Raw genomic sequence first — 72089 nt, forward strand, 5'->3', positions numbered from 1 at the left:
ATGCTAAAGGAGTATAGAATGTTCAATAGGATTGATTGTATAGATCCAGAAATGGATAGCACAGTACTGTGTGATGGTAGCACAATATTTTAAGTACAATGAACAAAGATGTCTGTGAGTAATGTTGAAAGAGGAGGGCTAGAGGCATGTACGACACCCAAAGGAAAGAGACAATAAAGCCTGGGAGTTTATAACTTAGTGATGATGACTAAATGTACAAATACAAAAATGTTTTCACATGTGGGAGAACAAATGAATGTCAACCTTGCAAGCTGGGGAAAAAATATAATCAATGCAACTGGAATCTATGGTTAACACCAACATTGTAATATGCTTCCATTAAATGTAGCAAAGGTAAAATATCAAAGCTTCATGTCTATGAGAGGTTGATATAAGGGAGGGTTATGGAATTCTTGATAGTGGTGTTGTCTGACCTTATTGGTGTATTGTATTGTATTGTATTATATTTTTATTTTTCTTTTATCTTTTTTATTATTCTTTGAAAAAAAATTTTTGAGTAATGAATATGTTCAAGTGCTGATTGTGGTGATGAATGTACAACTATATGATGATATTGTGAAAAATTGCTGGTATACCATGGATGATTGTATGGTATGTGAATATATCTCTATAAAATTGCAGGGAAAAAAAACAGAGGGATACAAGTGCTGGAGAAAACATGGAGAGAGGAATGTACCTGTGCACTATTGGTGGGAAAGTAGAATGGTTGTAACCTATCTGGAGGACAGTGTGGTGGTTCCACAAGAAGCTAAGTATGTGGGTGCCATAAGGTCCTGCAACCTCATTTTTAGGGATATAGTTGTAAGACCTGAGAGCAGGGACACAAATGAACATTCGCACACTGGTGTTTATGGCCATGGTATTCACGATTTGCAATGGATGGAGGTGGCCTAAGGATTCATTTACTGATAAACAGAATGGTGAATCATGGTGTTTGCATACAATAGAAAATTGAACAACTGCAAGAAGGAATTAAGTTGTGAGACATGCAACTAGGTGAATGGATTTTGAAGACAGCATTATGAATGAAGTATGCCAGAAATGAAAAGACAAACATTATAATGTCTTACTAAAATGGACAAACTATAATACGTAAAACTCTGAGAAATGAATCTTAGAGCACAGGTTACAGGGGAATGCTTATTGTAAAGGTCCGTAGATTGCAAGCCTTTACAGCAGTCATACCTATTCCTGAGTTGAAATGGTTATCTCTAAATTTTGATATGATGAGCTCTCTGTGTATAACCTGGTCAGTCTCTGGAACTTTGGGTATCTGTGTGACACCTGAAACTCAGAGCTAGAGCTTGGCAGCTATGAATGCCAGTATTACCTCATATGGCAATGGTTAAAAAAAAGCTGAAAAAGAGTTCAGACTTCAATTAGAGATATGAATGAAGCCAATCTGGTTAGGACTAAGGCAAAATAGGCCAAAGGGTAAAGGATGCTATTTACTGTGTTTTAAAACTTCAACTTCTGTGTGAGACCAAAAGAAGAGATATTTATTTGGTGCAGGATCTACATTTTCTGTAGCACACTAAATAATTTACCTTGTATGGTCAGTTTATTCAAACACCATAATTACATGGAACCTTGAATAGGAAGTAAGATCTGGTAGGTTTGTACAGGTTAGTGTGAAATACTGATACATCCCAAAGTAATTTGGGCAGAGAATAAAAATGTATTTGCAGGGCCCCCTGAGGAACTGGAGAAAAATGCAGAAATGTTGGACTTCCCTGCCTGTGTTATTACTGATATTCTACCAATTTAGTAGGCTGAGCCTTTGATCTGGGGGCTTTCCTTTATGAAGCTTGTTACTGCAAAGGAAAGGCTAAGCCTACTTATAGTTGTGCCTAAGAGTCTCCCCCAGAGAACCTCTTTGTTACTTAGATGTGGCCTCTCTCTAATCCAACTCAGCAGGTAAACTCACTGCCCTCCCCACTACGTGGGACATGACTCCCAGGGGTGTAAATCCCACTGAAAATGCAGGACATGACTCCCAGGGATAAGCCTGGACCTGACATTGTGGGACTGAGAAAATCTTCTTGATCAAAACAGGGAAGAGAAATGAAACAAAATAAAGTTTCAGTGGCTGAAAGATTTCAAATGGAGTCAAGAGGTCACTCTGGAGGGTATTCTTATGTGCTATATAGATATCCCTTTTTAGTTTTTAGTGTATTGGAATAGCTAGAAGGAAATAACTGAAACTGTTGAACTGCAACCCAGTAGCCTTGATTGTTGAAGACAATTGTATAACTAGGTAGCTTACATGGTGTGACTGTGTGATTGTGAAAACCTTGTGGCTCACATTCTTCTATTCAATATATGGACAGATAAGTAGAAAAATGGGAAAAAAATTAAATGCATGATGGGGGGATGAGGGGAATTGGATGTTTTGAGTGTTCTTTTTTACTTGTTTTTTTATTCTTAGTTTTATTTATTTATTTATTTATTTATTTTTTTTTTTTTTTTGGAGTGATGAAAATGTTCAAAAATTGATTTTGGTGATAAATGCACAACTATTTGATGGTACTGTGAACAACTGATTGTACACTGGGGATGACTGTAGGATATGTGAATATATCTCAGGAAACTGAATTTAAAAAAAAAAAGATATTGCCAGCTCATTTGCTTCGTTGAAGTGCCAACCCTGGAGGGTGGATTAAAGGAAAGATTTAATTTCCATAAATAAGTGAGTAGTAAGTGTCTAACCTTGAAGAAGAAAGTCCTGTAAGGAACATTAGTAACTCAATCCAGGTGCAGCCATGGGTAGTATCCAGTTTTCTTCAAGTTCTCCAATAAGGAATGCTGCCCTTCCTGATAGACAGCAGATCATGGGCTGCCTGTCTAGGATAACTACTTCAGCAAAGGCTCTGCTGACAGCTTTCTGAGTTATAACCCATTGCAAAAATGACCTTGTGTTCACAGTTTGTCTTGCCCAATTTCCAACCTTAGAAAGTAACATATTGTTCAGGTCATTAAAGTAAAATAAAATGTCCTTTTGCTGATATTTTCCACTAATCATAAGAAAAGCACATATACTAAACAGTCTGGATCAGTTCCTCTCCTAAATAAGTTACTTGCATTATTTTATTTAATCTTTCCTAGTCCCCTATAAAAGAAAGAGCATTATTCTTCTCTTTGTTTTACAGATAAGGAAACTGATGCCCTGAGCCAATAAACTCTCTAGGATGGCCAAGCTGATAACCCAAACTTTCTAATGCCAAAGTCCATATAATTAACCACTTTAAGGTGCTATGCTATCCTAATATTCTGTGTTCTCTCTAAACTTGAGATTACAGTAATAATTTAGAATCAAAGTCCTGAACCATATATACCATCTCAGTTTAAAAAAAATTTTTTTTTCCAAGGTGCTCAAATTGAAAACAGTTTAAGGTAGCCTTCTAAATACAGCTAATACCCTAACAATAAGCTAATATCCTAACAATAAATCAATTCACACTTGGAACTTACTTCTCTTCTATGCTATGAGACAGTGGTAAGTTTTAAGAGGCATACAGTTCTAGAGACATATATAGGAAGGAAAGGACACATATCTTATCAAAATATACATGAGGCAATACGACAAAGTGAAATAGGGCTAAATTAGAAGAAAGCATGATCCCCAAACCCTAGTTCAGTCCTAAGAAAGGAATTCTCAAATTTTTTTTCTGCTTCTATACTGGATGATAGTCATGGTGTGGCACACCCACTTGCACATTTTCTGGAAGACCAGCTGCAACCCTACTTATTTCTCTTCCACTCAAGAAAGTGTTACCAGACCAAGGCAGTAGATACTTTGCCTGATGAACTCAAATGACCATTTCCTGAGACACTGGGGTGTCAAAAAGAGAGAGTTTATTGCTAGGTGTGAAGCAGGAGAGCAGATGGCCTATCAGCCCAAAATCTATCTCCCTGAACTGCAGTAATTCTGATAGTTTTATAGTATCAAAAGATGGGCAAGTTTGGGGATAATGAGCACAGTGGCTCCAGATGATGTAATTAGAGGTGATCTAAATATTGAGCATGCGCAGACTGATTACATGCTTAGTCACAGAATGTATGTAAGAAAATGGCAGCCTTAATATGATGATGGGCATGATTTTTAGTATTCAAATGAGGCATAGGTCACTTATAGGTTAAAATCTAAGCTATTGTGCATGTCAGGCTGGCAAATTTTGGTTAGATCCAGCTTCAGTTATCAAAATAACTTTGGACTTGTGGTGGGTTAGTTCTGGGTTGACCCAAGACCCTTCATTAATAGACATTAGGGGCTGTCTTTAGTGGTCATAAGACTCTAAAGTTGGAAAACTGGATAAATGGGTACAAGTGAAGGTTAATCACAAGGTTTTACAATCACAAGGTTGCAAGATAAAGGCAACACAATCATTATCAGAGATCAAGGCAGCTGAATTACAGTTCAGAGATTTCAGGTATTTCCTTCTGTCTACTCTAATATACAAGAAAATAAAAAGGGAATATCTATTAAATGATTCAGTAATCATAAACATCCTTTAAATCCTAACTTCTTGGTTAAGAGAATCAGAATCAAGTGAGCTCAAGTAACATTATTATAGGTATGCCTGGGTGCTAATTCTTAAATATGAAATGTTTGCAAACTCTCATATATCTATTATCAGTAATAAATGCAAGTAGCTATGGATATGATATTATTTGTATACATTCTCAAGTTAATTTGGTTGTTTCTTCCTTTTAGAGTTATTGCATTTCTCCCCCTCTTCTTTTAAAATTATTTTATTTTACCTAGATCTCTACCATAGCAGATCGGGGGGAGGGGTGAAGAAGGTTGAGAAATCTGTTAGAAATCCCTCCAGCCAGACAATTCACATCTATGAAGTCTGGACCTCTCCCTCACCAGCAGTAAGATGGGGATGTAGAAAGCAGGATCTTAAGAGCCTGTCCTTTATTTCAGAATCCTCAAAATGGCAAGTAGAAATCAGCCTCAGTTACTGCATTAAAATCCTCAATGTTTACTTGCTGCTCTGTACGGTGGGCTTGCCTAAGAATGGACCTTCTAAAGACATTCACCCTGGGATTCTTGATTCATCAACAAGCCTTTTTCCTCAGTTGAATTTGTAAATATGTCAAATAGCTACACCTGAATAGTTTCTACTGAAACAAAATGTGAGCATCTAAGAGATTGAGGGTGCTGTGTCTCTCAAGCCTGGAGGGAGGGCAGGTACATCAGGGTCACTGTAAGAATTAGCAAACCAGTTCACCCTCACTATCTTCAGAATTTTGTAACTCTAACCCCAAATCCCTTCTGAATTACTCCTTGGAAGAGTGAGGGCAGTTTCCCAGAGTATCTCTTATGTGCATTCATGCTCTGCATTGTCATCACTGCTTTCTGTGATCTAGAAGTTCTCAAGCTGATATGGAACAAGAACCAGCCTTGTGCCCTCAGTTTAAGAAGTGGAGATTCTGGTGAAATGACTCTTTTATTTGACTCTTCTCAAATTCAGACCAATTTCCCTATGTTGGGCGCACATTCACAAAGATAAACTAGGAGCAATGAGTAAGGACATGTGCAAAGTTTGTGTGCTCAAACTGGGGCAATTTCTTTCCCCAAGGCTTCAGGATAATGGGCTGGGGAATGCAAGATGAGGGAATATAGATGGCAAAACATTCTAGAGTCACAATTTCACTGGATTTGAAGGAAAGATGAAAGTGTTAAATAATTTAATGATAAATAAATATGACATATTATGGAGAAGAATGCAAAAATAACATTGACAATGACTGTTTAAGATAATACAGTAGATGGTGAAGAAATTATATCCCTGTTGCAGTTTCCTTCTGACTACCCATTTCCTCTCTTCTATGGATCAGGAGCCCATCCCTGGAAAAGTCTGAAGGTTCCACACAACAATGCTCTATCAAAGTCAGTTGACCCTCCACCACTGTTCCTTAGAGCAGGTTTCTTAACTCCCTATGCTCCAGAGAAATTTTCCACATGGCTCCTTTGTCTCTGGGAGTGGATCCCCTCAGCCAGCCTTCTAGATGTGCCCAGGCACACAGCTTATGCTCCTTCTCTAGGATTCTCAGCTCAATTCTACTTTCAGGAGATGATTCAGACCCTACAAAGTCTCCACTCTTACCTAAGATGGGAATGATGAAATAACTGGTTCTTTAACTTGGAAGCAGGTCTACAGGCTTCTATTAGGCTACTCTTGGCTAAGCTCCCAGTGACACTCATTCCTGTGTAAAGAACTCCTCCAGTTTGTAGAACACTATCATCCAGGCCCTCGTGACCTCACTTAAGTAGCCACATTTGACTCAAAGGTAAAAGGATAGGTGTCAAAATCCAACAGGATCAGAGTATGGGTCCACTACTTCTGTATCCCTATATTTGAGCTCTACCCTTGTATTCCCAGACCCCAAAGAGCTGGACACTAGTGCCATCTCCAAGCTTTGCCCTTGGTCCCCCTGTGTGAAATAGGCTCTGAATATATGAACATCAAATAGTAATAATGAAATTGAAGACAAATTTGATTACCTAATCCTGTTCTAGGGGCTACTATTTAATCATTACCACAAATATATGAAGTAACTTTTATTATCCCCAGTTTCCAGATAGGAAATTGAGGTTAAGAGTGTTTAAATAACTCATCCAAAGTCAAACACAGACATGATTTGAAATCTCTTTGACTCCAAAGCTCTTAGATTTAGTTCGATAGGGCTGACCACTTTCATTGCCCTTCTCCTAAATATAAACCCTGGAAGCTTCTCTGATTTTCTTACCACAGCCCTCCAATACCCTATCAGTTCATGAGGGAAAGAAATGCAAAGATGGCTATTATTGAAGCTATTTAATCAAAGGGCATTAGTCTCTCTACAAGGTTCTGACCCCTTCCAGGTACGTCATATGTTGTAAGTTGGGTTCCTTGGGAAGCAGACTCTGAAATGAAGATCAGCATGTGAGAGGTTTATTAGGAAGTGCTTCTAGAAAGCAGGATTGAGCAGACAGGGGAGCCGGGCTGAGATGCAGTCTAAGTGAAGGCTCAGGCAACCCCCTGGGGAGTTCTGGAGCTGGCAACTTCAGAGTTGTCCAGGATTGGGGCAAGATGGCTGAGCCTGTACACCCTCACAGCAACCAGGCCTTGGATAAAGGCTGCTCAAGAAGTGGGCATAACATAACATTGGGCAACGCAGTTCTCTTTGGCTGTGGTACTGCCTGAAGAGGACAGCCAAGGGCTATCTGCCAGCAGCACTGCTAGCAGCAGGGGGAATAAGACCTTCATTTCTGAAGGGGTATCTGGGTGATACATCCCTGGGTTCTCTACACCATAGCTTCTGAAACATTAGCAATGAAATCCTTGAAAGTCCACAAATGACTATTCTCAGCTCTGGTTAAAAAAATGGGAGAATTCATGGCTTTCTGGTTTCAGAAGCCTCCCGCACTGTACCCATGTAGTTTTGATGGCCTGCAAAGTCAAAGGGCGCTGCTCTGAGGTTTTAGGTCTTTGGCTGCACTGACTACTAAACCGTGCTGTGGGTCTTTAGTGCTGATTTTGTTGTTGGGGCTCCCGCTTCTCACAGGGACATTTAGGGATTTGTTTTTGCTGTGTGTGAGCTCCCTCCCCAACACATGCACGGACACACACATGAAATCCATAATAGCCACTAATGCCTTTTAGAACTTTTTCTTTAGAGGACAGAAAGGTATTAGAAAATGCTGATTATGACTTGAAAAGAAAGAATTAGGCTGTTGAAATGGTCCAGCCATGTTAGCATTATTTGTATTGTTCCATTTTAAGCTGCTTACTAGCAAGAGGACTTCTTTCCTGCCAGCTAATTAATCATTCAAAATTTGCCTTGCATGATTCTCACTCACCATGCAACTGAATTCTTTTTAAAGTATCCCCAAACTTCCTATTAGAATTTGGGGACTGCTGTCTTTTCAGAGAATACAGATACCTCCAAAGCCTCACAAGCCTTCAGTTCTTTTCCTGACTTCTGCTATCTTGGACCTCACAGACTATTTGATGCTGTAGGAATGGAGATGTCTGTTTTCTTCTGTATTGCCAAGTGCAACATGTGGCTCATAGTAGATGCTCAATAATTTCTGGTCAGCTGACTAAAGGTGTGTTCCTGCTGGGAACTTAAACCTCTCTTCTGATGTGGTAAATGCTTCCACCACTCCCTAAGTGTTTGTGCCATGTGGCTCCCCACTATCTGCCCCAATGCATGATCCCTTTTCCAGGAGTTATGTTCTGAATTGGAACCAAAAGGATTAAGATGATTTCCCAGCCTCCCTTCTGCCCAGGTATCCAAATACATAAGTGGGTGGTTTAGTTAAAATCCTAAATAAGGTGAGACAGACATATTCATGTCACCATTCAAAGGATAATGTTACCAGACCAAGGCTGTGGATTCTTTTGCCCGATGTATTCAAATGACCAATTCCTGAGACACCACGGTTTCAAAGAGAGCAAGAGTTTATTGCTAGGCATGAAGCAGGAGAGCAGATGGCCTCTCAGCCCAAAATGTCTCCCCAAACTGCAGTAATTCTGATAGTTTTATAGTATCAAAAGATGGGCAGGTTTTAGGATAATGAGCACAATGGCTCCAGATGATGTAATTAGAGGTGATCGAATTATTGGGCATGCACAGAATGATTACATGCTTAGTCACAGAACATATGTAAGAAAATGGTGGCTTAATATGATGATGGGCACGATTTTTAGTATTATAATAAGGTATAAGTGACTTGTAGGTTAAAGTCTAAATAAACTACTGCACATGTCAGATGGGTCCATTTTGGTTAGATCCAGCTTCACTTATCAAGATAATTTTGGACTTGGGGTGGGTTAGTTCTGGGCTGTCCCAAGACCCTGCATTAATAAACATTAGGGGCTGACTTTAGTGATCATAGACTTTAAAGTAAAAAAAAAAAAAAAAAAAAAAACTGGATAAATGGGTACAAGTGAAGTCTAGTCACAAGGTTTTTACAATCACAAGGGCACAAGATAAAGGTCAAACAATCATTATTAGAGAACAAGGTGGCTGGATTACAGTTGGGTTTCAGCAGTTATTTCCTTCTGTCTACTCTAATGTACCAGAAAGTAAAAGGGAATATCTATATAATGATTCAGTAAGCATAATCAGTCCTTAAATCCTAACTTCTCAGTTATAATTCCTCCCTCTCATTTGATAATTTTCCCTCAATCTTGAGGGATATGTGGGCAATGACTCTTCTAACTGCTTCATGCTGAAAAAGGGGTGTTGACATTAAGGGGCAGAGAGATGAAACTGGCTGTTGTTCTTTCTTGGAGAGACTGGTGCTTCTGGGTTTCAGAGCTTATTTTGGCATAGGAACAATCTGGAGGCTTTAATCTCTGAAAAACAAACTAGTAAGTAAAATTTTTATAGAGCCCAAGGTGTCCTTTAGGGTTTTCAGGAAAACTGTTGGTTGGGACTTGCCATATTGTGGAGTTTGTTTTGTCTGGCTGAAATTTACGTAAGAGTAACCTCCAGAATGACCTCTCAACTTGGTTTGAAATCTCTTAGCCATTGCAACTCTATTTACTTCTTTTCCCCCTTTTGGTCATCCGATTCCATGAGGTTAGGGCCAGGCTTATCCTTGAGAGTCATGTCCCATGTTGCCAGGGAGACTTACACCTCTGGAAGTCATGTCCCACACAGCGGGAGGTAGTGAGTTTATTTGCAGAATTTGGCTTAGCGAGAGAGACCACATTTGAGGAACACAGAGATTTCTTGGGGTGACTCTTAGGCATTAATTATAAGAAAGCTTAGCTGTGCCATTAAAGAACTAAGTTCCACAAGGGGAAGCCTCAAGATTGATGGCCTGGCCCATCAAACTGGGAGCCCCACTGCCTAAGAGAACATCAGGAATTCCTCAGGTGGGGAAGTTTAACAGTTCCACTTTTTCCTCTATTCCCTCAAAGGACCTTGCAAATTCTCTCTCTCTCTCTCAATCTGTTTTTTTTTTTTTTTTTGTCTTTGTTTTTTTTTGTTGTTTTTTTTTGCCTAAAATACTTTGAAATGCATAGGGTATAACAATAAATTGTACAGGATGTCAAGATTTTGTTCCTTATTCTAGGTTCCATGTCAAATAAAGCTGAATTAGGTTGTTTAAATAAACTGACTAGACAGCTTAAATTAGATAGTATGCTATAGAAAATTTAAATTTTGGGCAAAATGTCTCTTCTTTTGGTCTCACACAGAAGCCAAAGTTTTAAAATACAGACAATAATATCTTTTACCCTGTACTCTTATTTACCTTCGTCTTAACCAGATCAGCTTTATTCACACTTCAATTGAAGTCTGATTTCTTTTTCAGCTTTTTGACAGTTGTTTGGAGTAATGCTGACTCTCAGAGCTGGAGAATGCTAACTCTGGGTCTCAGGTGTCACACAGATACCTAAAGTGCAAAGGAACTACCAGGTTATACAAAGAGCAAAGCACCTTGGAATTTAGAAATAACAGTTAAAGCTTAAGAGTAAATGTGACTGCTGTAAGAGTTTACAATCTAAGCCCTTTCTTATAAGCATTTCTGAAAGAAGCTATTTTCAGTAATAAAATTTGACAGTTGTCTTATACTGACAAACCATAGCAGAGGTTTTGTCCTGTTTCATTCACCTTTACACATTTACCAGAGTTATGTTAGTTAACTGGTAAAACATAATTTATATTTTTTTCTTGCTTCTCTTTTAAAGTCCCTTTTTGTTGCAGATGAAATTCTGACTTACAGTTGACTACATATGCTTTTAGAGAAGCATTAGGGCAAAGCAGTGCAACTGACAAGTAAATCTAGCTGTTTTTATGATCTGCAGGCTTTTCTTAAGAATAATTAAAACCATGACTAACACCATCATACCATTGTCTAGCATCATACAGATCTCTATCAGGATATAACATGGCCAGGTAGAACACTGTCAAGTCTTTAGGAATTTTTATAACATTTCTAAATATATGAATAATATTTCACCCATACAAATTTAGCTAACAGAAGGATAAAAAAATCCATTTTAATTATTTGTAATACTTCCAAACACCTCCTATGTAATATGTTAAACTATTTTAGCACCTCACTCTTAGGTGAAAGAACGAATCTTCTGTAAAAGTTTTCCTTTAAAATTGAGAAGACTTGACTTCTGAAATAAAGGATGATAAGGTCAACATAAACATCAATAGGGACATTATTCTGATATAAAATCTTTGTCTTCTAGACAGAGTACTCAGATGGTTAAGGAAACTTTTTATAACTTTTCATTAAGAGCAGACTAACAATCCACATTATTTTAACAGAGAGCAAACTAAACTTAATTTTTGTATGAATACAAGGTTTGACACAAAAGATCTTTTTTAAAAAATATTGTAAATGGGCTTATCAAGTTTTTGGTCAGCATTGACTATGACAAACAGAATTCACTTTTATAAACCTTCTACAACTTTCCATATCCACTCAGGGCTTATAGTCAGCAATGACTACAACAAACAAAATTCACTTTAATCAGAAAATATTATCATAGGATGGAAAATAATAAAAATACTATCTATCCCACCTATAGTTTTTATTTATCCAGACTGCATATAATCAGAAATAAATTTGATAACAAATTCACAAATCCTTTTGAACATGCTTTCTACTAACAGTATTTATTAAGGGGAGAAGAGATGGACACTACAACATAATGGAAGAAGGGAAAATTTATGCTTAGGTTTGGAATGCAGCTAGGCATTTATATATGTTATACTCACAACACATCAATGATTACTTCACAATATGCCTAAAATTTCCTAGTCCAATCCAGCATTACCTTAAAAAGTCAGAAAAGCCCAAATTTAAAATATAATAAGTTCTTAATAATTAAGGGGTTTATACCCAGAAAAAAACTCAAAAATTTCAACATTAATTTCAAGTTCTAAATAATATGTTCATTCACAATATTAAATTATGTCTTCTAAAAAAAACTAGTTCAAAGCTCTATTCAAATGCTACTTTCTTACTCAAAAGTCTTACAAATGTCATCTCTTCTATGCGGTCTTCCTAGGTCATTTTAAAATTTATCTGCTTTTTAAAATTCTTCCAGCATTGTTATTTCTTTATTCAGTAATCAGTAGGTACTTTACATACTACTATCTTTTTTTTTTTTTTAATTCAGTTTTATTGAAATATATTCACAAAACCATACAGTCATCCATGGTATACAATCAACTGTTCACAGTATGATCATATAGTTATGGCGTTCATCACCACAATCTATTTCTGAACATTTCCTTACATCAGAAAGAATCAGAATAAGAATAAAAAATAAAAGTGAAAAGAGAATACCCAACCATCCCCCCATCCCACCCTATTTGTCATTAGTTTTTACTCCCTATTTTTCTACTGATTTTTTTTCAATTTTTAACTTTGTTTATCAAAAAATTAAAAACAAACAGGCAAACAACAACCAAAAAAACCCCACATTTCAAACAAAGCAATGGATTAAGGAAAACAAATAACCTAAAATAACTACTTGCTTCCAATATGTTCCTACCATACCCCAAGAAAATTAATAAACCATGTCCAAACAGAGGAGTAAGAAAAACAAATAATCTAAAATAGCTACATTGCTTCCAACATGTTCCTACCATACCCCAAGAAAATTAACAACCCCTAAGAAAACAAGGAATAAGAGAAAAAAAAAAACCTAAAATAACTCTATTGCTTCCAACATGATCTTACTATAATCCAAGGAAGTTTACAAACCATAATCATTCCTGAGCATTCCCATAACATTGAGATTACCCTCCATAGTTTATCTGTTCTTATTAGATTATCATTCCCCCTACCCTAATTGGTATCTCTAGGTCCCCTACATTCTACAGTATAAAACATTGTACATTTTTCACAGAATTCACATTAGTGGTAACATACAATATCTCTCTTTTTGTGCCTGGCTTATTTTGCTCAGCATTATGTCTTTTTTTTTTTTTTTTTTTTAATATTAATTTTATTGAGATATATTCATATACCATGCAGTCATACAAAACAAATAGTACTTTCGATTGTTCACAGTACCATTACATAGTTGTACATTCATCACCCAAATCAATCCCTGACACCTTCATTAGCACACACACAAGAATAACAAGAATAATAATTAGAGTGAAAAAGAGCAATTGAAGTAAAAAAGAACACTGGGTACCTTTGTCTGTTTGTTTCCTTCCCCTATTTTTCTACTCATCCATCCATAAACTAGACAAGGTGGAGTGTGGTCCTTATGGCTTTCCCAATCCCCTTGCCACCCCTCTAAGCTACATTTTTATACAACTGTCTTCGAGATTCATGGGTTCTGGGTTGTAGTTTGATAGTTTCAGGTATCCACCACCAGCTACCCCAATTCTTTAGAACCTAAAAAGGGTTGTCTAAAGTGTGCATAAGAGTGCCCACCAGAGTGACCTCTCGGCTCGTTTTGGAATCTCTCTGCCACTCTGAAGCTTATTTCATTTCCTTTCACATCCCCCTTTTGGTCAAGAAGATGTTCTCCGTCCCACGATGCCAGGTCTACATTCCTCCCCGGGAGTCATATTCCACGTTGCCAGGGAGATTCACTCCCCTGGGTGTCTGATCCCACGTAGGGGGGAGGGCACATACTACTATCTTATACTGTGCCCTGGTACAAGTATATTCTAACTAGAATATAAACTCTTTGATGCTAAGAATTATGTCTTTCCCATTTAGGACAGCACTTAATAACCTGATTATATAATATACTCCCAGAATATATTGCCTGACCTTAACAAAGTCACTACAAATTCAAATTCTTCCACATACAGGGGTAACAAATTGCAAAGTAACTAAAAAGCCAGATTCTTTGAAATCCAGGTAATCAAGGTTACAAAAATTCATTTATATTTCTAACTAAACCTAATTGATTTCTTAAATATGACATATGAGAAGCATCAGCATATCTCTCTTTTTATTACATTTTATATGTGTCATCATTACCAGGTACATTGCTCAGTTTATACAACCTGCCTTGTTAGGCTATTTTTAAGAGGAATTTTGAGAATGTACTTAATAATACTGCCTTATTTCATCAGTATACTTGTACAAATTTAGGGAGAACATACTTCAGCAAAATAAAATTGCATTTATTTGATTCCAAAAAGTCATCAGGAATCACAGACTAGACTTTGCCACTGCAATTTTGTAGCTACATTTGCTTTTTATTCCTTCTATTGGAGGTTAAAGAAAACTCTTTGTTTTCATAATACCCTAAAATTATGGACAATCTTAAAAGTACATTGACTATCAACTTCTGGAAAATACACTGCAATTGTTTAATTTGTCCCATGCCTAAATCCAGGAAGACTTTTCCATAGCTTTCAAAGACTTTTCATTTCACTTCTGAAAATTTGCAATTAGTTCTTATTACTTACTCCTATCCTATGGCTATTTATAGTTTAATAATGATCTGATTACTATGGTTTACATTGCAAATGTATTATTAGAAAAAAACAATTTTAACAAACATGGCCTATTCCACAGCATTTTTTCTAAGTCTACTATTTCTAATTTCCAGACTGACTTGAAAGAATTATAAACCACACCTCCACCAGCTTTCTGTACCCAGCCCTTCCCTCATACCTGCCTTAGGTGGTAGGCCTGGGGGAAGGGATAGGCTGGACAAGGAAAAAAATGAGGTCTGGTTTGTGGAACTTGAATTTAAAAGTTTTGGGTGAGGGCAGTGGGATGAGAGTTCCTATGCCTTTCTTTTAGTTATTAGATCTATTTCACTTAAGGCTGTGACCTGGACAATTGCAAAAGGTCTTTGCTTTTTCCAGAGGCAGCCCTTTGGCAGCCTTCTGCTCTCTTAGGGAAATTCCAGGGGTGCTTTCTTCCTAACATCCAAGTTTGTTTACAGTAATTACAAAACTAAGGTTTTGCCACCTCGGCAGGAGAACTCACTGTCCCCCCCACCATGTGAGCCCTGACTCCCAGGGGTGTAAATCTCCCTGGCAATGCAGGATATGACTCCCAGGGATGCATCTGGACCTGGCATCATGGGATTGAGAACGTCTTCTTGACAAAAAGAGGAATGCAAAAGGAAACAGAATAAAGTTTCAGTGGCTGAGAGATTTCAGATGGAGTCAAGAGGTTACTCTGGTGGACATTCTTATGCAATATATAGACAACCCTTTTTAGGTTTTAATTTATTGGAATAGCTAGAAGTAAATACCTGAAACTATCAAACTCCAGCCCAGTAGCCTGTACTTTTGAAGACAATTGTATAACAATGTAGATTACAAGGGATGACAGTGTAATTGGGAAAACCTTGTGGATCACACTCCCTTTATCCAGTTATGGATGGATGAGTAGAAAAATGGGGACAAAGAACTAAATGAAAAATAGGGTGGGATGTGGAGGATACTTTGGGTGTTCTTTTTTACATTTATTTTTTATTCTTATCCTGATTCCTTCTGGTGTAAGGAAAATGTTCAAAAATACATTGGGGTGATGACTGCACAACTATATGATGATACTATGAACAGTTGATTGTACACCATGGATGACTGTATGGTATGTGAATATATTTCAATAAAACTGAATTTAATTAAAAAAACAAAAACTAGGGCTTAAAACCCTGCTACCTACAGGGTTTTTCTTGTTGGACTTGAGGATTACTAATTTATATATATATGATTAATTTATATATATATGATTACTAATTTTTATATATATATAAGCATTTATGCATTTTAAAGAAATTCAAATAGAGCTCTTTAAGAATTTTTTGTTAATTTGCTATTACCATCTGGAGGTATGAGAATATACATTGAACAGGCTGACAAGACAAAATTAGAAAGTTAGTCACAAGAAACAGAAACACAAATACTTTTAAGAGGGACAAATAAAGGACTGAATATACATTATCTTATCCCATTTCTGCCCTTTTGCAGAACAATTATGGAGTCATTCTCAGGTTATTTTCTCCCCTGATCGTAAATCATATTGAAGCCAGATTATGTTACAGAAATAAACCTTTTTCTCACAGACACATAACCAAAATCTTTCCAGTTTTTCAAAATACAGCCCAAAGGACTACATTCAGGAATGCTATTGGAATTAGGATTTCCCATTGTAAAAGATTTTTTGGAATTAGTAACCAATTAGAACACTTGACCAATACAAATGCAGTGAGACACCAACTAACAAATTTAAAGACACTTAACACTTACTATATATGTTTAAGTAACACATCAATTAATAACTAGAGGAAACATACCAATTAACAATAAAACAGGCATTAAACACTTACTATAACCTAGGTAACATACCAGTTAACAGTTAAACAGGCCTACTTAATTTCATTAAATACTAATTAATTGTTGGATGACTTACTTTTTTTCAAGAGTATACTCAAAAGACAAATTTGAGGCAGGGTCCTCAAACCCCATACAGAATGGTACCCAGAAAACAGAAGGTGTAGAGGTCAGAGCAAGGGGATCATTCTAGAAGTGAAACCCAGGCTTTTAAGCCTAGGTCTAGGGGACTCAAACCGCTGTATTAAGTCCCCAGTCCACTTTTTTGTTTTTAATTTTAAAATAAGACTTTTATAACCAATTTATTCCATTCACACTTAAACAGTCATAATTTTAGTTTTTTCATTTTATTTTATATACAAAGAGGTAGCATTGCTTCCTTAGTCAGGTAGATGTCTTGGAAGATCAAGGAAGATCACTTAGTCTAACTTGATGAAGCCTATATCCTTTGCATACTGACAAAAATATTGGTGGCACATATTGAGGCAGTATTTCTGGATCAGACTGTGCCAGTTTGAGCAGGCACAGAAAGAGCAGGAACCCTGGCTGAATGTTCATGGATGACTCCAGTAGAGCTTCTGGTGACCCATCTTGATTTCATGGAAGCAACAAGGAAAAGGCCGATCCACTTTTACCTTGATGACTCACTCACCCAGTCACATGTCCGGACTTGAAACTGGAAATGGTTTCTCTCTTTGAAGCTTTTTAAGGTGCCAAGGGTCTGAAGTACTGGCAGGACCAAGAAAAACCCGATTGCCAAGTCTCTAGACTAAATACAGTCCAGCGGCTGCAAAAGGCTGGGTTACTTTGCTTACCCATCCTACTAGGGCTCCAGAGCCTCGGGCATCATTCCATCTGGGTCACCAGATTGTCACCAGACCAAGGCAGTGGATTCTTTTGCCCGATGCGCTCAAGTGACCAATTCCTGAGACACTGGGGTTTCAAAAAGAGAAAGTTTTGCTAGGCACGAAGCAGGAGAGCAGATGGCCTCTTGGTCCAAAATCTGTCTCCCCGAACTTCAATAATTCCGATAGTTTTATATTATCAAAAGATTGGCAGGTTTTAGGATAATGAATGCAATGGCCCGAGATGATTTAATTAGAGATGATCTAATTATTGGGCATGCGCAGATTGATTACATGGTTAGTGTGTATGTAAGAAAATGGCAGCCTTAATAGGATGACAGGCATGATTTTTAGTATTTTAATGAGGTATAGGTGACTTGTGGGTTAAAGTCTAACCTACTGTGCCATGTCAGGTGGGCCCATTTTGGTTAGATCCAGCTTCAGTTATCAAGATAACTTTGGACCTGCCATGGGTTAGTTCTGGGCTGACCCAAGACCCTTCATTAATAAACATTAGGGGCTGACTTTAGCGATCATAAGACTTTAAAGTCAAAAAACTGGATAAATGGGTACAAGTGAAGGTTAGTCACAAGGTTTTTACAATCACAAGGGCACAAGATAAAGGCTATGCAATCATTATCAGAGATCAAGATAACTGGATTACAGTTCAGGTTTCAGGTATTTCCCTCTGTCTAATACACCAGAAAGTAAAAAGGAGTATTTATATAATGATTCAGTAATTACAATCAGCCCTTAAATCCTAACTTCGCAGTTACAATAATTCAGTACTTTGCAATTAAGTCATCCCCCTCACCCACCTACCCCAACCCCTAGACAATCATATTTCCTCCTTGGTAGAGGCTAAGAAAACTTAGTAAAAGCTACCTATCTTTCAAGGTAGATGCAATCATTTTTGCTAACATAACATTTGGAGAAAATAATACCCTTAAAACATTTTCAGTTTCTTTTAGAAAAAAGAAAATCATTCTGGATTAAGACTCAGAAGCCTCTACTACAATCCACAAATTCCCTGCTAATATTCTTTCCCCTTCTGCTTGATTAAATAATCAGACTCTTGGCCCTAGCTGCTTGGATCCTCTTTACCTCAATTTTTCTATATTTAAAATGACCCTGCTTTTTAGCCTTGACTCTCCTTGCTATCTGTAGGCTGTTTTGACTGAAGTGTACTTGTGTTCTTGGATTTGCCAGTAAATTAACTTTACAGCAGACTTGGCAAGGTTCTTTGGGTAAGGGAGCTAGAAATGGATTATCAGGTGATCAAGGAATGGGAAAATTTAAGTTACAGATTAGAAAAACCTGAAACTACACTGTAAATTTTAAAAGCACTGCTGATTTAAAGCATTGAGATTATTCCTTATAACTGAGGGTATGTACAAATAATTTCAAAACAGAATAAGTGTCCAACTGCATTAGGTTTACAAAAATAATTTCATTTGTGCTAAAACAGAAACTGAATGAAACAGAAATGAGATATCTCAATTAGTTTAAAACTTCACTGTTCAAATTCTTAGGCCTAATATACAATTCAGGGTTATTTAATTATACTCAGGTTTATGTGTCTGACAATTAAATGTTTAAGAACAATTTCTTAAAATCTGCTTTATATTCACAACAAATACAGTAGGTTTGAGCTTGTTTTTTCTTAAAAACATGTAAGAAAATAATTCAGAAGGAAACACATCTGGGATCCTAACGAGTCTCCAGAGTTTTTGTCTTGTCAGTATCTCTGATATAAAAAAACAATTTAGCACAAAGTATTAATAATAAGGTAGAAAAAATATATATAGGGTGGTGTTCCACCAACATGTTGGAAGCAATGTAGTTATTTTAGGTTATTTGATTTTCTTATTCCTTTGTTTTGTTTTGTTTGGAATGTTGTCTTTTTATTGTTTGTTTGTTTTTTAATTTTTTGATAAAGTAACAAAAAGAAATGCATTAGCAATAACACACACACACAAACAAAAACATAGAAAGAACATATAGGGAAAATAATGGAAAATTACAAGCAGGGTCTTAGCAAACTGAATGACAACACGAAATGCACAAATAGTATGTCATAGGTGTCCTAGAAGGAGAAGAGAAGGGAAAGGTGGCACAGAAAGAACAATAGAAGAAATAATCACTAAAAATTTCCCAACTCTTATAAAAGACAAAAAATTACAGATTCAAGAAGTGCAGCATACCCCAAACAACATATCCCAATAAACCTCCAAGACACTTACTGATCAGATCATCCAATGTCAAAAACAAAAACAAAATTCTGAAAGTAGCAAGAGAAAAGCAATCCATCACATACAAGAGAAGCTCAATAAGCCTATGTACAGATTTCTCCACAGAAACCATGGAGGCAAGAAGGCAGTGGCATGATATATTTAAGATACTGAAAGAGAAAAACTGCCAACCAAGAATCCTATATCCATTAAAACTGTCCTTCAAGTATGAAGGAGAGTTCAAAATATTCTCTGACAAACAGATAATGAGAGAATTTGTGAACAAGATACCTGCAGTACAGAAAATGCTAAAGGGAGCACTACAGACTGATAGGAAAAGACAGGAGTGAGAGCTTTGGAACACAATTTTGAATGATGGTAGCACAGCAATGTAAGTACACTGAACGAAGATAACTATGAGTATGGTTGAAAGAGGAAGGTTAGGAGCATGTGGGACACCAGAAGAAAGAGGAAAGATAAAGCCTGGGAGTGTATAACTCAGTGAATCCTAGAGTGTTCAACAATTGTGATAAAATGTACAAATATGTTTTTTTCACAAGGGAGAACAAATGAATGTCAACCTTGCAAGGTGTTAAAAATAGGGAGGTTTTTTGGAGGGAAATACAATGTAAACTAGAGACTATAATTAACAGAATCATTGTATTATGCTTCCTTTAATGAAACAAAGGCAATATACCAAGGTAAATGCAGATAAGAGGGATTATAGGGGAGGGTTGTGAGACTCTTGCATTGATGGTGTTGTCTGACTCTTTATTCTACTTTTATCTAAGGCTATTTTTCCTTTTGCTGCTTCCTGGCTGTCATGTTTTTTTTCCTTTTTCTTTTTTCCTTTTCTTTTGCCTCCCTACCTTCTTTGACTCTTCCTCCTGCTTGTGGAAGAAATGTAGATGTCCTTATATAGATAGTGGTGAGGGTGGTGAACACATAAATATGTCTATACAGGGAACCTTTGATTGTTTACTTAGGATGGAATGTACGGCATGTGAGCAAAACCATCTTTAAAAAAATGGGTTGATGATGAAACCTTGAGGGCAATATACTGAGTGAAATAAGCCAGACACATGAGGACAAAAATTGCGGGGTCTCACTGATAGGAACTAATTATAATATGTAAACTCATAGACATGAAATATAAGTTACCAAGATATAGAACAAGACTAAAGCATGGGGAGCAGTTGCTTAGTATGAGCAGAATATTCAACTAGGATGACTTAAAGTGTTTGGAAATGAACAGAGGTGATGGTAGCACATTGTGAGAATAACTAACAGTGCTGAATGGTGTGTAAATATGGTGTAAAGGGGATGCTCAGAGTCATGTATGTCACCAGAAGAAAAGTTGGAGGTTAAAAGATGGGAATATATAAAACAGTAAATCTTGTGGTGGGCAATGCCTGAGATTAACTGTACAAATATTAGAAATCTCTTTCATGAACCAGAACAAATGTATGACATTACAACTAGAATTTAATAACAGAGGGGCATATCAGGAAAAAAATATATACCTATTGCAAACTATACACTATAGTTAGTAGTATTTCAACATTCTTTCATAAACAGTAGCAAATGTACTATACCAACAATGTGAGTCAAAAATGGAGGGGGAATGGTTAGGGATACGGGAAGATTTGAGTTTCCTTTTCTTTTTTTCTTTTTCTTTCTTTTCTCTTTTTATTTTTTATTTTTTATTTTTTATTTTTTATTTTTTTTTGGTCTTTGTTTCTTTTCTGGAGTAATGAAAATGTTCTAAAAATTGAAAAAAATTGTGTTGATGGACGCACAGCTGTATGATGGTACTGGGGGCAATTGATTGTACACTTTGGATCTTTGGATAATTTTATGGTATGTGAACAATCACAATAAAAAATATATATAATAAAAAAGAGAGAGAGAGAGAAAAGCTGCCAACCAAGAATTCTATATCTGGCAAAACAGTCCTTCAAAAATGAGGTAGAGATTAAAATATTTCAGACAAACAGACACAAAGAGTTTTGAATAAGAGATCTGCACTACAAGAAATACTAAAGGGAGTACTACAGGCTGATAGGAAAAGACAGGAGACAGACATTTGGAGAAGAGAGTAGAAATGAAGACTATCAGGAAGGGTACAAGGAGAGAGAGAAAATATAAGATAGGACATATAAAATCCAAAAGATAATATGGTAGAAAAATTACTACCTTTACAGTAATAACACTAAATGTTAATGGATTAAACTCCCCAATAAAAAGATATAGACTTGCAGAATGGATTGAAAAAAAGACCCACCTATATGCTGCCTACAAGAAACTCACTTTAGACACAAGGACAAAAATAGGCTGAAAATGAAAGGTTGGAAAAAGATATTTCATGCAAAAGCAACCAGAACAAAGCAGGAATAGCTATATTAATATCACATAAATTAGACTTCAAGTTAAAACAAGTGAAAAAGACAAAGAAGGACACTATATACTAATAAAAGGGACAAATCATCAAGAAAATGTAACAAACATAAATGTTTATGCACTGAGCCAGACTGCCCCAAAATACATGAAGCAAACACTAAGAACTCTGAAGGGAGAAGTAGATACCTGTACAATAATAGTTGGAGACTTCAATACACTGCTCTCATCAATGGCTAGAACATCTAGACAGAGGGTCAATAAAGAAACAGAGATGTTGAATTGTACAATAAATGAACTAGACTTGTAAGACATTTATAGAGCACTACACCCCACAACATCAGGATACACATTCTTCTCAAGTGCTCATCGATCATTCTCTAGGATAGACCACATGTTGGGTCACAAAGGAAGTCTCAACAAATATGAAAATATTGATATTATACAAAACACTTTCTCTGATCATAATGGAATAAAGTTGGAAGTCAATAACAGGCAGAAATTTGGAAAATTCACAAATCTATGGAGGCTAAACAACACACTCTTAGACAACCAGTGGGTAAAGGAAGAAATTAGTAAATACCTTGAGGCAAATGAAAATGAAAACACAACATATCAAAACCTATGGGATGCAGCAAAGGCAGTGTGAGAGGGAAATTTATTGCCCTAAATGCCTATATTAAAAGGGAAGAATGAGCAAAAACTGAAGAATTAACTGTTCAACTGGAGGAACTAGAGAAAGAACAGCAAACTAACCCCAGAACAAACAGAAGGAAAGAAATAACAAAGATTAGTGGAGAATGAAATGAAATTGAGAACAGGAAAACAATAGTGAGAATCAACAAAGCCAGAAGTTGGTTCTTTGAGAAAATCAGTAAAATTGATGGAACCTTAGCTAGGCTAATAAAAAGAGAGCAAGAAAGGGAGGAAGGGAGGGAGGGAGGGAGAGAGGAAGAAAGGAAGAAGGAGAGAGGGAAAGGGAGAGGGAGGGGGAGAGAGAGAGAGAGAATACAAAGAAATACAATAAGAAATGGGAAAGGGGACATCACTACTGACCCCGCAGAATATAGGAGATAATGAGAGGATACTAAGAGAAACTCTATGCTAATCAACTAGACAACTTAGATGAAATGGACAACTTCCTAGAAAAGCACGAACAACCAACATTGACTAAAGAAGAAACAGCTAGTGATCTAAGAGACTCGGGAGGGCTGGGTTCAGGTCTCATCACTGCTGTGTGACCTTAGACAAAGGTATCAACTCAGAGTCTTGGGTTTTTTCATCTGCAAAATGAAAATGTCTTTCCATCTCAAATGATTTTCATAAAAAACTGAAATTAGATGAAAAAATGCTCTTAAAACTGTAGGAAGGCAACTTCACTGGATGCTATTAATTACTATTTTATTATTCAACTGCGCTCAGGGCAGTGGACAGAGAACATTAATCTGAGCTCTCTCCATCCCAAGCTGAGGGGATCACATCCCCAAACATGCGAGCATCCCGTAATCAGGCCAGACAAGTGATCCTCTCCTATCCAAAGATGCCCAGGTGGTCTTATCTGCCTCCAGCAATAGAGTGCCCTCTTAAACAAAATTTTGGACTCATTGGTTTGTGAACCACAATTCTGTAGCCCATACTCTTACATATATTTAGTACAGCTGCAGTACAACGAACACAAAATCATCTCCTAATTATATGCATTTCTGGCTACTCTATAGTCAGTCATGTGGTTCACAGTTTATTTTTAAATTCAGATAACAGCATGATGAATTTACTGATTTATTCTCCACTGAACCCCTTTTGATCAGGATAACTAGAGCATTTGATTATAGGTGGCCCTTGTGATCCTTTCCATCTTAGGTTTTCTTCCAAAGAAACCTGTCTTCACTTGATTAATCATTTCTAAGATTTTGTGTAGGCTACCACCAATTATTTTCTCCTGTTCACCCAATTATTTTTCTATCACACCTTGTTGAACCCCTTCTCCTAAAATCCATTCTTTAGTCACTGTTGGCAATTCTACCATATTTATCAACTCCATTTTTTCCCAATAAATGTAATAGCCTCATAGGAAAACATCAGGTACTTTGGACATGCAAAACAAAGCCCCTACCCTAACTAAACCTTACCTGTCTTTTCCCACTTATTTTAACCACTTGTCTACCTCCAAACTTGTTTACTTAGGTGTCTACTGTGCTTGCAATGTTTTGAAAGAGTAACCTCCTCTGTATGCATTCTATTTATTCTCCCCATACATCCCAATGCTATTAAAACCAGTGTCCTAGAAGTTGGAACATAAACTGGTTATGTGATTAAGAATTGTGTGTGATAATAGTAGAGCTTTTGTTTAAAAAAAACAAAAAAAGAGTCCTTACTATTTGAGGTAAGTATAGAAATATTTATGGGTAAGATACAATTCTGTGATTCATTTGAAATAATGTAAGTGGGAAAGGGACGGATAGGGCAAGATTGGCCCTGGGTATTGGAGCTAGTTGATAGTTACATGGAGACTTCGTTAGACTCTTCTATTTCAATAATCTCCGTAATAAAAAGGCAAAAAGTTTTTTTCTCTGCTTCCTAGTCTGAACTATTCTACTAAGGTTTCATGTAATATTTTAGATGATTTGTAATGTAAATAGCACCACAAAACATATATATATATGCCATATATATACGTACCCATTTTTTGCTCACTATGTACTAGTCACTGTTAAGGTGATATTATTTAGTCTTTACAATAGTTTATCAGGTAGTTATCACTAAAGCTCAGAGAAGTTAAGAAACTTGCCCAGTATAATCAGCCTGGCAATAAACACTTTGAATGTCCATTATCAGCTCCTAATATCAAGATAATTATTCCCATAGTTAAGTCAAACACACTGCTCACATCCATATTGATGTACTTCGCTTCCTAATTATCATTAGCTGTCAAGTAAACCTGGCCCAGGAAAGCTTGAAATTAGTTTACATTTACCTAGTTAAGTCAGTAACTTGATGAAGCGAAACTTTATTTGCACTGACAATAAAATCAAATGTAATGCTAGCTGACTGCACACGTTCACTATTTATAGCCATATTTGGGGGAGGGGGTGCAGTACAGTTTAAAGGCAGCAGGTTCAGCCCCCTTAAAACAATCAACAACCACTACAATCATGGGAAATCTGACTCTAAAGGTGATAGGGATCAATCCCTTACATGTTAGGGAATTGATTCCTCTGAGTAATTCACCAACATACATAAATTTTAATAATTATGTCTTTTATCAGTTCTAAAGTTTCATGCAACTGTGGATTTTAATGTAGCAGTTTCTTAAAATGTCAATACATTCCTTAATGGAATTAATGCATTGCTGTAAATACATGCATTTTTACAAATTCTTATCACTGGCTTTCACTAAAAAAAAAAAATATTGAAGATATTTTGTTGGAAAATATTTAAATCCCAGTTAAAAAAAACAAAACTTCAGAATGCCTATTTGAGGGGCATAATACTGTTTCAGTTTGTGCAACCTGTTGGCTTTTAAGATGGGTGTTTCTTTGGCACAAAAGTAAACTTAGGAGACATACAAATATTTGCAGTCATAAATGAACAAATGAGGGTACACACTTCCTAGAATACAAATTTTACTAAATAAGTCTACGTTTACTAAAAACTCTCAATGAGACCAGAAAAGCCTATAAAACGTTTTTTAAGAAATTTCAAATTGATTCACTGTATAACAAATCCAATAACAAACATCTTTACACAATTTCTTTAAAAGCCAGGTCCCTCACCTAGCATGTTAAATTATTTTATTTACAAAACTGTACATACAGATTCTCAGGAAATAGTTATTAAAAATCAATATATTCATACAGCAAAGAGGTAGTCATGAAAACCCATCACAACTAAAACTGAGCTTTATTTCTTAGCATTATAAAAACCTTAATTATAAAAATACTTAAAATAATTTCATTATAACCCCTGTATTATATATTTTGTTTTGAAGTAGTAACAGATAATACATTTTGGCACTTTGGTGGTCTTTGTTATTTCTCACTCTTTTTCATATGAAGATTAAACTATACTAAATTGCTATCAATCGAACATTGCTTTGAGCTATTTTTCCAGCAGTGTTAACAGACTGTACTAAGCCTGTCACTCTCTGGCTAGGTGTTTCTCATCCCCACTCCTCCCTTTTAATGATTTATACTTACTACCTGACCAGCTAAAATCAAGAGTGACACACCTTTGCCGTGCAAAACAGCAAAATTAATCTGGTTCTCTCAGAAACAGAAACACTTGCTTTGGCCTCAGCATGAGTGATCCCACAGACTTTGAAAAAGAATGAATAATGTATAAATATGATACACATTGACATTCCAGTTAGACCACTGGTAAAAAATGACCAATCTCATTTAGAGGTGAAATGATTTCAAACTCATCTAAAATTAGAAATTATTAGACATAACTATGCAAAATGTGTTAAGGCAAAAGACAGTCTTGTCAGAAACCAATTTTTGGCACTTACAAATCTGTCCCTGCAACCCAAAGAATATCCATATAATAAAAACAAAAGTGCTGTTTTTCTCAGAAGGATTACATCACAACAGGGGTTTGTATCAGAGGCCATATTGCCAGCATAAATAGTTCAACTACTCCCTTTTGCTCAGAGGCGATTTTTGTGATTGTTCTGTTTCACTAAATTAGATAATAGAATCTTAAAACTCCTATTCAAAAATGCTTTCCTCAGTTGTTATTGCTACTTAAATATTCTCTAAAGCTATGCTGTCTAATAAAGTAGCCACTAGCTATATGTGGTTAAATAAAATTGAAAATTCAATTCCTCAATCATACTAGCAATATTTCAAGTACTCAGTACCACATGTGACTAGTGGCTGCTATATTAGACTAGCACAAAGAACACTGCCATCATCGCATAAAGTACTATGGGACGACACTGATCTAAAGAAGCTGCTGTTGTGCCATATGCTGAGATTTTTAAACTCATTTTTTTAAAAAGTTGTTTAAGATCATCATTACACCTTAGTGACACAGGTTAATACTGATCTTTGTTCATCAGTGTGAAAGAAGGATATCAACTTTCTGGTTCTTATTTAGACTAAACTTATGAAGTAGTTAGCGAGTTCCAAATGCGGCCCAAGTAAGACACGAACACACTGTAAGACATGACTATAAAAAAACAGAGTGAATATTGCCATACATGATAAAAGTAATTTTAAGCACTTATGTGATTAGAACAGATCATTTCATCCTTTCACTAATATCCAAAAATCTTGCAATATGAAAGTATGCATAACTACCATTTAAAGCTTCTCACAAGAATGGAGCAAAAAGCCCTTTAGCTGTCGCTCTATATTTTACTTTGTTGTCTTAGCACAAGGGATAGGGGGACAATACTTACATGAAGAGGCACTGTATAAACAAAAAAATAGTAAGCTAAAATAAAAACTCGTATGAATAAATTGCTATGGAACAAGAAACTTTAAAAATATAAACAACTTTTGGTTTAATGCATGCAAAAATGTTCTCATTTGTATTGATACATAAGAGTTGACTGAGTACTTAGAGGAAATCAAGTTCATGTTATTGATATTTTCAAATTTACTTTGGCAGTACACAAAGTAGAGAAATAACAATTGTATATTATTTTTTCCAAATAACTCTTGGATGGGAGGCAAGGAGTGGGAAACAAAACAGATTGCTTTGTTTTGTTTTTTTCCTTAGTAGGTAATAGCAAAAATAACCCAACCATAAAATGCACACAGCTGTATCTAAAAGAAAAATGCGAACACAACTTAACCATACTTTATTTGACTGCATCTTATTTAGACAGCTTGCACATTTTGAATCCCATTAAATCTCTCTCTCCAAAAGGATGTGGGACAACAGAAGAAAATTATGCAGCAATATCCAGTCATCAAACAGCAGTCCAATATTTTGATACACGTGATATTTTATAGATACTCAACTCATATCTGACGTCAATATAATTTATGGTTGTTTTTACAAACCTGAAAGCCCTATAACATTATAGCACTCAATTTTAGTGATGGCATGGTGCAGTGAAAAGTAATTCTGATGCACTACCAATCTGATTTTATCTATGCTCCTGGAAAGTGATGAACTTCATGATTTTTAGACACCTTAATAAATATACACATCCAGTCTTACACATGTCAGCCAATATCAAAACACAGGGCAAGGTAAAGTTAAAACATGTGACAAACAAACTCCTTTACATAGATTTGTCAAGCAAGTAGGGAGGGTAATTTGGGAGGAGAGGCAGAAAATATTAAAACCAATTTTCTAATAGTAACTGTTTTGGGTTTTTTTTTTCCCCCTTATTTTGCTGGCTTTGACTTCAAAAACTACTGTCTGGTTTCTGATCTGTGGACTTCTCTAGAGTAGTTCCATCCTAACATAAGGGAAATTATAATCAGCCCACACATAAAAAATGGTAGTATACCCGTTAGCTTCTTCAATACTAACATATATAGCTTCATGGTAGCTTGTATAAAAATGTTCAGCAGCACCAACTGCCAAACCAGTGTCAGTGGATATTACAGTCAGTCTTAAAGAGGCAGCACCCCATTAAAAGAAAGTTGCACCAATTTTGCTCAGTTTTAGCCAAGTAAACCCTCTATCAATTATAAATGAAATTGCTTTTAGGTTATATTAGAGAAATGAAAGCAATATCAAAAACTAAATTAATGTTTGATTATGTTTCAACTGATATGGAGACACTTAATTTGGCGCTGGACTATCATACCAAGGGTTAAAAGTTTAGTCTATATAAGTAAACAATTTTGATAACCAATTAAATACAGAAGGTGTACACTGATTTAACATTCACCAGCTGAACAAAATGGAAACCATTTGACTTTTTAGTCACATAGTTAAGACCCTGTTTATAAAACACCCAATTAATCAGTTCAGTCAATTTGACAAAGCTTGATCAATTCTAGGGGAAAAGATCAATAGTGATGTTTTCATTGACAACCTACCAAAAACATAAATATGGTTGAACTGAAAATCTAGCATTTATCCACTTTAGAAATGTTCCCATTAGAGGGTCACGCAAATGTATATTCATCAACAATTATTACTTATGAACGAGCAAGTCAAATACAAAGTGATGAAATAAAATTCGATGACACAGTAAAGTGTTTTAGTTCAGTTCCCTCCATATTAAAAATAATAACAGAAGCATCAGTATGACTGACATACTTATAAATATTTAAAGCCAAAATGAAGTTTGACTGAAAACATCCTTAAAATGTTCAGCTGAAAAGCTAAAAGTATTTTGTGGTCATATACCTTTAATGTAACCAGTTTTTCTGCCCATTAAACTTTCAAGAGCAATATAAAATGAAAAGAAAAAAAATTTCTTTAAAAATAAGGAATTATAAATGATCCCACCAGCAGGAAGTTTATATTTTCATCAAATATAAATTGTATATTTTTATTTTAAAAGTACTTGTGACCATGTTCACTTTCAAGATACTATACTGAGCAAGGAGCAGCTTTCCTTTAAAAAACAAACTAACTTTCCTGAAAGGGGGCCTTTACCAACTGTTAATAGAGGTAGGGTTTTTAAAAAATACAGTAATTACAAGCCATAAAATAAAACAAAATTCAAACCAAATCCTAGAACAGAAGTAAGGCATATCCAAATTTCAAAAAACAACAACAACATAGATTCCTACAAAACATTTTTCACAGAGAATGAATCTTTTTTTTATGGGTACCTAGGTTTTCCAGTTAAATAAATAATCCATCACAGGTATAAATGACTCAATTAAAAGCAATTTGCTTTAAAATCTGTTACACTGCACTGACTCAAAAGTGGCCAAAACACAATGTAACTATTGAACATGGTGATGGCTGTTAAGAAAACCCATAGAACACATTCCAAAAAAAAGATTTCCATTTCTCACTTTTGTTTTTCTGGGCAAAAAAAGCAAAGTTCCCCCAAGAATTTTCTAAGTGAAAAGAAAATACAAGCAGCTAAAAATAGATACAACGAACCTTGAAATTTATTTCTAAGACCAAAAACCAAAAGTGAAGCATTTCAAGAAATGGAAGCATTATGAATCTAAATCAAGTGGGAAAAAAGTTCCAACTGCTTTGTAAGAGCTGTTCTTCACAGCTTAGCAATAATTTTGATTAAATATTATACCAATTTACATTAATTTTCTATTCTTTTCCAAAAATTCCCTCAAAAAAAAAAAAAAAAGAAAGTGCATCCAAAACCCAGCAATTCCTGGCTCCATCAATTTTTCCTATCCCCTTTGAGCCATTTCTTAAAGATTTTCCAAGTAGATTCAACTTTCTACTGAAAGGAAAGAAAGGACTTCTAACATAAACCACTGTCTTTCACCTGGAAAAAGTATCCAAATTATAAAAATCTGAAATAATTTATTCAAATTTAGAATTTAAATTAAAAAAAAATTTGCTTACAAAGACTTTAAAGAAAAGGAGGAGATAGCATGCATTCAAAAACTGGAGATGAAGACAAATATACTTATCTATACAGGCACTGGCAGACGCAATTTAATTATTATCTTTACTCATTGTAAGACACACCCCACCCCACAATACATTTTTTTTCATTCACTAATCACTGAGGTACCAATATTTAAGAATGGAAAATTTAATATTGAAAAAATAAAACCTAAAATTGAAGCTCTGCCCCCACCCCCTCAGAAAACTATAGCATGTTTCATGTGAAATGTTAGTATACTTAGAGATGTTTACAATCTACATGGGCTTTTTTCAGGAACAAACATCATGTTCCACTTACTGGTTCTGTGATAAAATGATCGCTGTGTAAATAACATTGCCAGCAGACTTTGCAAATGAACAAACAAATCTTGGCTATCACCTGGCACATCTTGTTGGTACCAAAAGAACTCTTGACGTTTGAAACAATCTCTTTTTAATTCAGAACAAATGCGCCATGCCAAAGTGCAACAAATATTGTGCGACACTCAATGAGACACTGACAGATAAGAGCTGCATGGAAATTACTAAATCCACCTGCAAAGCAATTCTGTACAAATTGCATTGCATGCAAAGGTCAATTCTTCATGGTTGGAAAGTTGTTTCCTTGATATCCATTTCTCAACGCAGCCACAGTTTAAGTCGCAGTGCATCAACTCCATTTAAATAGTATCTGAACAGCCTCTTATCTCGAACAAAACCAAGATTTTCATAAAGTTTCAAAGCAGACTTATTTGTTATTTCTGTTTCCAAAACAACCTTCAAGGAAATGAAAGAAAACTAAGTTATAATTCTGTATATTTGAAACTAAGTTTTAATTTTATAATTTGGAAAATTACTTAGAAAGCAAACAATCAGATTAAATATTTAAGAAAAACAAGTCACATTAATATGTTTTAAAATTGATGGTAAAAATAAATATCAATAATATACAGAGAACCCAGAAGAATAGCCACCAAAATTGTAACAATGATTATCCCTGAGGCAAAGTGAGTGAAGTCAGAAGGGACTTTCTGTTTCACAGATTTTTCTGAAGTTTTGAATTTTTAGCAATGAGAAAATATCAGTTTTATATTAAAACAAAAATAATTTTCCTGTAAAGAAAAGTAAGGTGACAAAAAGATGAAGAAAAAAAATAATCAGTAACCCAAAAGGTTTAATGAAAACTATGGAGATTGAGCTCCCTCTCCTTCACTTTCATTAATTTGTCATTATTTATCCTGGTGACAACTATGAAATTTGTCTACAGTGTAGACCAAAAGTCTGTAAACTACAGCCCATGGACCAAATAGGCCTGCCGTCTGTTTTTGTAAATAAAGTTTTTTTGAAACACAGCCATGACCATTCATTTATGTGTTATCTGTGGATGTTTTCTGGATAAAAAGGCAGAGTTGAGTAGTTACGACAGAGACCCCATGGTCCACAAAGCCCCAAGTATTTACTATCTGGCCCTTTACAGAAAATGTTTGCCAAACCCTGGTCCAGACCAGGGGTTCTCAAACTTTAGTGTGCACCATTATCACCTGGGGGGCTTGTTAAAATAGATTGCTGAGTCCCACCTCCAGAGTTTCTGAGTAAGTTTCAGGTAGGGCCCAAGAATTTGCATTTTTAACAAATTCCCAGTTGAAACTGCTGCTGCTGGTTGGGAGACCACATTTTGAGAACCACTAGTCTATACATTATGGATATCAATATTTAACAGAGAAACACATAGTATTAATTTCCATTGGAGCCTTTTTGAATATTACTGAACCAACGGCCCTGATAATGAAGAACTGATACTTTTGAAAACTAAGTGTGATTTTTCTTTTCTTAATTTATTTCTAAACTCTGTCCACCAAACACACTTCTACACCTCTTCCGAACTCTTAGATACATAGTTCTATTGGCCTTTTCTATTGATTCTCAACCTACCTCACTGTGAATTATCAGCCCAGGTGAAGCATATGAATCTTTTCCTGTTTTTTACCTCAAACTATCAAAAAAATTTGACAAGAATTCAAGCAACAGATGTAAACAATAGAAAAAGGATTGTACCTTAACTCATCATATCTAAAAATTGAACTCTCCATGATCTGCTCCTCTTCTATAATTCTCTCAGTAAATAGGATCTCTATCCCATCCATAGCTCAAACCCAAAACACAAGAGCCATCCTTGAATCTCTTTTCTTCCCAGCCTACTACATACATGTAAGCACAGAGTATTGTCAATTCTGTCCCTTAAACATATCTGTCAAACTGGTCCTCTTTCTATCCTACTCATACCACCCTATTTCAAGCTGCCAACAGCTCTCATTTGAAACTGCAAGAAATTCCTAAGTCAAGAGGTCTCCATTCTCTACAAAGTATTTAGAGTGATCACTCTTGTTCTCATTAATTCTCTGCTTAAAACCATTTATTGATTCCCTTTAGTCCTCAAGATAATGTCAACAACATTAAAAAAACAACCTAGAGAGATCTAAAAAGCCGTTCAAGATATGGCCTCTACCTATATCTCCAGCTTTGTTTTAGGTCTCCCTCCCCTTGCTTCCCACACTCAATACCAAACTTCCAGTTTCTTTAACTAATCTTTCCTATCTTAGACGTTTCCATAAGCTATTTCCTCTGTCTGGAGGAATACTCTTCCTATCCTCCTAGCTTTAGACCTTAACTCGTAACTTCCAGAAGGAGTGGGGTATCCCCTTCCTTTTATACTACCCCACAGCACTCTGCACTGTTTCTATTAAACACTTATTCAACACTTGATGAGTATGACTTGTTTCCTAGCTGGTGAGCCAAAGGAGGGCAGGTCCCATGTACACCTTCTTCACAGCTGTTTCCTCTGCACCTACCACACTGCCTGACCCATAGAAGGCACCTAAATATTTGTTAATTATATGTCCTTAATATCTTTCATTATATTACATAATTACATAAATAGTAAACAAACAATAAAAGTATTGCTATGCTTTTAAATGACAAGGGTACTTAAAGAGATTGTCCTATATCTCTCTCACTGATCAACTCATCAATGTTAAGGAGAAAGGAGACTTCATAGATGTGGATAATACATAAAATCAGAAAGCATCATCTTGAGGCAATTACCTATGCCATTAATTCATAAAATCAAATTGCATGCTAAACCTGAACCTTTAAAAGATCTCAAAATAAGTAATAGTTAAGGATCAAAGGAAAAAGTCCCTAGGAAGATGTTAAATAAAATGGGTATAGCAAACAAATTGGCTTACGATAAAAATTAAAAGTGGAAAATTTAATTTCTGCTCTTGGAAAAACAGAATTCAATTTTTAGTAACATATGTCATCTTCCAGTCTGGTATACTCTAGTCTGGTTAATAGAAGTTTTTAGTTGTGAACAGTTCTCTAGTAATTACTGGAGTTCTAATATTAAGTCAGCACCTAATTACAGCTAATTATGGCTAAAATGTTAAATCAAAGCAATTAATATAAGAACTAAAGCTGAAACAAACCAAAACTTGGAACTGATTTCACAGAAATAAAAATAAGAGGGACAGTTGATAATAATAGTTAATATTACTATGTGCCATGTAAAGCATTTTACATGCATTAACTCATTTTACTTTCACAATAACCCTATGTAATAGATCTAATTATCTCCATTTTACAGATGAAGGAAACTCAAAGCCACCAGTAGAGCAGAGGCAATCAGGGTCCAAATCTGATCCAGTGCTTAACAGTAACCACTCTCCTTAACCTCGCCCTGATTGTTTCCCAGAGTAAAACAAAGCAGAAAATGGGAGCTCTAAACTACTTAAGACATGATAGAGGATCTAAGTCCACTTTCACTGATATTTAGCAATCTAAAAAATTCAATACACATCTGAATTAACTACAGCTGCACAAATACACACTTAAGGGATGGTTAAGATTTGAATTCAGCTTTGTTGGCATTTTAACAGAGTAATGAAATTAAGTCCAATTACACTGAAAAAAATGTTAAGGGATAACTTTAGTTTAAACATAAAGATACTTAGCACACTCCTATTTTCTAAGAGATCATATGCATTTTTTTATACAACAGAAAACAGAATAAAAGTAACTACTCTTTAATACTTAATCACTTAAATTCTTACAAACATATTAAAAGAGAATCTGGGTTTATACTGGAATACTATAAAGCTATTCTTTCAGTCCACATCATGAAACCAAAGGATAATGAAGTCATTTTGGTCCTACAGAAACTTGGCTATGTTGAATTCTACTTAACAAAACAAACAAACAAAAAAACCATGGACCCACTGATTCTCTTAGAAACAAACCATTATTAGGACAAGTTGGACCACTATAGTTTAGAAATCATCTTCTAATATCATAGGCTGGAAGCTCCTGGAAGGCAAGCCTGTTCACCTGTTCACTCTTCAAACCTAAGCGTGAGCACAGCATCTGGCACCTACAGGCCTTCCACAGATTTCTGCTGAATGAGTGACTTTTTTGCTCTACTAGGACATCCCTTTCTCATCCTCACCATTGCACAGATAAAAGAGACAGACTACAAAAAGTTACATGACTTGCCTATAATCAGACAACTACTCAGTGACAGAATATGGATATGGAACTCAGGCCTTTATTCATACTCAGTTCTTTAATTAGGCCAAACTGCTCAACCAAAATTCCCATGGCTTAAATAAACCCATTTTATTCTGTTCTTTACCTAGCAGCCTGTATCTCACAGCCAAAATATGTTTCCAATAAAACTAAATAAATTAAACATATACTTATTAAACACAAAAAGCCAAAAACTCATCACTGTACATATTCAGAAAAAAAAAAAAAAAAGAAGAAGAATGATTGGACCTCTTGACCCTTATATGTTTATATTTTAACCAAAAATAACCTCTATCTCCTTGGTTCCCAATGATCTAGTTTATTGTGATTCCTAAGATGATCTATTTTATTCTTAATTGTATAAAATACGGTAGGCTATTACACTATCTGTCCAGAATTCATCAAAATGCCTTTCTCATTACCTTTATATTGCTAGAAACAAGTAGCATTAGGCAAAACAAATTACGTTGTAGGGAACAGGCCTAGGTTTGAATAGCAAATTGTTAAAAGCCTGCAACAGGTCACAAAGCACATTTATAGGACAGAGAGAAAAAAAGAAAAAAAGATTGACAAGAAAACACCAAAATGAATGTGCTAGAAAGGTAGGTGGTACACTTTCTTTTTTCTATTTTCCAAGTTTTCTGCAATGTTTATTATGGTTTTTCAGTGGGGGAAATGTTTTTAATATAAACAGCAGTCAAAAGATTCTGTGATATGATTTTCAAGTATATATGTTGTTGGGTCACACACTGCGCACTGAAATTCCATTAAATTGTGATTCCACTGTATATTATCATCATATATGATAGTGCTGGGTATTAAAACCATTATAATCATGTCTTAAATTAAGAAAAAAATGTTGAAATTTAAATTTTCAGAGATCACAATTTCATGGACATCTACAGCTTAAAAAGTAAAGCATTGCTCACCATACTGCCCATATTCTAATTTATTTAAGAAAAAAAGTACATGAAAGTAAACGCCACCATGCGGGTTCATTATTTTAGGTACATAGACCCTACTTTAAAAATTACATTTTAGAAAACTTTTATACTATGTTGATGCATATATATTACTCTTTCCTCTAAAGTGAAAAACAAACCTAAGATACTAGTCCTAACCACTACACATGTGCCAGCTGGAGCATGTGGGTGTGTCACAAATTCAAGCCAGATCAACATATACAATGCATCTCTTAATTGTGAAGTGACATACCCATTTGTTTAATTCTTGTTTTTGCACTATAAATTTTTAGTCAGCCCCAAATATGTAGAAAATGAGGAAGATCTTTAGATATGCTGTTTTAACATGCCTAGTTCAACAAATATTTATGAACCACCTACTATATCACAAATGTAACACTAAGTACTAAGAATATAACAGTAAACAAAAAAAGACATCTCTATCCTCCTGTAACTTAGATTAGTAAGGACACTGAACAAGTAAATTTAAGTGTAATAAGTATTACAAAAGGGAAGTCAGGAAAAACACAGAACACCGTGCAAATGATTCCGTACAGAAGAATCAGGGAAGACTCCAAGGAGCAGTTGACATTTGAACTGGGTCTTAAAGACTGAAAAGTATTTTAATAAGCAAAGGAGGCATTCAATAGGGCAAAATGCAAGCAGGAGTAAGGAGGAACTATTGGATCTAGCAAATAGCTCTATAAGAAAATAGTTACACTGGAATGGAGAGGGCAGAAATCAAGCTAAATGGGATGAAGTGGTATATAAGGATGTGGAAGCAACAGACTACTCTCAAAAACTAGAAGGGTTTGTTGCTTGTATGGCTTAAAAGGGAGTGTGGAAGCCTTATAAAGAGTAAACAAGAGCTCTGTCCCTTCACACAGCATAGTTCTACCTGAACAATGTGGGACACAGATTATCAATTTTCTTAACAAAGCAGGGCTATTTCAAACAGCAAAAACTACCCATTTAAAAACACACAAGTTTGTGAAACTATCCCCATTTCAGCCTAAAATTAAGTAATACTCATTATTTAAAAAATAAGAAAAATGAATCAGCATTAGATTTTTAAGCCCACAGTGAAATAAGTATTTCTACCATAAAATATACCACTAATTTAAGATTTAACACCGAAACTAAAATAAATATAATCAAAATCTCTAAATTGTTCCATAAAACTTTCAAGGAAAAGTAAATACTATTTATAAACATTTGATCAAGCAAAGTAAAGCACACAGTCTAAAGGCAGTGACTAGGACAACTCAGAAAAGGTGTAACCATAAGGGATATAACATCCCTGCTCTGGAAACTACCCTCTACTCAGCAGCAGAAACTCAAAACATGTTCTGTCATCCCCAAGATCTCTCCAAACTGTTAAGCAACTTTTGTGAAGCCTGACTTCTTTTCTTGATGAGCTGACTATGCCAGTCTGGCTACGGTCCAAACAGAGACTTCTACAATCCCATACTCTCCCGCAAATTTTAGCGGAGCACCTATACATGCAAGGCACAGTGCTATGTGATACAAAGAAATTATATTCTGCTCCCAGGACTTAAAATTAGCTGAACAGAGAAGATACTTTTTGATGAATATACAGGTAGCTCTCCTATTAACAAGTGGTGGTGGTTTTTTTTTTCTCCCCCTCCCTCTACCACTATCATTATTTAATGTCAGGAGATTTTTTTCAAGTAAGAAATATCCTTCATATGCGCTGACAGTTTTCCCACTGTAATAAAAAACAAAAAACAAAAACAGACACTAAAGCCAATATGTAAGTAAATTACAGCAGGGTTCGTATTAAAAGCTACCTTTCTTAAATGACTTAACTGATAAATCTCTGAATACCAGTTATTTACTGAAAATGCCTAACCAGATTTCACTTTCACATTTAGAAACAGAACACATTTTAGCTCCCATTATTTTAAAATTTGCTCTAGGTCAAAATCCATGTATTTTTAAGTGAAATATAATTTCCCCCACAAACTGCATTTGTGTAATAATAGGGCACAAAGAAGTCTGCAGTATAATTATTATATAATTTATTTATAAAAATATCCAGTAGAGTACTACACCCAGGACAGCAGGCCTTAAACATTACAAAGACTTACCTCATCACAGTCTCCTTCAACCATGGCATATATAGCTTTCTTAACCAAGTTAGTACCTAAAATATAGATCTGAGTATTAATGAAGGAAAAATATAATTACTTTATTAAAGATACCTAAATGATGACATTTATAAGAAGCACAGAAATGTAAATTCTGGGGTCTGTCTTGAATGCAGATACAAAGATTATCTCAAATAAAGTGGGGAAAAATTAAGAATTAAGCCGAGAGAGGTCAATAGGTCCTACGCATAGCAATATAAGTTTCTTCATGAAAAAACCTATCTCTGAGGTATTCATTTCTCTCAGGTGTAATCATTTACTCCAGGAAGGGTGTGAGCTATTCTGACTGAGGATAGAAGGAAAGGGGTAAAGAAAAAGGCAAGATAGAGTATGGTCAAAACTATCCAGAAACTCCTTGTGCTAGCCAGAACTTACTGCATGTCCCCTCAGCCGATCGTGCCAAAGATTCCTGAAACCCCTGCACAAAGGACACAGGCACAGGACAGCTTCACCAGAACCACTGTGCCCCAAAGTGGGCCCAAGACCCTGGGTCAGTTCCTACAAATCCTTTTAGTAAGCCTGGATATAGCAAAGTCTGGCAATCCCAAATGATGTCAGTGGTGTGTCTCTAAATTCTCTAGCAAAATGTATCCTAGTTTAGGGTCAGCCATATTTGGTACACTAAAGGCAAAAACCTACCAAATCTTATGTTAAAAGAGAAATCCAGATTTTTATAAGAAATCTAAATTTCAAACCACGCACGCACACAGGCACTTTGTAGGCAAAACAAGATGTGTGTGAGGGCCACGATGCAGCCCTCAAAAGCCACCAGTTCTGCCCTCTGAACTAGTGAAACCATTGCCTATCATTTGCCATGAGTCCTTATAAGCTCTTCAATATTCAAAGACTCAAACTTGGTCTATGTAAAGTTCAGTTCGTTAAAAAAATCTTAGTACTAAACAGTAACACTCTAAGAAAAGTTAGTTAAACCCAACATATTAAGTAAACCTATTCATAATGAGTTCTCATGACATGTAAGACTGTGTGAAACAGTCTTATTTGGACAGTAACACTCAGATTTACTTACAAAATAACCATGACAGAACTGATAATAATTAAATGTTGCTACAGGTGTCAAATATTCTTTCATGAATACTTACCACAGTAATTAAATTTTAGTACATCCCAGAATTTGACATGCTCAGACAAGTGCTTGTCCACTTGAACAAGGAGCCAGTAGGTCCTAGACACTAGGACAGTGGTTTTTACCTAGGTATGTATCCGTCACCTACGGAAACTTCAGTCCCAACTCTGACAGGACAAACAAGATTCTCAGGGGGAGGGGCCCAAACATTTGTTTTTAAACCACCCAGATGATTCTAATGACCATTATGAACCAAGAATAGATTAATCCAACATGCCAAGAAAGGTGGACCCAAGAAAGAGATGTGGGAAACAATCAATTCTTTTTTCCTGGTCCTCCTTGAACTGCTAATATGTTTGATGACTAACACTGAGTAATGATAAGAATTTCTATAATTTTGCCTTGATTGAGGTCCACTTAACCCAAGTAGCTGAGTGAAGGCTGAGTTCAAGTGACCTAATACAGGCATAACCCTTTTTTTGCACTTTGCTTTGTTGCACTTCACAGATACAGCATTTTTTACAAATTGAAGGTGTGTGGCAATCCTGCATCAAGCAAATCTATTAGTGCCATTTTTCCAACAGTACGTGCTCATTTCACGTCTCTGTGTCACATTTTAATTAAGGTACGTACTTTTTTTTTTTTTTTAACATAAAATGCTATTGCACTCTAATAGACTACAGTATAGTGTAAACATAACTCGCATGCACTGGGAAACCGAAAAATACATGCGACACGCTTTACTGCAGTGGTCTGGAACCGAACCTGCAATCTCTCTGAGGTAGACCTTTAATGCCATAAAAATCCCATTATTTCTTCCAATACTTAGTATAATGCAAAGCATTTTAAATATGATCAAGATTATGTTTGTAGGTAAAAACAATCAATTGATACTTGTTAGAAAGATGTTCTCTCAAACAATTTAATGCTAAGAGACAATGAAAACAATTCATTGAAAGAACTTTTTGAAAATAATATTTTGGAATAAAAACAATCTATTATTTTCTTCCCTTAGCTTCACGTTCATTTCTACTTATTTACATTGAAGTCTTTTGTTTCAAAAAACAACAATGAAAATTATCTATACATTCTTTTAGTGATGATCTTTTTCTTACCAATGCCATTTCTCCTGTATTTGGAATCCACAGCTAACATGGCTATATAACCTCTGCGGAACATCTTTTTGTGCATGTCCAACTTGCAAACGATGGCACCTACACATTCCTCCCCTACCATGGCCTTAAAAATAAACAAACAGTTATGAAGAATATATTACCATCAGGTACTGTACAATACCCAGTGAGAACAGCAACCACTCATTGGTTAACATTTTTGACAGAGGAAGAGGTAATGGGAACTCCAACAAGAGAGCAATTACAGTAAATTTCAGAAATGTAAATGCTAGAAATCCTCCAAGTGTTCTCATACTTAAATCTTCCAATATTCTTTAGGTCATGAATTTCTAAAGCTTATTATTAAAGCCTAGGGGAACAAGCAAGAATTCTATAAGGTAAAAATTCAAGTACTTTATAAAATTATGAATGAGGGGCATATTGGTTTAGAATTACAATTATTTGCAATAAAGATTTATGTTTAAGTTTTGAGAAGTGAGGATACATGAAAAAAAATTTTAAGAAAAAGCTTATTCATTACAATATGATAAAAAATGGTAAATCTTCCTTATTAGCAGATAAGTTTTAAGTTTATATTTATAAGTTTAAATTTGATTGTAATAAAGCTTTAATGAAAGCCAGATAAAAGGCAGGATACTTACAGCTGAATGGTAGAATAAGATTTGATTAGGAAAAAAAAAAAGGTAACATTTTCAGAAAAAGCATTGTTTATAAGTTATTGCTTAGATCATCTCCAAGGGGTTTTGTTATTGAAGTTTTATAAAGACTACATGACGGATTCATTTTTAGGAGATTCCTGACAGTGTGGTCATTGTCATAAAGCTCTAGAGTACTTACAGCTCAAAATCAGATAATGGAATGATTTTATAGAGCTTTCTACTTTAATAAAAACGCACAGTTTTCCAGAATGTTAAAAGTTACATGTTAAATAAATACTAATCATTCCCTATTTTCATTAAGATTTCCAGTGTCACAACTGAAAATACATTTTCCCATCACTCATAAAAAGTTCTAATACTAGATTCTGTTAAATTTAAGTAAGGCAATATCTCCAACTGTTTAATAATGTGCCAGCAGAAATATGCTTTCACAGTAAAGAGCCCTCATTTTAAAGTACGAAAACTTCAAATTAACTTTCCAGAAGAAACAATTTTAACATTAAAAAAAGGAAACAAAACAGGAATGGGTTAAAAAATTAAATTAATAAGCAAAGTCCAATTTATATTTCCAACATTTTAACCTAATTTCTTACTTTTTTTAGTCTGTCATTCTGTAATTTGATTAAAAAAACTTTTTTTTTAACTGAGGAGAAATCTTTTAGGCAAGATAATTCTGATTAATTTCATGCAAACCCAAACAAAGTCAGAAAAATCCTTCTAAAGCAACAACCCACACTAAGTCAATTCTGTTTTATCAAACATTCCAAAACTATTTTGGGTCAATAAACCTCTGAAATTTTTTAATTCTTCGGAAAACTCTTTCTAAGAGGTGAAATATATTCAAAAGCTTCCTGTTTGATAAACGCTGATGGCATTTTCTGTTTTGAAAATAACTTATTTCAAATATATATGAAATCATCACAGGCCAAATGGTACATTTAAAAGAGCCAGAAATTTTTTTAGCCTGGCCTCATAAGCTTGGCTCTTGGGAAATGGACATCTATATAAGTCTGATAAAAAACTGTAGAACATCCCCCCACCCTACAGTTAATAAAAGTATCCAAAAAAAGAGAAAAAAATTAAAACCACTAAACACAATATAACTGGACAGTACTTCCCAATCTTTGTCCTCTGACCAAGGAAGTAATAAGCAAACAAAATATTGTATTAGTTCACTCCTGGACTACACCGATTTCTTCCTAATTAAGAATCTCTAGGAACAAAACTCAAGTTGTACACATCATTTAGAAATAAAAGTCCAATATATGATACATTGTTACAATAAAATGTTGGTAGTCAGGAATGCCAATGCTGTAGTTTTTCCTGATAACCACTGACTAATAGATACTTACAAGAATCTCTAAATTGCTTGACAATCTTCCCAAATAAAAGCTTCTGCACATACATTTGGAATTCATGCTATTAAATGTGTTCTTTTTTCAAGGATGGGAACTGAAAAATCCCTGGCAAGATTAATTCCAAGGCTAAAGGGTTATCAGTCTATGAAACTATGAAAAACATGAATTGTATAAAAACAGGGATTCCCAAATTCTAGAACACTATATAAATAGGAAACAGGAGGAAGCCGGAAATTTAAATTTAGAACAAATAAAAGGAAGTACTGTATTATATAGTTGGAAATCAGTTTAAGAACATGAAAAAGACACCAACAACTAAAAATACCATGAACTCAAAAAGGATGGAGATAAATTAGTTAAGAACAGAGGAACTGACGGTGCCTCCCATTTGTATAGTTCCCTACCTTCACATGTTATAATTAGAAGGAACCATAAAAACTTATTTTGTTAGTTAAAAATGGTTAAGTATTGGCAATTTTGTAAGGTTCAAATGCATATATTCCATTTGCTCTATTATGGATTTGGAAACCAGGAACATTTTAAAGATTTCCAATCTCTTCAGACTGATACTTAACGAGGACAACTGCCCCTTGGTGAAGCAGAAGTTGGTGGCACAATGGCCTTGGTTGAATGGGTCAAGGGTAAGCCATTTTTCAGTTTCTTACTTATAATGAGAAGCCAACAGACCTGGGTTCAAGCTCTACCTCCCTGCTACTAAATCTCTAGAGAATTAAACATTTTAAGTCCTTAATTTAAATTAAGTCCTTAATTTTTTTTCATTAAAAAAAAAGAAATTGAACTAGGTTATCTCTAGTATCCCACTCAGTTCTAAAATGATATGATGTAAAATAAAAATACATACTTACACTTTTAAAAAGACTAGTTCTTAAGGGAAATTCAAATTTACAAATATTACAGTATAAAGGCCCAGTTCTAAGTGGCCTCTGTTTGATTTTTAGCTATGGTTTTATTGTTCAATACCTCTAGATTCATACTTGCACTAATAAATCTTACAGCTCAACCATTTGTGCATATCTCATTTTCTAGATATTCAGAATTTAATGTATATGTCAATCGACCTTTGGCTATTAAGGGATAAAGTACAAAGTAGCTGGCAAATTTTGAGGGGTCTATGTAAAATCAAGTCTAAAGTTTACAGAGTCTAAAACTGGCAAGTAAGTTGAGAGGCGTAGGTAATATCAGGTCTCACAAGTCTGCTAAATATCATACATACACACCTATTTTCTAAAATTAACAGAAATACATACACTATTTCAATTTAAATATGACTCAATTGTATGCTTTTGTGTAATTTTTGTGTAATTAAATCAATTTACAATTTTAGAAATTACAATGGTATCTGATATGACATTTATAATAGTGCTGTAAAATCATTTTCCCATATTCATTGACAGGGACATGTCTTAGAATTTCCATTTTGATAAATGCTTACAATCCTGGTAAGAACAGTTTTCCAGAATATAAAATAGTTTTCTTAGTTCACACAAACACACTAAATTGAAGTTTAGCAAGGTGAACACAAAACCTACACCCACAAAACCATCATTATCTTATATTACTCAGGTTATATTTTCAGATTACCACCAAACTATAGAATCAAAAGATGAAATTTTAAAGTATTGTCAAAACGTCTTGCAGGGAATTTCTAAGTGCAAGTCAATGCTGAAACAATAAATAATGGTGGTGGCTTTTCCCTTCACATATCACAAAATACTCCATAAAAGCACGTCACCTTAAGTAAGATTCAACAGAACCAATATGCTTTTGAGTACATGATACAAAACATATAAGTACAGTCAATATATAAGTGAAAGTTGAAGGTTAGACTCAAATTGGCCAACACGATTGGTAAGAAATTAATGGTACTGGCATTTCTTTCATCCTGAATTTTAAAAATATTACTTAAGATAAAAAAAATTATTCAGCAGCCAAAAACTTTTTTGCTTTCATATAAGTAAAATAGAAATTTGTCAATTATACACCACACAAGCCAGTGTTACTAGTGTTTAGGTGTATCTAGTTGCCAGATGCTTAAAATTAGAGTAGTAACAATCTCACACTTAGTTTCCCATGTTCCATGAAAGGGTATTTTGTTCAAGTTTCAGGATTCTTTCAGCCACCAAGTGTCAGTAGCGCCTTCTGCAAAGGAGCACTAGAAAACAGGCTGGCTACAACTGTTAATTGTTCTGTTGATCTAAAATGAAACAATCTCCATAATTACTGAATATTCTTGTAAGATTTAATTCTCCATTGTAGCCACAGTAAGTTTACTGAGTCATGTTCACCAGAACATGTTTGTGTATACATTCTTCCCTGATTATGGCTGTAACTGAGAGATTACTAAGGTCTGTATCCGAACAGAAACATGTTCAAATTAAATGATTGCAAAGTGCTTTGAGTGGTAATTAAAGATGGTTAAACATAATTATAAGCTAATGTAAACAGGACACAAGACCCCCAGTGAAACATGCATCATACAGGCTTGTTGCGTTTACATCAGTATCAAGTTAACCCCGATGATGACATCTTACCTTCAAAACATTAAATAACTAGGAGAGTGCACAAGTACTTTACATCATGTAATGTACTATGAAATGCTGGAATATACATCCGCTGCCACTCAGCCCTCACACTCCCTGCCCTGCACGATCTGGATCTCTGCTGTGTTCACCCTCTTTCCATTCCATCCACTTACCAAGAAGCACAGCTGTGGCCAGTTGTGGATAAAATATCTATAGGTATAAATGGAGTAGGGTTCGGACAGATCTTTGGTGATCAGTCTCATGATATCGGGCATTTGTAGCTCGGATTCATATCGGACATATCGTATCGTCCGATCCTCCCCGGGCTCAATCTCCCTGCCTGAGGGGCTTCTTAAACTGCAGCCGGCGGTCAAGGACGCAGACAGCAGTCGCACCTGCTCGTCTTCCTCCTCTTGCTCGGTGCCTTCAGCCAGTCCATTGCGGGCCGCCGCGGGACCGCTCACCGCTGCTGCCTCTGCCGGGCTGGGAAGCGCAGTTCGTGCATTATTGGGGAGGGAGTGAAAGGAACTATCGCTCGATTGTACCCCGGCTCCTTTTGTTGCAGTTGCTCTGGGGCCCCCGTCGGGGCTGGCTGTGGTCGAGGCCGCCTCGGCTGCGCTCAGGACCTTGCTCTTAAGGGAGGCGGCCGCCCGAAGGTGCCGCAATTCGGGGCTGATCAATCCATTGAGCTGCTGCTGCTCCAGTGGCAGCTGCGGGCAGCGGAGACACGGACGCCCTTTGGCCGCCGCCACCTCGCTGCCTGCCGGGTTCCTGACGCCGCTGCGGCCTTCATGCTCCTCGTCGTCCTCCTCGTCCTCGCTGCAGCAGGCGGAGGCAGCCCCCGCCGGGAAGGCACAGCGGGGCTCCACCGCCGCCGGGGCCGGAGGTGCTGGTGGTGGGAGGAGGCTACTAGGCCCAAGCGGTACCTCCGCCATCCTAGAGGCGACACAGACCGAGAGGGGAGGCCATGAGACCTGACTGACAAGCGAGGGGCAGAGGGGACGGCGGGTCGGGGGCAGCGGAGATGGGGAAACAAAGGCAGAAACCGTCCCTCAAGGAGATAATCCCCCTAACTCCAGACACCCCCCACCACCTCCACCACCAGCTCTTCAGCGCCGCCCAGCTGCTCAGCCGGCCACCGTCCCCGTCCTCCCGGGCCCATCCGCCAGCCTTGTCACCCGCCGCCCCTCCCCGTCCCCTTAGCGCGACTCACCCCGCACCAGTCCCTGCCGCCGCCACTCCTCTTCCTCCTCCGCCGCCGCCTTCGCAGCCGCGGCCACTTCCACCGCCGCCAAAGCTCACACTCAGCCGCCGCCGCCGTAAAGCGCCTCGGCTGTTACCCCGGGTAAAGTTTCCTGGGCCTGGCTTTACGACACTTCCCTGCCTGCCGGCTGCCGGGCCGAGGGAAAGGGGCGTGGAGGGAGATGACCTGTGGAAAGGCGGGGACTAAGGTGTCTTTCACCAGCTTCGGGGGAGGCCACATGCTAATGAGGGGGGCTTTGGAGTCAACTGCCTCCAACCTGCTTGTTCTCGGCTCTGGGGCTCCGCCGCTTGCGGAGCTCTCCACACGGGGTCGGGCGCTCCCTGCAGCTAGCCAGCTGCCGGGAATCCCGCCCTCTCCGGTCGGGTTGACCCCGCCATTTACAAATCTCCTAAAAAAAAGCCTTGCCTCCGCTGCACAAAGTTTAACGTTTGACCTGACTGGGAGTAGGGGGATGGGGGGAAGAGGAGTAGAGATTGCCTGGGTCGCTTTGAAAAAGGAGCAAATCGGGGAAGCAGATGGCAAAGGAGAAACGATTAAAACCTTTGAGCTGTGAAAGTGTGGGAATGGCTTTTGAAACCTGATCGCTTGCCATGTGACTTCAGTTTAACCCATTTTCCCCCTTTTGCGTCAATAGAAGTGGGCAAGTAGTCTTCTCCCCTTCCTCCTTCCCACCCCACCCCTCGCCGAGGAAAATTGTAGGCAAAGGTGACTAATAGGTGCTGGGCAACTGCAAGCATACCTGGAGAAGGGTTAGAGCGAGATGGTGGAAGAGAATAATGACTAAGAAGCACATTCCTAAACTTGTGATGGGAATTGTGACAGGTTGGGAAGCACCGGTAGAGGTGACCTGATCCATTTTCCCAGTGGTTTCCTAGCAAAAGAAACTGAACTGCAGCACACACTTGAGCGTGTGCCTCTGCTCTTTCTTCTCTAGTTCATAACTAATGGTTTTCAGCAGGTCTAAATTGAGAAGCAACAGGTAGTGTAACTCACACACTGAACAAGGGAAGTTTTTGGGTTTTTTTTTTTTTAAAGAAACTTTAAAAAACTGATATGTCAAACTGGTCAAGTCTGCAGCAGGTGGATGCTTTCAGGGATATAATTCTGACTCATGGTGTTTGCAAGTTTTTTACCATAATCTAAACTCGGTAAAAAGTGGGATACATTGTAGCTTGACTGTTAGACTTAATTGTTAGGGTCCTTGTCACTAAATGATGTTAAAAGACTATCACTTTCCATCTAGAAACTCAACCTATAATGATTAATAATAAATAATAATAGTAAACATTTATTACCAGTGTGTGTTTTATGTGTATTTACAAACTCATTTATAGGTTTTTATCCAGTAGAAATACTGACAATTGCTCACAATTAGGCTTGTAGAAGCTCGTTTATTTCAGCCTTGTCTGTAATAGGAAAAACATAATCCCAAACCACCTAAATGTCTATCAGTACAGGAATGGTTAAATAAATGTATGACACATACATACTATAGAGTATTACTATGTTAATTATGTTATAATTTAAAAGATTGAAATAGATACATATTAGTACTCTCTCAGTTACTATAACTGCATTGCAAATTGCCCCCAAATTTTAATGGTGTAAAACAACCATTTATTGTGCTCATAGATTCTGTGTGTTAGAAATTCAGACATGGCATAGCAGGGATGGTATTTCTCTGCTCCAGTATGTGCAGGGCCTCAACTGAAGACTCAGAGGCTGAGGACTGCAATCAGCTGAAAACTTTTCACTCTCAAATTGGTGATTGATGCTGGCTGTAGACTAGAGACCTCAATTCTATTTCATGTGGACCACACTATGTTGTCTCTTTCTGTGAACTGGTTTGGGCTTCCTCACAGCTTGGTGGCTAGGTTCCAAAGGTGAGAATCCAAACTGAGAGCCAGGCAGAAGCATCTCACCTTTTATAACCTAGCCTTAGAAGTCATGCAGTGTCACTTCTGCTGCATTCTCTTTATCCAGCCTGGATAAAGTCTCAAATAGTTTCAAGACACGGGGAAATAGACCCTACCTCTTAATGGGGAGTGGCAAAGTTCTCAAAGAGTATGTGAGACCAGAAATATTGCTGTTACCATAATTGGAAAATACAACTTGACTCAGGTACTTACATTAAAAGGCCTCCTAAAAATGTTAAGGGAGTGGGGAGATAAATAAGATAGTATTATATACTAAGTAGAGCATGATCCCATTTAGGTTTTTTTCAAAGCACAAATCCACTCGTTCACTTTAGAACATAAACTCCTCCTAGATAAGATGTGACTCCACAGGAATGAATGAGTGGCAACAAGTCTTGATGTTCTTTCCTTCTTTCCATATTGTAACATAGCATTCACCTTTCTCACATTGAAGGACTAATTTGATGTTGTCTCTAAGTTATTTTCAGAAAGTTGAGGGTTATAAGGTTCTCCTGAGGTCAAGGACTGAGTCTTATTCTCTTTGTAGTCCCATATGTATCTAACTCACAAAAAGAGATTCATTAATTTTTTTATTTGTATTTTTATTTTTTATTCTTTTACTGAATGAAGCCATTATCTTATTTATCACTCTGGGATGTTTATAATTATGAAGTGAATTCAGGCCTCCTTGTTAATTAATGAACTAGTAAGATTTCTGATCACTGAGATCCTATTGCTTCCTTTTATATCCCTGTATCCCAATAATTGCCTTCAAAGTCAGTTGACTTCTCTAAGAAATCTGTCCTTATATTTATGAAATCTTTTCTTTTTTACTCATGTTTACTTGATATGATGGTTGCATTATATGGGGCATAGAAATATAATTATCTTACCCTAATGCTTTAGGCATATTTGCCTATTATGAGTTACCTGGTGGATTTATAAGATTGATACCTCATATATATTTTTCTCAGAAAATACGACTTTCTCCTTGAGCAATGACCCCATAGGAAAGAATGGTCTCAGGGGATGGGAAGTATAACCAGTTAGACCCTTCCTATTGGATAATTGGTATTTTCATCACTTTTTTAATACCCCATGATGCAACCATCACTTTTTTGCTATTGTCTTTGTTCTTTTTTTGAACAAAAGGACACACATTTTTTAAAAGAAAGATTCCTCATTAAGTCTATTAAAATAATCAACAGCAGTTTCAAAACAACAGCCTAAAGCAATTTCCTGACATTAGCTTGAAAGGAGAAAAACTCCTTTCTAATTCTTTTCACACAGCCTGACATTTTCTTCTTATTGGATGGGTTTGGAGGAAAAATCTAGCTGTGTATCCACACAAAAGGTAGCTGTGGGAATGAAGACATTAACAATGAAAAGATGCTTTAAGTTGTCTTAACGCAGCGAGAAGACATTGTTAGGTGCCATAAGCTCACACACTGAATAACTGAAATATTTGTGTAGTTTTATTTTACATGCCATGTTGTTCTTAATCCTACTAATCCTTCTATTATCCATAAAGCTCTGGATATGAGTATCCTTAACTTTGTTTCCTCCTGGATGAAAGAAAGGGCATACATCAAATTTGAGGGCCATGGAATTTAATCAAAGGATGAATACTAGTATATTGTTTTACAACCTGTAATCCTAGGACACTGTGTGATTCCCAGGTGAAGTACCTTAATTAACAATTTGACTCTTCCCTTTGAATTTGGGGAGGTGGGCGACTATCTGTTCTTTAACCATTTTTCCTATGGAACAAATGGTTGGAATCCCCACTTGTAGGCACAGATTTTGTTTGTAGAACTGAAGCTTCGGGAGAGTATAAGGAGCTATATACCTATACAGGCTATGATCAAATTGTCTCATTTCTGTTACTTTCAACCTCATACTCACTTCTTTACTCTTGGGAGATGTGGACAGGCTGATTCTCATATCTATACCTGGACTAATAAGAAGCACTGGAGAGAATAATACATGTCTACATATTAAAGCCACTGATCTGCAATTTAGCTATGCCCTCAGCTGTCTGTATTCCAGAATTCTTTTACCTCTACCTCACTCAGCTTCACCCAATAATGACTATCCTCAACTACTAGTTTCACACTGTCCTTCTCAGCAGGTGACCCTATCTCCATTTCACTATGAAAAATGAGCATTTCACTACAAAAAATTTCACTACGAAAAATAGGACACTCCCTCAACTTCCATCTCCATGCTTATAAATTCATCTTTATGGGAACTTACTTTTACCTCCTTTCTCCCTGTCTTAGAGGGTGGGAAATGGCACTGTTCTTCAGGATCAGTGTCTCCCTCCACCTGTGAGCTTGATCCCATCTCCTTCAGTCTCCTGGACCTAGTTCTATCATTGTTTCTCTCTTCTGAGTGTTCCATGCTATCTTTGCTAGCTGCTGCCTCAAAATTTATGTATGTGCTCCTGCTTGAGACTTCACTGTCATCCTCTCTCCCTCTCCTTTCATCACAGACTGCTGATCTGCAAGAGGTACCCCACTCCACAGTCTCTACTCAGGTTCAGCTTCACTCCTCAACCAAAGTGCTGACTTCTACCTCAGCCACAGACACTCACTGCTCTGGCAAAAGTCACCTGCTGGGTCTCAACTGCCAGACCCTTTTCAGTTCTCATGTCACTTTATTCATCTGTGATATCTGATCCTGCCATATGCTTTCAGAAACTCTTCCCTTGGTTTCTGTCATATCACTCTCCACTGCCCTCCTTCTCTGGACATTCCTGATCAGTTTTCTTAATAGTAGTGTATAATAATAGTAGCTTGTATGAAGCAATAGTCCATTTAATCTTCGCAATAATCCTATGAAGTATGCAGAATGAATTAGTGGTTAGGAGCCAGACCAGAATTGGGCCACCTGCCTATTCCTGAGCCAATCACTGGAAAGAGGTTGGTTTATCCTTAGATCAGTTAGGCCTATAGCAGGCCAAGGGTGAGGTCAGCCTCTCCTGAAGTATGTGGCTAGGGGATGAAGAAGTGTCTGTAATAAAATTGGGGTTCAGATTCTGGTTCTGCCACTTACTAGCTGTGTGGTCTTCAATAAGTTAATTAATATCTTAGGGCCTCAGATTCCTCATATTAAATGTGGAAAAGAGTGTGTGCCTTATAGGATTTGGAAGGGATAAATGAATTAATACACTTAAGTACACTGCTTAAGCCAGAACAGAGCACATAGTAAGCCCTCAGTAAATGTTAGCCAGTGTCCCATCCCGCCCACCCATCCTCAACATTGCAGCCACTGCCGTCCTTGTAAAATACCCATGATTGTGTCAGTTTCCTGCTTAAACCTCTTGCTGGTTCCCCTTTGCCTAACAATCAAATCCAAAGATCCAGGAGACTGAAGGAGATGGGATCAAGCTCACAGGTGGAGAGAGACATTGATCCTGAAGAACAGTGCCATTTCCCACCCTCTGAGACAGGGAGAAAGGAGGTAAAAGTAAGTTCACATATAGGTGAATTTATAAGCATGGAGGTGGAAGTTGAGGGAGTGTTAGGGTACTTTGGTCACAAATAACAGAAGCCAATACAATATGGTTTCTTAAAAATAAGGAAATATATTAGCTCATGTAAGAGGCAGTCAGAGGCAGGGTGAAGTTCAAGATTGGTTGGGTTCAGTGGTATCAGCGAGAACACAGGTTTTTTCTGTCTCTCTCTTCTGCCATTCATGAAGTCAGCCCCATTCAAGGTTGGTTTCCTCTTATACTTATAACAGGTTGCCACAAGTGTTTGGGACTATGTGCTTCTTCATTCATGCCCAGTGGAAGAAAGAGAGGTTTTCCGTAACTCTCAGAAAGAATTAATTTCCCAGGAGCATCCAGCAAATGTCCCTTGGTGTCTCCTTGACCAGAATTGGCCATATGCTATTCAAGAAACAATCACTGGAAATGGGACTAAGTTTACCCTTATATCAATCAGGGTCACTTTGAACTAAGGGTCAGGTAAGCTTTCTTTGGGTATGTGTGGAGAAGAGGTGTATACTAATCAAAATTGGGTTTCTGTTAGAAAGAAGAAATCTACGTTTGCTCCATAAACAAGGCCTTCTTGCTCACCTTCCCTTGAAGTACCAGTTATTTCTTGACCATCACAACTTCAACTCAAAGCATTTGATTAATGATTATTATGTATATAAACAAATGAACCATGAACTGAGTGAACTTTTTACAGTTTTCAAAATGTATGAGATGGTTTCTGGCCTCAAGCCTGTGCTCATGCTATTACCGTATTACCGGTCCTGGAATCACCTTTCCACCCCCAACTTTCCCTCTCTCTCTCTCTCTCCCCGCCTCCCCCTCCCTTCTTCCTTCCCCTCCCCCCCATCCTCCCCCTTCATACACACACACACACACACACACACACACACACACACGTGCACACACACACACCCCCACACACACCTCCCCACCACTTGCAGAACTGATATTTCCCTCTTCTATGTATACTCTGATCCACTGTGACAAGCAAATCATGTCTTTGCTTGTCTGTGGCTTCTAGAATAGGCATCTTTTAAGAGTAGGAACTATGTTTTATTCCTCTTTTTACCCCTGGTACAATATATGCATAATACATTTTCTGAACATATGAGTAAAAGATCAACCTGTTCTACACCTTTTCACAAATGTAGAGCTCCTCTCTTGGTGTGCCTTTTAGGCAAGCTTATTTATATAGGACTTCTCTTATCACATATGTGATATACTGTGGTCTTAAAATTATTTTAATTAAAACCTTCACTTACTAATGCATTTTTTATTATTAAAATGAGCATTTTTAGGCAATGTGTTCAATGACAACACGATAGTCTACATATACTGTGGTTAACTGAATTGTTTGGGCATTAATTAGGTCACCTCAGTCTACACAAAATGTTTTAGGGGAGAGACTTTTTTTGATCATTGTGGGGACTGAGCTGGTGAAACCAGTCCAGGGAAGGCAGGGAAATTTGTAAACTTTCTTTGAATATTGCATTAAAACACAAACTGTGTGAAACGAAAGGCATATTTTAGTACTTCTGTTCTGAATGAGCAAATATAGACACAATAAAGACATTAAAAAGTAGATTTAGAAAGCACAAAATGTATGGAATGCTAAGAATGGTGCCTCAGTGCTTTTTGATATGTTTTGAGAAAACTATGCATTGGAGTGTGCAGGGTTCTATCCATAATATATTTTGATTTGCTACTCACCTTAATAGGTGGACCAAAGCATAAAACCTAAAATGTAACCAAGGTAAGGAAATAAGAAGGATACAGTAGCTAAGACATTTGTTATATTCTACTCATACACAATAATGGAAGTCTCTAAATCTATAAACACACAGCTGCTTCTCAGAGTTCCCACAAGAGAAACCTTTGAAGTTCAGGGAGTGGCTAATGGTTCCTTTGATCTTCTTAGTATTTTGCACTTCAGGGAGCTTTGGAGGAGGGCAGTCTTGCTTATCACTGGACCTATTGTTAAGCAAAAGAAAGAGCAACGTCCTAGATCTATTGAGATAGGTGGTGCAGGTGAAGGACTTTCCCAGACTAGCTGTTTGAACTGCTACTCAGGGCCTAACTATTTGGAGTGGCAATTCTGAGGCACAGTGCAGGTAAGCAATCCTCCCTCTTAAATCCACTTCAAGGAACTCTACAGTTGGTTAATTGCCTCTAGCCTATCTTTTAGTCTTAAAACAATTTTTGAAATAACTACCTACTTATAAAGGGATTAATCAAATTATAAAGATCCTTTTGATAACTCTTAATATTTTAATAAAAGTAATACATGCTCATTCAGGGAAGCACTGAAAAGTGTAAGGAGTAAAAGTATTTGACACATGGATGACCCTCAGAGATAATCACAATATATATTTCAATACATTTCTTTCCTGTCTTTCTGTTATGTAAATATATAATATGTTCATTTTTTATCCTGTTTACAAACACTTTATTCAGTCCATTCTAGTGGGCAAGTTTCCAGCTAAATACACAGATACAAGCGAGGTCTTCCTGGGTTAATGAGGGAGCCACTGGATTACAAGGGACTGAGCACTGAGGCCAAGGAGAGAGCTCCGAGGTCTCAGGGTCAGATCTGACCAGAGAGTCTGTGCTGAGGTTTTGGCTAATGTCCCGATGCTGACAGCCGTTTTCGCACAGTTGGACATACTACAAGTTATGTCTCCAACAATCATTTCAGTAACATTAGGGGATCAGATACTAAAGAAACAGAACCAGAGTCCAGGTGCATTTCAGCTGTTTTTCCTTTGTAAGTCAAGTTATAGCAAGTGATCAGGAATCTTAGAACATTCCAGTAACAATGGCCATGAGGTGGGGAAGCCTCTGTGTTTCTCCCTTAGTGTCCCCTGACCTGTTTTCATTTGTACCTGGACTCTGATCTTTAAGCCACAAGCCCTGATGTTGAAAGTCTCACAGTATTCAAAAGTCCCTCAGATGACAATAGTTCTTTCCAAGTAGCATCCCATGCATACAGGTTGTGACATCAAAGAAAGGAAGTGTCTCTGGTTAGCTATCCTCTGTGAAAAGAGTCATCCAGCCCTGACCATTGCCTAACTGGAAGCATAATTTAGAAGACTGATTTAGGAAGTGGACTATGGAGTAAAAATAGGAAACACACTCCAAAACTCTGTAGTCTATGAGGATCGGGCCAGATAATGATCAAATTCACAAGTGGTCTTGCTTAAAGCCTACAAATTGTTTCTCACGTAATTTTTAGAAACATATTGGAGTCCACAGCAGAAAACCTGCAAATTATTGGGTAAAACTGTTTATCTGTAGGTGTAAGATGCTCAGAGTCTAGCTCAAACCTGCCCTAGCCCCAGGGAAAATGCTGAATTGGAAAGGGAGCAGCACCACCTACAGCATTTCACAGGCAAGAAAGGCCTGCCAGGATGTAGAAAGTTCACACGCAATATTACAAGTTTAATTTTGAAGGGCCCCTTGAGCTACATTTGGCACTTTTCTGAATTTATCTGTCAGTAACAGACTTAAAGGACATTTTGCTAGGATTTAACTTTTTGGCAAAATAGAAACTTTGGTCTAAGCCATAGTTCCATAAAAATGATATTTTTAAAGGGGTTATTAAGTCTGATGAAAGTAACATTTTTAGAAAGTGATACATAACAATAACAAGAAAGTAAACATCTTCATATGTAAAGCAAGAGCAAAAAGTCTTTACCAGCATATTATTTTACACACAATGAATGAATTAGTGGTGCCTGCAAACAGTAGCAGGTTTTCTTACAGGGAATCAGAAAAATATCAAAATAAGGCAAAGACTCAGCCCTTATTCTCACAGAGCCTGCAGTCTAGGTGAGGAGAAGGACAATTAGGCAAGAGACTTTAATCACATATAGAAAGGGCTATGGTAGAGAAAGAGGTGATTACGATGGGAGCACATAGCAGGGGCAGCTAAGGTTTCCCAAAGAAAGCGATATTTAAGCAAAGATTTTAAGGGTAAAAAGGAGTGAGCTGAATGAAGGAGACAGAAATGGGTCTGTTCCAATCTGAGAGAACACCAGAGGCAAAGGCTGGAGAACATCAATTGCCTAGAAGGTAGGGGTGAGGGAGCCCTGGTAAAGAGAAGGAGGCTGGGTAAGCAGACCCAGATCACAAAAACCATAAGGAGTTTAGATTTTATCCCAAGGGGCACTGGGAAGCTGTTTAAGGTTTGCTTTTTGAGAAGATCGCTGTCACTGCAGCCTGGAAAATGGAAGGGAAGACCAGCTCTTTAGCTACAATACAGCAGGAATCCTACATGATGGCTGGAGGTGGAATTTTGTCATCATCCTTCTTGTCATTGGGCCATTCATTACATTTTACTTCTAATCCCATTCAAACAGCCTATCATCTATTAAGCATGTAAACAATGGTTGTTACTTTGTTTTTCCTTTGATGTGTTTGGAAAAGGAATCCATCACATAACTATTCTTCTCTCTTGCAAAGAATACAGTTTTGAAAGGGGAAGTATCCATCGTAAGAAATTTTCCCCACTCCTTCAGTGGCCTAGGGACCTCTCCACTTTCCTATGCTCTTTCAACTGGGATGCTGTATCCTGAGCTGCTTGCTGAAGTCTTGGTTTTCTTTAGCAAAGCTTTCTGAGCTTGTTCTGCCCACAGAATTCTTGAACTGCATAAGCAGGGGCAGTACCACGATTCTGCTGATATTAGGAGCATGGGAATTTCCTTCATTGTAGCAGTAACACGTGTTCACCATAAAAAATGTGGAAAATACAGATAGTGCAAAATAGAGAAAAAAACACACCATACTGCTACCTCCAAATGGCAACCACTGTTAATACTTGGAGGCATTTCGTTTTAGTGTTTATGTATAGTTTTGAGAGGATTGCTTTAGATCATTATGATACACAAATACATATTTATTTATATCCTCTTTTTCTTAACATCATAACAAAGAAAAAGTTCATTTTATTTTAGATATTACATTAAAATGTTAATCCTTGCAAAAGATTTTATTGTGTGATTGGAAAGCAATATAATTTAACACATGCCAGTGTTTAGGTTGTTACTGATATTTGCATTACAAGTAATGCTCCGAGGAGCAGTTTGGGCATAAATACTTTTGGGTGCTTAGGATTGTGCCCTTAAGATAAATTCCTAGAAACAAACCTAATGATCCTCTTTTAAGGCTCTTAATACATTATGCTAATTTGATTTACGAAAAGGTGTGTACCAAATTTACATTTCTACCAGCAACATATGAGAGTTCCTGTTTTAATTCGGCAGGATTAAAGAAAAATATTGCTAATTTAGTACACAGGAGATTTTTGTTTTCAAAATAATTAAGAATGCCAATAGTGTTTTTATTCACCCACAGTAACTAAGCAATCGAAATGGAGAAACTGACAGCATGTATATTAAGTCAGATCTATACTAATAGACTAAATTGCTGCATCTTCTATAACTCGGTAATACGGGAAGTTAGTATCAGGGTTTTAGTATCTCTAGACATTATTCTAAATTTTTCCTTATGTATTTACTTCTACTTGACTCTGCTTTTTCTTAACTTTAGGCCATAATATTTCATAAATTAGTTCATATTTTAAAGGGATAGAGTTTACCACAAATCATAAATTAACATTAACTTCTGATGTATACAGTTTTGAATATCTGACTTTAAAAACTGCGAGCCATATTCTCAGGATAAAAGAAGCTCATTTAGTGAGTTAATTTTAGAAAAGTTAAAAGCTCAATATTAAACTGATTAAAAAAGAGTGATTTAACTAGAGAAAACACAAGAGGGCAATCTTGCACAATGACAAGATATATTTGCATAAGATAAAAGTGCAATATTTTTAATCAGCTGTAATTTTTTCAATAGAAATATTTAAGGCTTTGTCAGTATGCATGATCTTTTAATAAATGGTTATAGAAGGGTGACTTTGCAAGGAAACCTAGTGTCAACATCCCTATAATGAATTTTGCATGCATTTGAGTTAATTTTTTTAAACCTGGAAAGGAGTGAATCTATTTTCCATTCTACTACTACATACTGCCTGGTTTTCAGCTTATAGAAAGGCAAGGAAATAGATCTGATACAGAAGAGATGCCCAAATATTCTTCTACTGAAATCACTATAAATATTTTCCATAATGGAAATAGCTTAATTTTTTATTTGATTAGAAGTGTGTGATCCATAAATCTCAATGAAAGAGACTATTTTTGATGATCAAAAAATTAATATATTGCTAAAGAGAGAGAATGGTCTAATTATTTGATCAGGAAACATATGACCTTTTATATGCTTTAATTTCGTGGCATTTAAATGGAACTGTAGTTTCAGTTAACTCACTAGGCCCTAAAAGTTTAGGGCAGGAGAAAATCATAGGTTTAAATTTACTGCATGCATCTTTACCTGTGGCGATTCTAACAGATCTTGATTTAATCTACAAAGCCAACTCAGAGATAGCATCTCTGTAGCCTTGTTTCCCATTCCCCACCGCTCAAACTCATTTGAAATTTAGAGTGCCAAACAGCATTTTAAAAAAAGAAAGGGTGTTTTTAAACTCTCTTTTCTAAGCATACTGGTGGGAGCAAGCCTTACAAATTCTTATCTGGTGCTTAAAAAAGCAGTATAGCATAGTAGTTAAATATCTAGAGTTTGAATCCTCAGTTTCTGATACATGCGAGCTGTGTAACAGTTGGGCAACTTCTTAACCTCTCAGTGTCTTATTTTCTTTATTTGTAAAATGTGGTTATAATGGTACCCATCTCAACAGGCTTGTTGGGAGACTGAAATGAATATATAAATGATCAGAGCAATGTCTGGTACAAGGTAAACTTAATATAAGTATTTGCTGTTATTGTATGGGGGCCTAAGAAAATCTCTAATGGAAATAAGAACCCAGATACCAAAATATGAAATATGGGTGGGAACTCCATTGGACACACAGAAGAGGACCAGCAGGACCTAAAAGAAAAAAATTAATTCAGATTCTAACCATTTTTCAAGCCACGCTTGGCTAAGGATTTTCTTCAGTTACTAGGGAGAAGGAATTGAAAATTAAAAACAGCATCTTAATGAATGTTAATTAGAGTTTGTTGCAAGAGGCTTTCTCATGTCAACCATGTAGAAATCTATACCTGCTTCTTCCTCCACTATGCATACTTAGTCAATGTGAACTTCCCTTGTTTAATCATCATAACATTATTGAGAGAATTAATTTATCCAAACATATGAGGAAAGACTTAGTTTTTCAAGGTTTACAATTGGACCTTGTTCTTTATTTAGTTGACTTAGATATCTAGAAACTGCTGAGTGGTTCTGTGTTCAGTTCAACCCTCGTACGGAGCACGATTCTCTGGAAACTTGCTTTCTAGAAGCTCAGAATTTTCCAAACCATCCGTTTCTGGTTTCTTTGTGCCCAGAAGTTCAGCTTATCCCTTTCCTCTTGCATTTTACTATAAGCTGTAAGGAGAAAACAGGCTGCACGTTCCGCACTTAGTTTGGAAATCTCCTCATCTAAATATCCAAGTTCATTGCTTCCAAGTTCTGCTTTCCATCCAGCATCAGAATTCAATTTTGCCAAGTTCTCTGCCATTTTAAAGCAAGGATCACCTTTCCTCCAGTTCCAAGAACACAGTCATCATTTCCTTCTAAGGCCTCATCAGAATTATCTTTAGAATCCATGTTTCTATCAACAATCTCTTCAAAGCAATCTAGGCATTTTCTATCAAGCACCTCAAAATTCTTGCAGCCTCTACCCATTACCCAATTCCAAAGCCATTTCCACATTTTTGGTATTTGCCAAAGCAGCACCCCACTCTCAGTACTAAGATCTGTTTTAGTTTCCTGAGCTGCTCAAGCAAATGCCAATGCAATGGTTCGATTTAAACAATGGAATTTATTTGCTTACAGTTTTGAGGCTAAAAGAAAGTCTAAATCAAGGCATCATAAAAGCAAAGCTTTCTCCCCAGACTGTGGTATACTGGGGCTGGCTGCCACTGATCTTGGGGCCCTTAGCTTGTCACATGATGTTCTGGTTTGAGAAAGCTGCCAAATGCAAAATACCGGAAGTGGACTGGCTTTTAACAATGGGTATTTATTAGGTTGCAAATTTATAGTTCTAAGACCATGAAACTGTCCAGAGTAAGGCATTAAGAGGTGGATTCCTTCTCTGAGGAAAGGCCAATGGCATCCGGGGTTCCTCTGTCACATGGGAAGGCACATGGCGACATCTGCTGGTCCTTCTTCTCCTGGGTTCTGGTTTCAAAATGACTTTCTCCAAAACATCTCTGGGCTTCTGCCTCTCTTAGCTTCTCTCTCTCACCTCCTATGTGTCCTTGCTTGTTTCTCCCAGGGTGTTTCTCTCTAAGCATCTGAAGATCTTCTCTTAGCTTCTCCGGGTCAAACTCTGGATTTCATCTCTTATCTTCTCTCCTGGTTCTGGTTTCAACGGCTGTCTCCAAAATGTCTCCGGGCATTTTCTCTCTAAACATCTCTCTGAGTTCTCTTCAAAATGTTTCTTTTATCCTCTCATAAAGATGCCAGTATACTAATTATGACCCACCTTGAATAGGCAAGGTCACATCTTCTTGGAAATAATCTAATTAAAAGATCCTACTCACAGTAAGTCTGCACCCATAAGATTGGATTAAAAGAACATAGTCTTTCCTGGAGTACACAACAGTTTCAAACTGGCACACATGGCAAGGCACATGGCAGCATTTCCAGGTCTCTCCCTTCTCTTTCAGGTTCAGTTTCTTGCCTCCAGTGAACCTTCTCTTTGTCTGAATTTCATTCCTCTTATAAAGGACTCCAGTAATAGGATTAAGACCCATCCTGATTGCACTAGGCTGCACTTTAACTGAAGAAACCTCATCAAAGGGTCCTACTTACAATGGGTTCACAATCAGAGGAATGGATTACATTTAAGAACATATTGCTCTGGGTACATACAGCTTCAAACCACCACAGCTTGTAAAACATGGATTCAAAAGAGATTATGATAGGTAGTGTTGTTGACAGGATAATAATTTTGTGTGACTCTATTGAGCTTTCATTCCTAGGATGTCAGGGTACCAACAGATGCTTTCCAGCTTTTCCTCTAGTTTTTTGACCCTTAGAGATGGCATGGTTTCATAGTGACCTCAAGAGAATGCCTGGAATAGGATGAGCTTCTCACAGAAACCGCAGGACTGAAAAAGGTCCTGTGAACAAAATTATGGGAAACATATGCCAAACCCTTTTCTTCAAGCACCTGCTTGGTCTTGTAGAAATATTTTAATCACCCCCTAAACATGCTTACTATGATACACATTGGAGGTCAGGGAGACCTGTTTTGATTTATAAGAAAAAAAAAACAATTAATGAGTTTCAGAATTAGCTAAGCCTCTTAGAGAGCTTGCTTTATGATTTTTAAGGATCTTAATACATCATTATTCTTCAATGAAAGGAAATTACTTACAAATATCTTTATTATTAAAAATTATAAAATAATATATCCTTATTTAAAAATCAAATAAGAAGAATAAAAGAACAAATGTTCAAGTTTCCAATTCTGCCCCATTGCTGACAATCTCTCTCCTCTGAAACAACCCGAGTTATCAATCCATATGTTATCCATCTACTGATACCTATTCATAAAATACATGATAATAAATAAATAGCATGATGATAATAAATAATAAAATAACATTTTATGTATAGAATAAGGACAACTTGCTCTTTCTAATTTATGTGTTAAAACATTAAGGAAAAATACATTATCCCTTATAAAACTTATGACATTTGATTTGTAAATATTGCCTCTTGTTTTTTATCCATGGAATAAGATAAATACAAAACATTGGAAAAGACCAAAATGGAAAAAAACCTTCTTGTTTCAAGAACAGTGTCTACCTGGTCTTTGTTGCTGCAAAAACTAACACAGTGCTTGGCACAAAATAAGTGCTCTATAAATGCTTGTTAAGTATAGTTGAATCTACTGTGCAGTATTGTCTTGAATTGTTAGCATTGGTGGCATGTGGTCCCAGGATGTGCATTCCAGACTGCAATTCATTGTTGCTACAATACACAAGCCAGTCTGTCTAAAAGAGACCACATGGTGAAGGCCAGGCTACCTCCATGCCTTAAGAGTTTGGGAATCCAAAGACAAGAATTGTGCACAGGTGGTTTCCTTCTCCCAGAGTCCCCAAATCCCTGGGTAGATATGACATTCTTCTGTGTCAGATTTCTAAAATACATGCATGGGTTTCACATAATCTCAGAATTCTAGATGGTTTTCATAAATGAGAATCTGGAAGGGCCTTTTAGAGCTGGTCGGAGCAGTCTTTCCAAATTTTAAGCAGAAAAGCAGTTGTTTTCTTTTGACAATGTGCTATAGCAGAGGCAGGATTGCCACATTTTGTGAATGTAGATTAAACACAAAAATTATTTAGAGATTTAGCTATATTTAATTATTTCATATTTTGCTATAAATCATTTATCTCTCCAATTTCATTGCTTAAAAATTAATATTTTTAAGTAGATTTCACAAAATATTATTTTAAAACTTATAAAAATGTACTAATTTAGCTTTTAAAAAGCAATTTCAGATCTGGGAAGAACTCGGTCTTGAGGCTCCCTCGTGCAGGCGACCCGGCCTCTCAGGTCTGCTTCGTCCCCTGCGCGCTCACGCCTCACCCTTTGCCTCCCTCGGAGGAGCTGCTGCCGCCGCCCCCGAAAAGGACTCAGAGAGGCCGCCGTCACCGCCACGCCTAAGAATAAAGGTAAAGGAGGTAAAAACAGACGTAGAGGTAAGAATGAAAATGAATCTGAAAAGAGAGACCTGGTGTTCAAAGAGGATGGACAAGAGTATGCTCAGGTAATCAAAATGTTGGGAAATGGACGATTAGAAGCAATGTGTTTTGATGGTGTAAAGAGGTTGTGTCACATCAGAGGGAAATTGAGAAAAAAAGGTTTGGATAAATACCTCAGACATTATATTGGTTGGTCTACGAGACTATCAGGATAACAAAGCTGAAGTAATTTTAAAATACAACGCAGATGAAGCTAGAAGTCTGAAGGCATATGGCGAGCTTCCAGAGCATGCTAAAATCAATGAAACAGATACTTTTGGTCCTGGTGATGATGATGAAATCCAGTTTGATGACATTGGGGATGATGATGAAGACATTGATGATATCTAAATTGAACTCAACATTTTACATTCCAGTTTTTCTGAGGATTGTTCTACATTTTGGATTTTGACCCCTAAAGAAGACTGAAATTTCATTAGCATGAGTGCAATTTGTTAAAGCAGACTGACTGGTTTGTTTTTCAGGTATTTGTGTTTCTTTAAAAACTGATAATGCTGAATTATCTTAAGTAAAATGCTAAACCCATTTTGTTCTTTTGATGTTTTGGAGCTTATGGGTAAAAGACCTACAATATCTGTTTAAAAAAAGAAGAAGAAAAAATGCATTACTGCCTTTCCTATGTTTGCCCTGCACTCATTGCGGATTATGATTGAGCCCTCCTTTTGACTATTCTGTTGAATGTGCAGAATCTTTCTGTCTATTCTAGTTTCCTAGAAGTTCTCTTGAAATTTTGATATAATTTAAAGGGGGCAGAAATCTCTATTTGAAGTCAAAATGAGGAGATCTGTTTTTCATATTTAAAAATCATTTGGCTGTTTTTATACAGTTTTTTTGTTTGTTTGTTTCTGTTTTTTGTTTTTTATTTTTTTTGAATCTTCATTTTGTTGAGATGTGTTCGCGTGCCACGCGGTCGTGCGGGACAGGTCGTGCATTCAATTGTTCGCGGTGTCATTGCATGGTTGTGTGTTCATCGCCTGGACTGGTCCCTGACACCTTCATTGGCGCGCACACAGAAGTGACAGGAGTGGTGGTTGGAGTGAAGGGGAGCAATTGAAGTGGAGGAGCGCACTGGGTGCCTTTGTTTGTTTTTTTCCTTCCCTTGTTTTTCTGCTCATCCGTCCATGGGCTGGACCGGGGGCGGGGGGGGGGGGAGTGTGGTCCTTGTGGCTTTCCCGGTCCCATTGTCGCCCCTCATGGGCTGCATTTTTGCACGGTTGTTTTCGGGATTCATGGGTTCTGGGTTGTAGTTTGATGGTTTCGGGTGTCTACCACAAGCTGCCCGGATTCATTGGAGCCTAGAGAGGGTTGCCTGGATTGTGCGTGGGAGTGCCCACCGGGGTTCTCGGCTCCTTTTGGAGTCTCTCTGCCACTGAAGCTTGTTTCATTTCCTTTCACATCCCCCTTTTGGTCAAGAAGATGTTCTCCGTCCCACGATGCCGGGTCTACATTCCTCCCAGGGAGTCATGTTCCACGCTGCCAGGGAGATTCGCTCCCCTGGGTGTCTGATCCTGCGTGGGGGGGAGGGCAGTGATTTCGCCTTTCGAGTTGACTTGGGTGGAGGGAGAGGGCCACATCTGAGTGACGGGGAGGCATTCGGGAGGAGGCTCTTGGGCGCAATTGTGGGGAGGCCTGGCCTCTCCTTTGCAGCAACAGTCTTCCCAAGGGTGGATCCTGTGGTGGAGAGCTCGGCCCATCGAACCACCGGTCCCTTATGTCTGTGGTCATGTTGGCGGGTTCGGGCAGGGGGTGGGGGTGGGGGGGCTCTGCATGTTTTTTCCCTTGTTTTTTGTTTTTTGTTGTTTTTTTGGATCAACTGTGTGAAAAATAAAAAGATAAAAAAAGAAATAATTAAAAAAGGACCATGCAGTGGAAGGGCATTTCGGGGAGACCATGGCAAGGGAGTAGGAAGGGGACAACTAGCCTAGGATGGCTACTTTACTTCCAACATGTTATACTGGTTTTTATATCCCGTACATTATCTTCATGATCTTGTGTTGCCACCATAAACATCAACAAAAAAGCATTTCCAAAATGCAGTTTTTAGAACCTGGGTTTTAAAAGCAATTTTGAATTTATAAGGTTAGTAGTTGCAGAAATTAAACACTAGGTGGCACCCAGTTATCTTAACATTAGAAATATTGATACATATAATTGTTGAAATGTTTAATGTGCATAGGAAATATCCCAAACAAAAAAGATTGTTTTGATATATGCATGTATGTAGAATATTTTTACAGAACAAAAGGTTATGTTAAAAGTGTCATTTTATTTTCAAAGTCATACATTGTAAGCTACAATATTGGATATTTTATAAACACTTAAATTATGTGTAAATGAAAATTTAATTTGATAACTAGTATAAATTAAGCCTGTTTAAAACTTCCTAATCTGGGGAAAGAGAATGGAATCACAACTTAATGCAAAGATAGTCTCCAATTTCTGAATCAAACAGCTACAGTTAAGAAACATAATAAAGAAAATGTGCTGCAGAGTATATTATGCCCTTATTTTGTGTTAAGGATGTATTTTATTGCGTGTACAGATATTTTTCTTTGTATTTTATTGGGAATTTAGGTTTACCCTTCCTTTTTTACTTTTTAAAGTTATCAACTTTAATAAAGTGAAATTAAGGGCTGGGGCTAGTTTGATCTCACTAGCCACATTTAAATCTTATGCAACTTGAAAAGAGATCCATTGTCCTGTACCTTGTGAAGCTCTTATTCTTCTGGTCACCAGAGAACTTTTCAATGATGAAAAGTAATATAAAAGGAAATAAACCTTCACATGGCTTCAAAAGCAAACAAATCTTCTCTAATCCCACTCAACTATATAATTTCCTATGTATGAAAACTTTGGAGTCAAAAAATGCCGAGGCCAGAATATGTACTAATAAAACATTATTAAACCTAAAAAAAAAAAAAAGTAATTTCAAGGCACATCTCATTACAGAAAAAGCTCTGAAAATTCTGAAAATTCACCATCTGTCCAATTTGCTGACCTGGGCCCAGAACTCAATTCTCCTGACCCTGATCCAGAGACTGTCCCACCCTGACATGCTTATTCCCAAGACACATAAGATGGAATGGCATCAAGGACCTAGGGCAAGTTTCTAGCCTTGATCCAACACTAATCATGTGTCTTTGGTCAAGAAATCACTTTGCTCTTCATTATTGGCTTAGGTTAGTCAAGTATAATCAGTTTCAACTTGCATGACAACTTCAGTCTTTTGGTTGTAGTTTTCTGTAGCACTGTGTTGAGAAGATTTTGAGGCTAAGTATAATCTTTGCAGGAAAGTTCTGTGATGACTGCAATATTATCGTTCATGGATTTGCAAGGGAGGAAGGGTGGTATATGTGTTGTACATGTGGGTGCCATTTTTTGGTCATCTTTACTCTAAATTCCCTTGAAGGTTTCTTCTAGCTCTAAAAGTTGAGTTCTATTTATAAACATGGAAATATGTCAATTATGTATTATCCGATGAAAAAGTTTTCAAAACATATACATAAGTCCATATTTGTGTGTGTGAGTGTGTGTGTTTATGTATTTTTGCATAGAAAAAATTCTAGAATGATATTTATGAAATTGTTACCTGATCCTCCCTGGTAGAATAAGAGTGTTTGCTTATTTTGTCTTTATTTTCTAATTATTTCTTCAATGATTATGTATTGCTTTTGTAATAAAATCTTAAAACATTTAAAAATATCCGATTCTAAAACAGATTTAAATGCATTTACAAATTATAAATTAATTAATTAAAGTTAATTAAAACATGTTATTAGAATTATTTGTTTATTATAATGAGCAAAACAAGTTCAACAGATACCATCAGAAATTATTTTATGTACATATTTAATACTAGCTTCTGTCCAAGAAAAATTTTCATTAACTTTTTAATTGAAAAAAAGTAGACATTCAAATGGTAAAAATTCCAACAGTATAGAAGAGTATAAAATGAAAAGTAATCTTCCTTCCATCTGAGACTGCCAGTTTTCCTCCCAAAGACAGCTATAATTACTGGTTTCTTGAATATCATTACAAACTAATCATATGATATACAAATATATATCTATTTATATATTCTTCCCTCCAATAGAAGTATATTAAATATAATCTTATATTTTTAATTTTTTCATTCAATAATTTTGGAAATAATTTCCTATCAGGTCATGTAGTTATACTCCATTCTTTTTGTGAACTACATAATATTCCAATTAAATGGTTGCACCAGTTCAATGTATTATGTCCCCCAGAATGCCATTATCTTTGATGCAATCTTGTGTGGGTAGACATGTTAGTGTTTTTGATTAGATTTTGGAATCCTTTGGGTGTTTCCATGGAGATATGATTCAATCAACTGTGGACAAGACCTTTGGTTGGATAATTTCCATGGAGGTGTTGTCCCACCCATTCACCGTGGGTTTGAATTAAATTACTGGAGCACTATATAAGCTCAAACAGAAGGAGCAAGCTTGCTACAGCCAAGAAGGACACTATGAAGAATGCACTGGAATTGAGAGAGGAGCTTCAGCTTACAGAGACATTTTGGAGATGGCCTTTGAGAGCAGACTTTTGCTCTAGAGAAGCTAAGAGAGGACAAATGCCCCAAGAGCAACTAAGAGTGACGTTTTTGAGGAGCTGAAGCTTGGAGAGGAATGTCCTGGGAGAAAGCCATTTTGAAATCAGAATTTGGAGCAGACACCGGCTACGTGACTTCCCAGCTAACAGAGGTTTTCCGGATGCCATTGGCCATCCTCCAGTGAAGGTACCTGATTGCTGATGTTACCTTGGACACTTCATGGCCTTAAGACTGTAACTGTGTAACCAAATAAACCCCCTTTTACAAAAGCCAATGAATTTCTGGTGTTTTGTGTTCCAGCAGCATTAGCAAACTAGAACAATGGTTGAACCATAATTCATTCAAACAGTCCCTTGTTCAGTGATATTTGGTTTTCCCTTTTTTTTTTTTTTTTTTTTTTTTAGCTATTTCAAACATTGCTGCCTTGTATAGGGTTGAGTATTTCTAGAGAATAAATTCCTAAAAGCTGAATTGTTAGGTCAAAGGCTGTCTTGGTTTGCTGGGCTGCTATGACAAATACCATACAATGAATTGGCTTAAACAATAGGAATCTACTGGCTGATAGTTTTGAGGCTAGAAGTTCAAAATCAAAATATCAGCAAGGCTTACTTTCTCCCAGAATCTGTAGCATTCTGGTGCTGGCTGTGGGCAATCCTTGGGGTTCCTTGGCTTATATCTCTGCCTCCATCATATGCAATGTCCTCTCCTTTATGGCTTCTTGGCTTCCAGGTTCTCTTGATAAAGACTCCAGTAATCTGGATTAAGGTCCACCATGTTTAAATTGGCCACACCTTAATTAGATATAATATCTTCCAAAGGTCCTATTTAAAATGTGTTCTCACCTACAGGGATGTGTATTAGCATTAAGAACATGTGTTTGTTCAGGTCATAATTCAATGTACCAAAAACGTGTGTGCATTTAAACTTCTAGTAGATATTTTTCAACTCACCCTCTAAAGAAGTTACAACAATTTACATGGGAATTTACTTGCATGAGAATGCTAATTTTATTAAATCCATGCCAACATCAAACTTGGATCTTTCAATTATCTAATAGGTAAAAAATAGTTACTTGTTTTAATTGGTATTGCTTTAATTATAAGTGGCTGTGACATCTTTCCAATTTTTATATGTCATTCTGGGAATTGCCTGTGATGGTCCATTCCCCCTTTTTCAAGAGTATTTTTTTTTCTAAGACTGCTTCCATATGGTTAATGAGTTAGATGACAATAAAACTTTATCTAAAATTAGTTTCTTATGTACAGCATACCTCAGAGATATTACTGGTTTGGTTCCAGATCACTCAATAAAGCGGATATCACAATAAAGCTAGTCATACAAACTTTTTGGTTTCTCAGTGCATGTAAACATTGTGCTTACACTATACTGTAGTCAATTAAGTGTGCAATAGCATTATGTTTTAAAAAAACAATGTACATACCTTAATTGAAATATGACACAGAGACATGGTGTTGGAAAAAACCATCAATGGACTTCCTGACAACACAGGGTTACCCAAAACCTTCAATTTGTAAAAAAAACACAGTATCTGTGAAGAACAATAAAGCAAAGCACAATAAAACAAGGTTTGTTTGCTGTTATTTGCTGTTAGTATCTTTAAAAACATAGATTCTTTTCCACTTAGTTCAATAAACATCTATAGAAAGCCTTCCAAATGCAGAGCTGTACACTCTGGGAGGACAAAAAAATGGACTAGATAAGGGGTCTATCTCAGGGAGCTGAACTTAATAGGAAAAATGTAAACAAAAGCACATACTCTTAAAACAATATCATGTAGTAGAGCACAAGGGTACAAGGGATTACTTTAGACAGATTGAAGCCAAGGAAGCTTAAAGGAGTAGGTGCCACATGAACTTGGCTTTGAAGGATGGATACAATTTCATTAGATGCGAATGGGAGGCAGCTGGTAGAGGATAGGCATCCCAGGAGAAGAGAAGAAAATGCAAAGCATCCTGCATACTCAAAAACAACAAGCACTTTGTCTAGTTTTGCAAGAGCACATTGCAAGTCAGGAAGCTGTTCCCTCTCCACTGAAGCTTTCAATCAGAGAGTGCCTGGTTCAATCACTGGTGCTTTAAGGAGGTTACTCTGTAACTGTGTGGAGGATACTTTAGATGGGGAAACTAATAGAGGCAGGAAGACCAAAGAGGAAACTATTGCAGAAGTTGGGCAGCATTTGTGGAACTTCTAAAATATGTGGGTTTGAGACTCTGCACTCACCCTAAGACCCTCTCCAGCCAGGGTACAAAAGGGCTGCTTGCTTGTGATTTGTGAATTCCCACAATCCACAAGGATCCCCCTACTCCCCATCAGAAAAATTTCTTGAAATATGGTCATATATTTCTTTCTTGACTGGTTGCTTTATGAGTCACAGTATTGCATGTTGGCAAAGGTTACACCTGTTGCTTGCTCGAAAAGAGGCTTGGGGTTGTTTATGGCTCTTTGGAAGGCTTTTCTTTCTACTTTCTCCTTAGCATTTTCAGACTGAATCAACAAAACATCTTGAGCCAGAAAATGAAATTTGAACAGTATCTTTTCCTTTAAGTTCTTAGGAGCATTTCTGAACCTTTTGCTCAAAAGAGCATATAAAAGTGGGTTAATAGCTAAATTAAGCAGTGCCAGCCAGGCAGATATTGTCTGTATCTCTTGAGGAAATTTCCACCCACTGTTTACCATTGTGCTTACCTGCAATATGCTTACAATTATGTAGGGGATCCAGCAACAATAGAAAATAAAAGTCACCAGATTTAGATGAAAAAAATACCATTGTGTTCAGGAGTAGGAGTGTTGCAAATTTCTAAATGTCCTGTTTTCTGCTCTAAGAAGAGGAGCTGGGTACATGTAAAGTATCAGTTATACTTTGAGACTGAGTGTTGTTCCTGTCTGGAGTTGTTTCTCTTGAGATCTGAAAATACATTTAGCATCTTTTTGCCTCTTCTTTTTGTTTTTTTTTTAAATTCAATTTTATTGAGATTATTCACATACCATGTAATTATCTCAAGTGTACAATCAGCTGTTCATGGTACCATCATAGAGTTGTGCATTCATCACCACAATTATTTTTTTCAATTTTTAGGACATTTTCATTACCCCAGAAAAGAAATACAAATAAAAAAGAAAACTCAAATCCTCCCATACCCCTAATCACCCCTCCTCCATTATTGACTCATAATATTGGTATAGTGCATTTGTTACTGTTTATGAAAGAATGTTAAAATACTACTAAACTGTAGTATGTAGTTTGCAATAGGTATCTTTTTCCCTATATACCCTTCTTTTATTAACTTCTAGTTATAGTGTCATACATTTGTTCTAGTTCATGAAAGAGATTTCTAATATTTGTCCAGTTAATCACGGACATTGTCCACCACAAGATTCATTGTTTTATACATTCATTGTTTTATACATCTTTTAGCCTCCAACTTTCCTTTTGGTGACATATGTACTCTGAGCTTCCACTTTCCACCACATTCACACTCCATTCAGCACTGTTAGTTATTCTCACAATAATGTGCTACTATCACCTCTGTCTATTTCCAAACACTTAAGTTCAACCTAGTTAAACATTCTGCTCATAATAAGCAACTGCTCCCCATTCTTTAGCCTCATTCTATATCCTGGTAACTTATATTTCATGTCTATGAGTTTACATATTATAATTGTTCATATCAGTGAAACCATAAAATATTTGTCCTTTTGTGTCTGACTTATTTCACTCAGTATAATGCACTCAGGTTTTCTTCATCAACCCATTTTTTTTAAGATGGTTTTGTTCACACACCATACATCTGTCCTAAGCAAACAAGTGATTGTTCTCTGCATAATCATGTAGTTATGTGTTCACCATGACCACCACTATCTATATAAGGATATTTCCATTTCTTCTACAAAGAAAGAGGAAGAGTTGAAGAAGGTAGACAGACAAAAGAAAAAGAAAAAGAAAAAGAAAGAAAAAAAAGGACAGCTAAAAAGCAACAAAAGATAAAATTGAAGTAAAGTAAAATAAAAGAGTCAGACAACATCACCAATGCCAAGAGTCCCATACCCCTTCCTTATATCCCCCTCTTATAGGCATTTAGCTGTGGCATATTGCCTTTGATACATTAAAGGAAGCATAATACAATGTTTCTGTTAATTATAGTCTCTAGTTTGCATCGATTGTATTTTTCCCCCAATACCACCCATTTTTTAACAGCTTCCAAGGTTGGCATTCATTTGTTCTCCCTCATGTAAAAACATATTTGTACATTTTATTACAATTGTTGAGCACTCTAGGTTTCACTAAGTTATACAGTCCCAGTCTTTATTTTCCCTCTTCCCTTTTGGTGTCCCATGTGCCCCCCACCTTCCTCCTTCAATCATACTCACTGTCATCTTTGTTCAGAGTACTTACATTATTGTGCTACCATCACCCCAAATTGTGTTCCAAATCTCTCATTCCTGTCTTTTCCTATCTGTCTGTAGTGCTCCCTTTAGTATTTCCTGTAGGGCAGGTATCTTATTCACAAACTCTGTCATTGTCTGTTTGTCAGAGAATATTTTAAACTCTCCCTCATATTTGAAGGGCAGTTTTGCCAGATATAGGATTCTTGGTTGGTGGTTTTTCTCTTTCAGTATCTTAAATATATCACACCGCCTCCTCCTTCTTTCCATGGTTTCTACTGAGAAATGTGCACATAGTCTCATCAAGCTTCCTTTGTATGTGATGGATCGCTTTTCTCTAGCTGCTTTCAGGATTCTCTCTTTGCCTTTGATGTTTGATAATCTGATTAGTAAGTGTCTTGGCATAGGTGTATTCAGATCTATTCTGTTTGGGGTACGCTGTGCTTCTTGGGTCTGTAATTTTATGTCTTTCATAACAGATGGGAAATTTTCATTAATTATTTCCTCCATTATTGCTTCTGCCCCTTTTCCCTTCTCTTTGCCTTCTGGGACACCTATGACACGTACATTAATGCGTTTCATGTTGTTATTCAATTCCCTGAGACGTTGTTCATATAATTCCATTCTTTTCCCTATCAGTTCTTTTGTCTGTAGGATTTCAGGTGTCTTGTTCTCCAGTTCCTGAGTGTTTTCTTCTGCCTCTTAAGATCTGATGTTGTACATCTTCATTGTGTCTTTCATCTCTTGTGTTATGCCTTTCATTTCCATAGATTCTGTCAGTTTTTTGAAATTTTCAATTTCTTCCTTATGTTTGCCCAGTG

The 72089-nt window shown here is 36.7% G+C and overlaps 1 protein-coding gene and 2 pseudogenes across 1 annotated transcript; 1 reads left to right on the plus strand and 2 right to left on the minus strand.

The window, feature by feature from the left end:
• Positions 1-16572: 16572 nt before the first annotated feature.
• On the minus strand, positions 16573-17199 carry LOC119533210 (annotated as a pseudogene).
• A 10862-nt stretch (positions 17200-28061) lies between these two features.
• On the minus strand, positions 28062-46098 carry NAA30 (N-alpha-acetyltransferase 30, NatC catalytic subunit). The gene is made up of 5 exons (XM_037832634.1): positions 45982-46098; positions 44942-45704; positions 40191-40314; positions 37932-37987; positions 28062-31054 (listed from the first exon to the last, which is right to left on the minus strand). Exons 2-5 carry the CDS (start codon positions 45701-45703, stop codon positions 30917-30919), a joined length of 1080 nt encoding a protein of 359 aa, XP_037688562.1. The 5' UTR covers position 45704; positions 45982-46098; the 3' UTR covers positions 28062-30916.
• Positions 46099-51329: 5231 nt separating this feature from the next.
• LOC119532631 lies at positions 51330-62675 on the plus strand (annotated as a pseudogene).
• The last annotated feature ends 9414 nt before the right edge of the window (positions 62676-72089 follow it).

The sequence above is a fragment of the Choloepus didactylus genome, chromosome 4 (genome assembly GCF_015220235.1).
Source record: "Choloepus didactylus isolate mChoDid1 chromosome 4, mChoDid1.pri, whole genome shotgun sequence".
NCBI lineage: Eukaryota > Metazoa > Chordata > Mammalia > Pilosa > Megalonychidae > Choloepus > Choloepus didactylus.

Bases quoted from the DNA above. Each gene is read 5' to 3' on its own strand.
- NAA30 (XM_037832634.1), bottom strand. From the start codon at position 45,703: ATGGCGGAGGTACCGCTTGGGCCTAGTAGCCTCCTCCCACCACCAGCA. The intron at 40,315-44,941 runs GTAAGTGGATGG...TTTATTTTTAAG, and splicing joins GGCCACAGCTGTGCTTCTTG to GCCATGGTAGGGGAGGAATG. The intron at 31,055-37,931 runs GTAAGTCTTTGT...ATTTCCTTGAAG, and splicing joins TTGAAGGAGACTGTGATGAG to GTTGTTTTGGAAACAGAAAT.